At 38.9% G+C, this 66,350-nt stretch overlaps 6 protein-coding genes across 10 annotated transcripts; 4 read left to right on the plus strand and 2 right to left on the minus strand.

The window, feature by feature from the left end:
• Window positions 1-24,909: 24,909 nt before the first annotated feature.
• On the plus strand, window positions 24,910-26,919 carry LOC144717117 (Duplicated homeodomain-like superfamily protein). Its single transcript, XM_078592441.1, has 2 exons — window positions 24,910-25,361; window positions 26,314-26,919. Exons 1-2 carry the CDS (start codon window positions 24,988-24,990, stop codon window positions 26,747-26,749), a joined length of 810 nt encoding a protein of 269 aa, XP_078448567.1. The 5' UTR covers window positions 24,910-24,987; the 3' UTR covers window positions 26,750-26,919.
• A 170-nt stretch (window positions 26,920-27,089) lies between these two features.
• LOC144717118 (RNI-like superfamily protein) lies at window positions 27,090-30,026 on the minus strand. The gene is made up of 2 exons (XM_078592442.1): window positions 29,619-30,026; window positions 27,090-28,017 (listed from the first exon to the last, which is right to left on the minus strand). Exons 1-2 carry the CDS (start codon window positions 29,962-29,964, stop codon window positions 27,128-27,130), a joined length of 1,236 nt encoding a protein of 411 aa, XP_078448568.1. The 5' UTR covers window positions 29,965-30,026; the 3' UTR covers window positions 27,090-27,127.
• Window positions 30,027-34,458: 4,432 nt separating this feature from the next.
• Window positions 34,459-36,490, plus strand: LOC144717120 (DNA-directed RNA polymerases II, IV and V subunit 12). The gene is made up of 4 exons (XM_078592445.1): window positions 34,459-34,578; window positions 34,665-34,719; window positions 34,847-34,939; window positions 36,262-36,490. The coding sequence occupies exons 2-4, from the start codon at window positions 34,680-34,682 to the stop codon at window positions 36,282-36,284; spliced, it is 156 nt and encodes a 51-aa protein (XP_078448571.1). The 5' UTR covers window positions 34,459-34,578; window positions 34,665-34,679; the 3' UTR covers window positions 36,285-36,490.
• Window positions 36,491-36,580: 90 nt separating this feature from the next.
• Window positions 36,581-44,042, minus strand: LOC144717119 (myosin-1-like). The gene is made up of 23 exons (XM_078592444.1): window positions 43,322-44,042; window positions 43,091-43,192; window positions 42,875-43,018; window positions 42,619-42,769; window positions 42,502-42,529; window positions 42,144-42,309; window positions 41,962-42,025; window positions 41,844-41,857; window positions 41,674-41,758; window positions 41,288-41,391; window positions 41,070-41,208; window positions 40,508-40,626; window positions 40,284-40,436; window positions 40,098-40,187; window positions 39,848-39,925; window positions 39,315-39,476; window positions 39,016-39,219; window positions 38,143-38,348; window positions 37,933-38,068; window positions 37,730-37,859; window positions 37,487-37,633; window positions 37,305-37,378; window positions 36,581-37,238 (listed from the first exon to the last, which is right to left on the minus strand). The coding sequence occupies exons 1-23, from the start codon at window positions 43,676-43,678 to the stop codon at window positions 36,696-36,698; spliced, it is 3,396 nt and encodes a 1,131-aa protein (XP_078448570.1). The 5' UTR covers window positions 43,679-44,042; the 3' UTR covers window positions 36,581-36,695.
• A 6,853-nt stretch (window positions 44,043-50,895) lies between these two features.
• Window positions 50,896-54,664, plus strand: LOC144717121 (Pyruvate kinase family protein). Of its 5 annotated transcripts, none has more exons than XM_078571246.1 (5): window positions 50,896-51,045; window positions 51,117-51,192; window positions 51,274-51,569; window positions 52,579-53,040; window positions 53,708-54,664. In XM_078571246.1, exons 3-5 carry the CDS (start codon window positions 51,312-51,314, stop codon window positions 54,518-54,520), a joined length of 1,533 nt encoding a protein of 510 aa, XP_078427372.1. In that variant the 5' UTR covers window positions 50,896-51,045; window positions 51,117-51,192; window positions 51,274-51,311; the 3' UTR covers window positions 54,521-54,664. The 5 variants fall into 5 exon arrangements, with proteins under 5 accessions (XP_078427372.1, XP_078448572.1, XP_078427373.1 ...); XM_078592446.1 differs by having other exon boundaries at window positions 50,897-51,045; window positions 51,299-51,569; XM_078571247.1 differs by having other exon boundaries at window positions 50,931-51,040.
• Window positions 54,665-55,784: 1,120 nt separating this feature from the next.
• Window positions 55,785-57,975, plus strand: LOC144699909 (uncharacterized). Its single transcript, XM_078571248.1, has 6 exons — window positions 55,785-56,193; window positions 56,572-56,691; window positions 56,784-56,837; window positions 56,922-57,085; window positions 57,152-57,328; window positions 57,587-57,975. The coding sequence occupies exons 1-6, from the start codon at window positions 55,807-55,809 to the stop codon at window positions 57,795-57,797; spliced, it is 1,113 nt and encodes a 370-aa protein (XP_078427374.1). The 5' UTR covers window positions 55,785-55,806; the 3' UTR covers window positions 57,798-57,975.
• The last annotated feature ends 8,375 nt before the right edge of the window (window positions 57,976-66,350 follow it).

Genomic DNA, 66,350 nt, shown 5'->3' on the forward strand with positions numbered 1-66,350 from the left:
TTATTTTTCACCAACTTCCTTGAATTCTCTGAATTCAGCATATTGATTACTGATGAGTATTTTATAGTTTCAAATGTGCAGAAATTTACAGGAATTAGAAGATACAATTCCTAGGGAATCGAAAAGAGAAATATGGGGAATGGATCAACTAAGAAATCTGAGCTTAGTGAGTTACAAAGGGGCCTGAATGGATCAACTAGACTTGTGGACCTTCAAAAGAGAAATCTGAGGAAGATAGGCGACTACCTGACCTACCCACTAGGCTCTCAAAAGCCTTACAAGAATGAAGCTGAAGATCACAAGGGAGACTCTCAACCCATGGAGTAAAAGTGGCAAAATGGCAAGAAAATATAATAAAAAATGCCCAAAGGGGTATTTTAGTAATTCTTCAAATGTATAAAAAATCTTTTTATCCCTCATTTACTCTCATTCTGGACATGCTCCAGCAAGTGCTTGGCCAGCAGGACAAGGCATATTTCAGAATATAGGTTGCTTGACCTGCTTGATGTAAGTCTGTTAAAGTTTTCACTCAATCTCAATTTTTATTTGCATTGAAAAATGCCTAATCTTGGAAAAATATTAGGATCTGAACTTGAGATGAAGAATTAAGGGCTCATTAAGCTTGCATTGAGGTTTTAGGAACCTAGATTTCCATTTTCTCATCATTATCTATCCGTTTCCCCTTTAAAATCATCACTTTCTCACTCTAAACACTGATTTTCCCTACTTTCTATCTTTATTATTGATTATTTATCTCACTAGATCTTCATCATATCCCTATTTCATCCCCCCAAATTTTCATAAAAATCTTCTTCACTTGCACCTTCAAATTCCATCTCAAACTCCTCCTACACTCTCTCTTCATTTTTGCTCTCTATCTCATCATTTCAGTCATTTTCTCTCTCTAAACTAATTTATTTCTCTCTCTAAAATTCATTCCTATCGCTCCCTAGATCCTCTATCATTTCCATTTCAAATCCCAAAAGGTATCTCATTAAAAAATCAGTTTTGTCCTTTGAAAACTCATTTGGTCCCCCTTGTCACAGCCCTGTGGGCTATTGTGCGGTGCCGTGCAGAGCTTGTGAAGCAGAGACACCCCTCTGTCCACCGGTCTGCACGACTGTACGGCACAGGGTGCCTTGTTTAGGAGTTAGCCAAATCGGCTTAGTCATGACCCTATTGGGCCAAGCCCAATTGGGCTGACCCATTTGGCCAAGCCCTGACTTAGTGAGCTGATCCTCAATGGGCTGACCCATTAAGGCCAGCCTAAACAAACCAGGATCCGGCCTGCAGACCCAAAGGCCCAGACGAATCTGCCGCCATGGCCAACACCACTCGCCGTCAATGTTGCCTCTGTCGCCGCACGTCGCCTCTGGCGCTAGCGATCGAGGGAGCAAGTACTTTCCACATTTTCTGCATAAAAATTATTAAAAATAGGAAAATTAGGAAAATTTTATTTCTACATTTAAAAATTCCAAAGAAATCAAAAAAATCCACAAAATTATCATAATCAATTTCAAGGAATTTTGGCGTCTAAATAAATTCTAACAAAATCTCGAACCCTCATTTTAATATTTTTAGTGTTTTTTGATGTAAAATAAAATTTAAAAATTCCTAAATACTTCGTTTTGATTTCTGGTATTAATTAAAAGTAGGAAACTTAGTGTAAAATATTTTTAGTTTTTTCTTTGTATTTCTCCTCAAATTTAAATCATACGAAATTAGATAAATTAACTAAAAATTGAGGGAAAATCCCAGAAATTATATTTCTCAGATACAAACTAATGTCTTTTGTTCAAAGCTTGAGAAAAATTATGAAATTAAATTTCAGTGGAGCAACCCATTACTTGCACTATATTAATTATAGGGTATTTAACTGGAAATTTTCATAAATATTTTTGGTTAAGTCTGTTTTAAAACAACAACATAAAAATCCTAAATTTGAACTTGTCACCGTCCAATTTTCTTACCAAAGATCGGAAGGCGAGATCTTCTATTCTAATTATGTTTTCTCTCTTTTCAATTTACAAGCTTCTGATTGGCTGAGCTCATCAACGAAGACAAGACCCATCTACGAGTGAGTCAGGCATGCAGACGCTGACGGGACAAGATTACGAGAATGCTGATAGGGAAAAATGGGTGCACTAGATTAATAGGAGTCTATGGTTGTGATTAAATTGCAGCCGTTGGACAAGTCATCACAGAGATCAGATGTCTAGGGGCAGGTTTGTCCTTGTCTGCCCTTGGCCATCGACATTGGTAGTCAGATGGTGGATTCCGATGAGAAGGGGGGACCATAGGCTATCCTACAGATTCTAAAGGACCCCCTTGTCCAGGAAAATGCATCCACAGCTTGAAGATGCCCTCTAGAGTACATAAAAGGAGGCTTACAACCTCTAAATCTGGCATCTGCCGATCAAGACAAAAGCAGTGATGGGAGACCCGACTGTTGGCATGTCTCACCGCGTTGCAGTGAGGGACAGTTCTAGGGCGGTCGGTCTGGCACAACAAGATGCCCAAGAAGTTTTAGGAAACACAGACAGCCTATCAACACAGAGGTGGGCGGCTAAGATACGCGCCAAGTCAGGGAGCGGCGAATGACATTCCCATCCTTAGCTACCCAAATTAGGGTACTACCGGTGATCTTCTAAACGGTTTTAAGTAAATATTTAGCTTATATTAATCACTGCATGATAATATCTAGAAGAAATCAGCACAGCAAAATGATTTTGAAGCTCTTTTTTTATTCACTCAATCTCTTTGAAGTACTCCATCAAACGTGTAATGTGCATTGCACATTTTATACAATTTTCCCTAATTTCCTTCTGAATTTTACATTACAAGAATATATAAAAATAATATATATATATATATATATGAAATAGTACACCTAAATAATACATACTCTATTTTATTATAATCCACTTATAAATCATACAATATCATAAATAATCACTCTCAATCAGTTTTATTAAAATTAACTATCCTTTTTTATGAACCTCCATTATATCTAATTAAATGAATTCTTATAAATGAAATGATTTCTTCTTCTCCATCTCTCTCTCTTAATCTTTAATCTCCAAATCTTGGCATATAATAATATTTCTCTATCTCACAAATCTATACTTAATTGAATAATCTCTCCTTATAAATCATAATCATATTCCTTTATCTTTCTTCATTCTTCTTATTACCTCTTACTAAACTAAAAACTTCTAGAAACTAAATACTTGCATCTTCTTATCATATAATCTTATTCACTATCTAACTAAAATATTAATATACATTATCATTATATCCCCTTCATCTTTTTACACACAGCTTACTATTAATTAAATAAATAACCTCCTAGCTCCTATTGGTATTATTTTACTAATCTATATTTCACATTAACATCATCCATAAGTATAATACCATTAATTCATTTCAATTATCTTATTTCTTTTTTATTTCTGGCATCTATAAAAATATTTAAATAATACCTTATATTCTCTGCCCCATCTCTAGTTCTCTCGAACATCATTTACCTTTAGTTACTATTACACCTTATCTTGGTTATTTAATCTATTAGACACTACCCTCCACCTACTAATTACTTATCACCTACTCTATTAATTATCTTTATTACTATCATTACTTATCGTTTACTATAACTCAATTATTATATTCACATCTAAAGGCAAGTCCTTTTGAAGATGACCTTGCTCCTAGTATACATTGAGTGATTTTCTTATTTTTTATTAATTATTTTTTTTAGGCAAATCAATTTTACAATAAGGCTAAAATTAAATACATAATTTTCCACCATCATAAACATCACACAAGAGTAATGATGAATATATGTTTATTTCAATGGAATTAAACAAACATGGTGGTGTCATTAGCTTGACTGCTTAATAATATCGATGGAAAAAAATATTTATAATACTTTTCCTCTTGATAGTTGATGGAAATATATGTGGATGACAAGCCAATCACACATTACATATCTCACTCCATGTTGAGAAATACAATGTATTCATTATCATACGCGTGTGATGCTCACAATGAACTCCATAAATATACGACCAGACTTAGTGACTTATGAAGAGGTTATAATACATATATCACTAATCTTTAAGCTTGTGTTCTAAATATTCCTCTTCCCATGATATTCTAGAAGGACATCAAAGAATCCAAATAGAATATTCTTATCTATTCTCACTCACATGACGAGTATGGCTGGTCTCGTAGTCGTTGATGTGGAGACACTAAGGATAGATAGTCGGTGCACTTTAGCGAAAAGATTTCACTTAGTTGATCCTTGTAAATCCATGAATGGTAGTATACCAAACTATTAATCAGCTTGATTCATGACATAATTATGTAAGTGGTCCTTGGACCTGAGACATCAAAGATGCCTTGTGGACAAACAAATGTACATTGAATATGACAGATGAGCTCCAAATCATGAAAATATAAACAGTCTTTCTTTGGGTATCTCAAGAAGTTTACAAACATGATTGAGTTATAAAGATGGGATTGTACTTGGTTTCAATCGAGTAAGAGAATGTGATCAGGTTCTTTACCAAGATAATGAAATATTAGATAAGAGTTTTCAGATCATTTTTGAACGCATCATTACTAACTCAAATGACCGATTAGGATTTAATAGTTGAATATACCCTAAGTCATCCTAGGACCGTCGAGCCAATAAGGCGTTATACGAACATGATAATTGATGATGGACAGTTTCCATGAGTGAATAGATACACACCCCTTTGTATCTTCAAGAGCACAAACTCAATCCAACACCCCACAGTCTAGAGACTCAACCTATTGATTAGGTTAAGTCAACCCAACATTAAATAATTTCTAGGATGATATAATTTATTAATTTGGATGGCCAATAAAGGTTCTTTTGCTAATATACTCATTAACTACACTAATACATGGGCCTAGAGGGCCACACGATAAAAGTCTTTTGGACATTCAAAGGTATACTTAAACTTTCCAGGTTTTATGAAAAATACCCACTTTGTATGAATAAGGGAAGGCCCTAAACAAAAATTTACCCACACTAGAATTTTCATGGTTCTCCCTTTCTTCTCCATTCTCCCCTTATCTCCTCTCCATATCCAATGTTATTGACACATCATAACGATGCAAAAGGAACATGAATGGAGCTCATCAAGGACATGGAGGAGATTTGATGTATAATGGACTTCATTGATATGTCTAGAGGTTGCGCACATGAGCTGCTCAAGCCATCTCATGCAAGGATCCAAGGAATCACACGTGGGATCCATGCCCATGTGATTCACTTTATTTTTTTATAAATGTTTTTCATTCCATTTCAAGCTGTTTGCTACAAGGAATTAATTATTTCAATCAGATCAAGGCCTAGAACTCAACAATACTCTATACATAATATATAGTATTAAAGGGTCGACCCAAAAGAAGGTATGTTAGTTTAGGTGGCCAAGGAATAACCTAAGAGGGGGGCTGAATTAGGTTGTCTATTTATATTATTTTTAAAATAGCCTAGGATTTTTCTACCTAAGAAATGAGGTGGGAGAAATGAGGCAAAATTATTTTTTTAAGACAGCTTAGGCTAATCCTTAATGTTGTTTTGGGGTATCCATCCCGAGGTGATGGTTTGCCTTAACCAAGTTTGTGTGAATGCCTCTCAAGCGAATCACTTGGAAATAGGGCTAAACAAGGATACCAAACAAAAAAAAAATTTATGAAGCTTTTTCATCCTCAACCTTCAAAGGCTTTCACGGAATGACGTTGCTTGATCTACTTCAACTTGGCCCCCAAAGCCTCCTTCTTATGGCCCCCAAAGCCTTAACCTGAGTGATCACAAAGATCTAGCAATAACAGTATATTTATGAATAATGTTTTCTCAACAGCACTTAGTATTGATGGCTACTAAAAATAGTATTCACGACAAGGACCAATTTTATGTATTTCACCAAGAATAATTTTATGTCAAAACTTTATTAATTCAGAGATAACAATTTAAAAATATAAGTATGACTTCCCTTCAGTATACCTCCTTGTTTGTAGTTGTTATTTATTCAGTCCTCTTCTCCTCCATGTTTTTCTTTGGATGAAATTCTTGATTCGCGTTTGACCTTTGATACTTAAAACTCAATTTTTTTAAAATCCTGCACCAAATGCAATCATTCCACATTTCAAGTTTTGTAACACAATTTTGCACAACTGTTATATCACACAAAGTTTTCAAAAAAAATTTATATAAACATCTAGAGATCAATCTTTCCACATCCTTAGTTTACCACCCAATCCCTCAGTGTCCAACTTTAAACCCCAATAACTCTTTCCAAACTCAACCAAATGATGTAATTACAATTTTTTTGGTTTTTTATGGATGTTAGAAACAATCAATATGTTTTTAAAAAGCTCAAAGTCAGAAAAAAAAATTCTAAAAATTGTAAACTTATCACAATGACAAGGATTTGCAAAGTCCGAATTCCAGCCTTCTTTGCTTAGAATCTTGAAATACCCTACACCAAAAATCATGATTCCAAGTTCTATTGACTTGTATTGATGTTACCAACAAATGATCTCCTCAAAGAACACTCAAAAAATGCTCTTGGAAATTGCTCCAGGAATTGAGAGTTCTCTCTAGCTTTTGGACTATGGTTTTCAAAGGGCAAGGAAAACGGAGTTTGAAATTAGGGCTCAAAACTGTGTATATGAACTTAGAAATCTGAAGGGGCATAATCGTAATCTGTCAAAATTCCTACAGTCATATGCATTGATTATGATTAAGCAATATAGAACATTAATCCTTTTAACTTTAATTTTCTATATTTACAATTTTACCATCAGTTCAAAATACCTTTCAAGAGTTAATAGCAAAAACTAGCCGTTATGCTGATGATTTGAGTTTTAAAATAATCTTGAACTTTTAGGTATATCACCACATCATTTGAATAAAGGTATCACCATTGGATTATAATATCTTCATTATCATTAAATCATAACTAAATTGAGACTTAAATACTCAAAGGTAATAAATAGGATTTTGAATATGTTATTGAACAAATCAAATGAAGACAAATTCACACAATTACCTGAAGAGTATTGAAAACTATGTTTATCTTCAAGTCCTAAATACATGATTTGAATTTTTCAGCATATGGTCAAACTAAGTCGCCTTTTAATATATCTAAGGCTCCTATTTTATCTTCACGCACAATGAGTCAACTACTTGACTGAGGGCCTATTCTGCTTTGATCACAACCCTTATTGAGGAATGCATCAATTTGAACATTCATCAAAACAACATTAAAGCATTGTGCTAAATGCCCTTAAAGCTTAATCTTCAAGGTATAAATTTAATTTCAGAAAATTTTCTTAAGCTTCAAAATTGAAGAAATGAAATTAAAACAAAAAATATATTTTCAAGGAATGGAGACTTGGCCAATGGAATATTTGAACTAGCTCATTTTGATGTATGGTACTTCTTCACTTCCACACCATATGAGATCTGAAGATAAAGAAATTAAACTTCGTACACGTCTTACTGGTATCTTTTGCTGGGTTCTGTGCTTTGGTTCCTCCATGAAAAACATGATTCCATGGATGCAGAAGCGTGTTAATTGATTCATCATCGATCTTTAACCGTTCACGCTTTCGGCCTCTAGAAGTATCCACGTGATCACTCGGCGCTTAGATATCCACGTCTACTTCTTCAACTCTTCTTTAAAATCTTGAACATCTTTTCACCATGAAGACACTCTCCATGGTTGAGTGGAGAAAGGGAGGGGCTCTCTTAAATCTGGCTGACCTGGGCACTTGAAATGAGTTCCCTTTCCCTATTTATATGTTACTTAAGTTTTTCTTAACAACCGTACAAACTAAAATATATCCGCCAATGCTCTTATGACCTTGTGCATGTGACCCTCTAAGCCCATGTATCATTCTAGTTAATAACTATAGTGGCCCAACAATAATTATTGGACAACCTTATTAATTAACTATATTGACATATAAATTAATTCATTAATGATCGATTTAACCCAATCGATAGGTTAAGTTTCCAGCCCCTGGGTACTGAGTAGTGTTTGAACTCTCACATTGAATCTTCCTCATCATCGGCTATTGTATATGTATAATCCATTATCTGCGTGAGACTCTCAAATGACTTAAGGTATGGTTTATTGTCAATCCCTGACCTGTCATTCGATTAGTACTGATGTGTAATGGGGATCATTAGAGAACTCCTTCTCCAATATCCTCACTACCCTGGATAGGGATTTTCTGCATTGTCTTACTTGAGTCAATCTCCTCTTATGCCAAGGGCGAATGATCACGTCTCGACCACCCAATCATCTTCGTGAGCTTCTTACTACAACCCAGCTATGACTTGTTTGAATCCCATGATTAACGGCTCATAGGTTGTAGTCAAAATGTAGTCGTCCATTCACAAGATGTCGTTGGTGTCATAGGTCAGTGGATCACTTATACAACCGTGACATGAATCAATCTGATTGATTCATGGATTCATGGAGTCAAAGGTTAGTGGATCACTTATAATACCTTTCAGGGATTCGTACGACTCAATTCAGTGAACTCTTTCTCCAAATAGCACCCACTATCTATCCTTAGTGTCACCACACTAATAGCCACAAGATCAGCTAGTATTATTCTATCCAGATAATTCAATGTCCATCTCGACTATCCATCGAATAGGAATATTTAGAATACATGTTTAAATACTAGTGATCATTGTATTATGATTTCATCATAATTCACTATGTCATTGCACGTATTCATAGACTTCATTATAAACATCACACAAGAATAATAATGAACGTAATATTTTATTTAATGAAATGAAATAAATACAGTGGTGTGATTGGCATGACAGACACATAATATCCATCATCTATCACGAGCTATGAGAAGAGAACCAAATGGCAAATGCACTCATCAACTACATGGTACGTTCTTGCACTCAATTTATATACAGCATGGTAGGACCTTTGTTGGAATGAATGAAGCAGCTACTACATTCAGCACCTTGACATGCCAGTTATTTTCACACATAAAACCATTGTCCCTAACCCTTGATGAGTGTTGCATACTGTGGAAAGTCAAAGGCAATAGTCCATAATGTCCTACATAGGCGTTGAGCAAACTTTGAGGGGGAGAAGAACTAGCTTCTACCAATTGAAGACTCTCCACTAACCTGAAGAGGTCTCTCTATTGTATTTCTTTACTTTGTGCCATGGGCATGAGAGAGTGGGGTATGTGTGTAATTAGCACATGTATGCTCACCCCATGCCTAAAAACTTATAAAAATACTAAACCTTAACATAAATAAAACCTAATGGATATTATGTGGCCGTCAATCCAATCACACAACCATGTCTATTTAAGTTCATAGAATAAAATATTTATGTTCATTATTATTCTGGTGTGATGTTTATAATTGAGTCTGTGCATAGGTGCAATGACATAGTGAATTATGATGAAATCATAATACAATGATCACTAGTCTTTAAATATTCATATTCAATGGAAACTCGGGATGGACACCAAATTATCCAGATAGAATAGCACTAGATGATCTTAGTTATACAATAAGTATAGCTGATCTTGTGGCTATTAGTGTGGCGACACTAAGGACAGATAGTGGGTGCTCTTTGGAGAAAGGGTTCACTGAATTGACTCGTACGAACCCTTGAATGGTATTATACCTAAACGTCAATCAAGTTGATTCAAGTCACGTTTGTATAAGTGATCCACTAACCTGAGACACCAAGGACATCTCATGAGTGGACGATTATGTTTTGACAATGACTTACGAGCCTCTAATCATGGGATTCAAACAAGTTATAGATCGGATGTAGTAAGAAGCTTACGGGGATGATTGAGTGGTCAACACAAGATCATCCGCCCTCGATATAAGAGGAGATAGACTCAAATAAGATGATGCATAAAAATCCCTGGTCAGGGTAGTGAGGATATTGGATAAGACGTTCTCCAATGATCCCTGTTATGCATTAGTACTAATTTAATGATAGATTAGGGTTTGACGATAAATCATACCCAAAGTCATTCAAGAGTCTCGTGCGGATGATGGATTATAAATAAACGGTAACAGATGACAGTAAAGGTTCCATGAGAGAGTTAGAGACTACTTAGTATCTTCTAGAGCACGTGGCTTAGCTTGGCAACCCACGGGCTGGAAACTTAACCTATCGATTGGGTTAAATTGATCCTTATTTAATTAATCTATATGTTGATATAGTTAATTAATAAGGTTGGTCAATAAATGTTATTGGTCCACTAAAGTTATTAACTAGAATGATACATGGGCCTAGAGGGTCACATGCACAAGGTCAAACGGGCACTTGTGGATATATTTTACCTCAGTAGGGTTTCTGAGAAAAACCTTAAGTGAAATATATAGAGGGAAAGGGATCTCATTTGAAGCACCCATGCAAGCCTGATTTGAGAGGCCCTCCCTTTCTTCATTCTCTACATCAACCAAGGAGAGAGCCTCCAAGCAGAGTTGAAGAGGAAGAGGCAGAGATTTGAGCGTCGAGTGATCGCGTGGATACTTCTAGAGGCTGGATGCGTGAACGGCTTTAGAACAATCTCAAAGCGGCAAAGTCAAGGGTGTAACGAGTTCCCCAAAAGGTAAATTCAATATTTTGTTTTAAAGATCAATTGTGAATCAATCGACACGCTTTTGAATCCATGGAAATGTGTTTTCTATGGACGAACCAAGGCACAGAACCCAACAAAACCATCATGGATGGCATGCAAGCCATGAATCGATCAGTCTAGAAACACAACCTTTAGGTTAGTCCTACCAAGATCCATGTTTTTTCCAATAAAAAAACTTCATTCAAAAGAAACACATGTTTTTCTTAGTGTGGATACTTGTTTTCCACACTAAGGAAAAAATATATTTTTGTTTTAAAGAGCAGTTATTGATCAAATATATACTCTGAGTAAATTCATCCCATGGTAGGGAGAAAAAGATAAAATACAGTGATAAGATGTAGACAAAAAAAAATAGAAAAATAAAGGAAAATATATCATGAGGGAAAGATATCACGAGGGGAGGAGAAAAACTTGCGAGTGAAGCGTGTAATGAGTAATTAGGGATTCCAGGATTATGTGGGTTCTTTATAGAATGAGAAAACTACATGTGAAATGATGTACGGTAGGCTAGGACAACCCCATTTTATTAGGTGTCTTAGATAAAGGTGACTATGTGTTTAATGACCATCCCTACCCCAAGTAATATTCCAATCAATGGAAATCCAAAACAACTAAATAGGGTCGGCCAGTGGAAGGTCATATGATGGTGTTCTTCTGTCATCATTCAACTTAAGACAATATTACTTCACCACTTTGTTTTCATGTATTTCCTCACCATACCAGATATCCTACTCATTTTAAATATGGTCATGTGAATATAACCTATCGCTTATACCATTAATAAGTGCATTCGATCCACTACAAGAGCCATAGCTATACACATGCTTATAGGACTTCAAGTAAATGAACTTTCCAGTGTGGGATAATTTCAAATTGATGAAATAATTTTTCAAAAGATTCAATTTTTTTTAACAAACTACTTTAGCTCCAACCCCTCCCTACTTAAATTTAAGCACATATTAAAAAGCTATACCCATATAAGTGATATTTTCTTTACCCCTCCAACTTAAATCATACAATCCCAAATGCAATAAAAAATTAGAATATGGAAAAAAATATTCCCTTATGCGTGTTCTATGAATAGATCACTTTCTACTTGAATACTTGTGGTTTTGCAGCTCATATCCTCTTGATATCCTAGCACTAAAAGAGAACCACTAAAAATAAATTGGTGAAATCATAGTAGATAAGTCATAGACATTCATAAACATAAAGCAGAAAAATAAGATAAGTAAATACTAAAAGACCTATAGAAGCAAGTTTAAAATAATAAAATTATGCAAGTTTAGTCTTCAGGAATATCATGAAGGTCTAATCTGATATCCATGAGTTAAAGCTCTAGATCAACGTATGGATTTAATATTTGTCCATTTCACTTGAATTGTTAACCTGTAATTAGATCTCAAATGAAAACAGATCATATAGAAATATTTAAGAATGTTAAATCACCTATCCTATGAGCTTCTCAGTCTTCTTGGAAATAATTTTATAATGTGTTATAAATCCAATTTTTTTATTTTCATAAAAAAATCTTTCTTCTCATATTTTTATCACAAATATTAGAATGTTGCTGTGGTCTTGGTGGAACACAACTATTAAAAAAATATGAAGACCACAGCAACATTCTGATATTCTCCAAGTACTAAGGGCACTAAGGGACGCTTAATGCATCTTTGAAAACCCACTCTCTTTCAATTAGCCTATCAAAGCAGGAAGTGACTTCAAAGTTTTATTTTCAAATATCAAGGTCTCAGCTTATAGATCCAAATGTATGGATGGATATATGAGATAAATAAGAAGTTGTCCTAAAATTTCAGCTTGATCAGCCTTATGGCTCATCAAATATCAAGGTCTGAAATTTCAAAATTGATGGTTTTTAATTTAATTTTAATTATTTCTCAATCCTCATCCTTGGCATTGTCATCATGTTGCCTTTAGATAGACCTAGAAATTCTAGTTAGGATTCGACCAGATTTAAACCCCATTTTGCAATCATCTAATTAATCGATCCAAGGACCCAAAAAGTGTGTCTAACAAATCCACCTTCAAACAGTGAAAGGTCTATTATTTATGGGATGGATAGAGCACAATATTAAGCTCTAGGGCTGTTAAAGAAAACAGAACACAATCCCGAAGGTTTTCCATATAGTTAGAGGGGTATTGAGACATGAAAAATGCTAATATAATATCTATCTTATAACCCTCCTCACATTTTGAGCTCGCCACAAACAGTGGATGATTGAAATAACAAGGCTCTCTAGAGATCAATCCTTGTGTTCAAGACTTAAAACTATTGAATTTTTCTTATTTGATTTAAAATCCTTCTTTCTCTTTTGAAACGTCCTAGCCTGGGAAAAATTTGCATGCCCTTGTTGGGTTGATTAAACAAAAACATCATGTCATAACATATCAAATATAATAGTAATCTCTAATTCCCCACATTTCCTTAAACATCCTCACATATCTATCCTTTAAACCTTAATTTTTTTCCTACAATGGTCTTCCTAGGTAAATCCAGATCTGTGTGAGTTGGTTCTCACTCTCTTATTCCACTTTGAACTGAATGAAATCTGTGTTCTCATATTTCTAAGAAACTGGTTAAGAAGCGGTGCAAGGCCCCATGTAGCATGCCAGTAATTAATGTGCACCTGATGTCGGACGTCGTCTAGGACGTCATCCGGTCGACACCGAATATGATGTTTCCATGCCAATAAAGGATGATGGTATCGAACGTCAACAATGTTGTCATCCAACGGATGCAACCCTAACGGGTTATGTAACTATGTCGTGATGAATGGGTGTCCTACATGTCATACATGCAGGCTCCGACTCGAGGGAGACACCGAGCTCCAAGCTTGGACGGGGTCACCAGGTGACGCCGATGGTGGCCTCTCAAACCTCGTCAGAGCGACGAGGACGTATTTGGCCGAACAGAATCTATCCATTGGGCTCGTACGTAACGAATGTACATGTCCATACCTAGCCTAAGCGCAGAGTCGAGACGAAAGTATACTGCAAAAGGTAAATAAACGAGTATCGGGAGAGGATAGTGTACCTCGTTGGCATGGCTCGCGGTGCAGAACTTCATTGACATTGGCGTTGGTTTGGAGCGAGTAAAGCAAAGGAACGCCAGAGAGCAGACAGCGGCTCAACAAGCAAGATGATGCTGGAGCAAAGCTGAAGGGGCGGAGGAGGAGAGGAAGGTTGTGGTGAGAGCAGCTTGTGGCGGCGAAGCAGTTCAATTAGACTAGTTGGGCCCCGTGGGGCGACCGTTCTAGATTCGGTTTGAGCAGTACACTCAACAGGCACTAGTGACTTCAACTGGCCAATGACCGTCTGGTGAGATGCCCAAATCACAGATTCAGAACGTGGATCCCAAAGGGGATAGTGGCTACGGCGAGACCAATCGACGGCTGGAGCCCGGGGGTTTCCAATGTTCCTGATTACCGGTGAAGAGTTCAGACCACTGGTTGCCACCATCTTAGAAACTGGGAATCGACGGGTGCATGTCGAGCAATTCAAATTTCCCTAAAGCCAGGAGAAATCGAATGCACCTCTCCGCGCTGTTAGGAGCAGAATTGTTCGTCCAAGCACTATCTAACCTTCTCACTTCTCTGAAGTTCTTCGGGAAGGGGTGTTGACCCACCGTGGATGCTAATTGTTGGGAACGCAGCCAATCCCAGACACAAGTGAACGCCGTCATTGGGCTGGAGGCAGCGGGGTCCAAGGAGGGACTCCTAGTAGAGGCTCAGGCAGTCTTCCTCTCTCATTTAACCCTTTTCTCCCAATCAAACTTCCTCTCCTCCCCTCCCTTGCTGAGATCTCTTCTCTAAGGAAGGGAGAGACCAGACAAAACAACAAACGATTCTTTTCTTTGTCTTTTTGGTCTGAGTCATTAGGGAGCCCCCCCTCTTCCCTTATAAAGGGGAGAGGACAATGGGCCACCAATTGGGTCAAAAAAGATGGGAAAAAGGGGTCCATTAAAGGGCCCCCTCCTTACAACTTTGAAGGGGAAATAAAGAAATAAAAAGAAGAAAAGAAAACAGAGAATACTTGGGCACAAGGGAGGGGTTCCAAATTGGCTAAGGATCCCTCCCATGACGACGATGAAGGAAGTACAGGACGTGTCGCGAACGCGAAAAAAACACACGATGAGATGAGAAAACATAAAACACGAGAAAGAACAAGAAAAAACAAAACATAATTAATCGAGTGATTTCACCCAATCTTCGACGATGGTAGCGGGAGGCATGGACGACGTCGTTGACGATCTTCGATGGCGTGGGCCATCAGCACCACACCTAGGTAAGTGCATCCTATAGATGCCCCTGCACTATGACCAAACAAACATCTGAACTGGTGCCCAAGCTCATTTGCCACACACTCACTCACCCAATTGTCATTTTTACCTTAAACGTTCTCACATATTTCCTTAATTTCCTCCAAAACTGTTTCCCTCTTTTTTTCAAAAAAATTCCAGTTTAATCCTATCCTCCTATGGATTGATCCCTTACTCTCTACGTCCTTTTTATTTTAAGGTGAAAATTTTGTTATTGCATAAGGATATTTTAAAGTACTAATATATGTTAACCCCAAAAATGGACTTATCAAAAATTGTGTACCAAATCTCTACCTATAGTTCACCCTCATTCCTGAATGATACCCCCAATTTTGAATTGCATGGGTTTAATCAAAGAGGTGACAAAATCTTCTCTTTTATAGAACATCATCTGGGCATGGCTACGTAACTTGAGAACCCAAGAAAACAGTGCAGACAATGCAACCAACCCCTTCACCAACATGATAAGCATCAAACTCAATGAATGGTTATCGCTCATGTTTAGAATACTCATAACCATGTTTAGCATGGTTATGAGTATTCTAAACCTGATCTCTATTCCTCGTGGAGAAGACCCTTTCTCATCGCTAAGTAGCCAAATTATTTTATGAGCAAAGGTTTATGAATGTTGCATGAGTTTTTGAGGCGTGGGGAAAGTCTAAAAAAAATACACACATCCATGCTTGTCCATGCCTAATGAAGAGGGAAAGGAGATAAAAATACACACATCAAGGGATAGAGGAGATAAATAGTATATTGTAATCTGATGAATACGAGGTGGTGAGAGGGTGATAATAAATATTTAATAAGGATGAGAGGAATAGGTAGGAGGATATGCAAAGATAAAATGTAAATGAGAGAGTGAGATAGATGAAGACATAAAGTGATGATAGACGTAGAACATGAATAAGAATAAAGGATTATAAAATGGATGAACAGATGTGAGTGCATGTGGATGGATAATGGTGAAATAGAATGGTGGAAGAATAAATGATAATGATCTAACTAATGGATGTGATGGAAAAATGGATAGGTAGTTGTGATATAGAAAAGATGATGATAAACTATATGATTATGGGTTTTCTATAGGACAAAGATGAGAAGATTGAGGTCAAAATCGAGATTGAAGATGGTTGTGGTAAGGTGAGCAGATGGAAGACAGTGATGAGAATGAGATGAAGAAAATAAGATCTACATCTAACCAAAAATGATTTGAAGTAGAGAAACCAATGTAAGGTAAGACACTAACCTTAGATACCTATGCTACACTAAGATCGAGGAATTTTCCTAATGCAGATCAGCCTCTCCATGTCTCTATTGATCTTCTCCAAGCACCCAAAATACCAAGAACACTCTTGATGGACCTTCAAAACTTCATTTTCTTTCAATCTGCCTCTCTAGGAGGAAGTAAGCTTAAAGAAAGTTTTTACAAAAATCTGAGGTTGTATTTACAATCCAACTTTATAGATGGAGAAATATGGGAAAAGGGAAGCTACACTCAAATTTCAGCCCGAAACTCCTTCTGGATCATCAGATATTACAATCTGAATTTGGATCATTCTCAACCCTCTTATTTTATCTCTCCTCCAATTTTCTCTCTCTTCTGATTCAGGAAAAATAAAAGAGAAATTTAATAATTCCTTAATATATATATATGTATTAATTCATAAAATGGTATAAATATATTTTGAATTTTAAAAACAACATACCATAAAATATAATGTCAAACAATTAAAGAAAAATCATATTCCAACTCAACAATTATGTTCTTTCAGAATTCGATGTCCTAAAAATCATTAAAAATACTGAAAAATCATAAATATCAAAATATCATTTGAAAAAAAAATTTAATGATTTTAGGTTTCATAATATTGTCATTTAATCAATTTAATGCAAATGAACATGTAAATATGGTCATATTATCATACTAAAACGTGTATTATCAATAGGCCCCAAAATTGGGCTACCTTATATTTTAAAAATATATAACTATTTAATTCACCATATATAATTTCAGAAACATTTTGGCAGGACATACAGGCAGAAATATTGAGTTTAGCTTTTTAAATTAAATTATTAAAACATTCAATAAATAGTAAATAACACAGAAAAGAATTATTGAAATAAATTTTTGATTATTTTAACTATTAAAATTATATAAGTCATTAATATCATTTTAGATATTTAAACGATCATTTCCTTGATTTTTAAAAATTATGTTGATTATTATTTTTAGTAAAAATTTCAAACGAATAGTTGTTTGTGTAATATCACAACTTTATCATATTTCAATAAACAATATATTGTGTCATAGTGTATTCATTGCGAACCAAAATAAATATTGATAGACCTTATGTTGGATCCCCAAGGCATGGTTTATGAATACAAGTATATTGGCATTTAGTTTTAGTGTGAACTTTGGTTAAACTTAATTAATCTGTACATCACATTGCACTTGCACTTGTTGCTCACATAATTCATTAGAATTAATTAATATTTCTCATTGAAAAATTCCCAAATATTTATCTAAATTTTGATGAATTAGGTTAATTAGGATTAATATTTTTCCATTATTCATCGAATGAAGCTTAATTAAATTATTTAATTATCAATGTGGGGACAGTGGAACTCAATCTTCAGTTTGGAGATTTCTAGTCTTTAGAAGACTGCTATCAAAATAAAGAGTATTATTTTTTTTCTTATTTGGATAAAATCGGTTACACGATGACCATAAAGAACAAAAATTCTTCCATTTATTCAAGAATAAATAGTTTTCTTGAGGACCATTGGTCAGTGGTTTATATCTAATGGATGTTTCATGTCACAAGCTCCAGCTAGATGTTTCAAACTATAGTGACTCCTCCATACACTCAAAAAAATGAATGGTATGTCGAAGAGGAGAAATTGAACCTAGTTAAACATGTTGGGACAATGATGAGCTTCTCTAAATTACTTGTGTTGATTTGGGGATATTGATGAACCAGAAATTAGGGTGAGTAATGCCGTTGAAGCCCTTTGGTTTATGTAACAATATTTATATTTTTTATTCCAATCACTAGGCAATCAATGGTTGAATCCACACGGAGACATTATTGAATGAATTAATTTATTTATTTTTGTATTTTTACATTTATTTTTAGGAAGTATTTCAATTTATTAAAATCAAAATAGTGAAAATTTATTCAAAATATAATGGTGGGAAAATAATTATCAAAATTAAAATAATTTATTCATTATTTCAATAGAAACTTATATTTAAAATACTGATAAATTATAAATAAATACCATGATTGGGACTCTAGCAATGCTAGGTGACGATTGACTGTAGTGGATGCAAGTGGAGTGGAGGAGATGAAAGAGATACATTTGCTGATTGTGATTGAGATGATAAGAGATTCACGCCAACAAGTGGCAGAATGGGGGTGAGTGATCATGATGTTTACCATCACAAGTGGTGACATAGATCAGGCAGAGAAGTGCCAACGAGTGGCAGAGTTGGAGGAGGTGTAAATGATGGTGATAACCTAGGCTATCGGTGATGATAGTGATGGAAATATATGTGGCCAGCAAGCCAATCACACATTCCACATCTCATTCCATGTTCATTAATAGAACGTATTCATTATAGTGCATGTGTGAGGCTTATAATGAAGTCCATGAATACATGATCGGACTTAGTGAATTATGATGAGATCGTAATACAGAGATCACCAGTCTTTAAGAATGTGTTCTAAACATTCCTATTCAAAGGATACGTGAGAAGGACATCAAGGTCTCCGGATAGAATCACACTATCTAGCCTCAATCATATGATGAGTATGGTTGGTCCCGTAGCCATTAGTGTGGAGAAACTAATGATAGATAGTAGGTGCTCTTTAGTGGAAAGAGGTCACTGAATTGATCCATACGAATCCCTAAATGGTATTATAGCGAACTGTCAATCAGGTCGATTCACGTCACGGTTGTATAAGTGGTCCTTAGACTTGAGACACCAAAGACATCTTGTGGATGGACAGTTGTACTTTAAGTATGGCCAACAAGTCTCTAATCATGGAATTCTAAACGGTCTTAGTTGGGTACATCAAGAAGTTCACGAAGACGATTGAGTGGTCAAGATGGGATCATTCACCCACGATATAAGAGGTGACAACTCAAGGAAGATGATGCGATGAAGTCCTTGGGCAAGGTAGTGAAATATCGGGGAAGTATTCTTCAATGATTTTCAAATGCATCAACACTAACTCGGGTGAACGATTAGAGTTTGACAGTTGACCATACCGTAAGTCATCCAAGGAGCTAAAGTGGATGAGGTATTATACGTACACATTAACTAATGACGAATAGGTTTCATGTGTGAGTTGATACACACTCCTTTGTATCTTCTAGAGCACGAGGTGTAGCTTGGCACCCCACGAGTTGGAAACTCAACCTATCGATTGAGTTAAATCAATCTGATGTTAATTAATCTTTATGATGATATAGTTAATTAACTTGGAAGGCCAATAAAGGTTATGGGACCACTAGAGTCGTTAATTAGACTGAGACATGGGCCTAGAGGGTCAGAAGCAAATAATCTTTTGGACTTCAGAAGATATACTTAAGTTTTAGGGGTTTTATGAAAAATACCAACTTAGTATAAATAGGGAAATGCCCTGAAAAAAATACACCCAGGCCAGAATTGTTTAGGGGTCTTTCCCCTTCTTCTCCCTTCTCCCCATACCCCCTCTCCATCCCCGATGCAATCAGGATGATGTAACGACAATGACGGAGATTGTAGGGGCTCGTCAACGAGAAGGAGGCAATTCGATGTGTCAAGGATTGTGTGGCTACGTCTAGAGGCTGCACACTTGAGGAGCTCGGCTCTTCTCACTTTGGGATCCAAGAAATCAAAGATGCAATCTGTGCAAAGGTACTTTGTTTAATGATTTTATCAATGTCGTTTTGATTCCGTTACGTGTCTTTCACCGCTTGGAATCATCATCTTCATCCATGCCAAGGTCCCTAGAATCCAACAGATAGCCTAGGAAAAGAGATAAAGAAGTGAATTAGAAACAGATGAAGATCACTCTAACATTGTTGTCACATGCCCAACAGACCAAGTGGTGCTTTTCTTGATGTGTATCTGAATGTCCCTCCTTTAATCCTTTACTCTTGGAATGCAAAAATGGACCCAAATGAGATTTTGAATTGAAAAATCACTCCATTAATCATAATTATGAATAAATGCAAGGGGGGTGTCTTTTTTCAAGGTGGAATAGTAGATGAATTGAGGAGATAAAGATGGAAGTACCATTAAATTTTTTGGAGAAATCCCAATATCCCTCTAGATCACTAGATATCATTGTTTGAGGTAGGAGCAATCTTAGTCATCCAATTTTCTCTCCCTCTAATCCATGTGGCAGATTGCCAACATGGCACAAAACTTTAGGAAAACTTGAAAAGGTTAAAAAATTCAAAAATATATAAATATATAAATAAATTCAAAATTGTATTTTATCAAACTTAAAAAAATCATTATGAGTGTAATATCAAAAAAACATTATGAAATACCATAAAATTTAGAAAATCGTCATTTAATTATTAAAGTATTAAAAATCCTTATAAAAATTAAATAAATCTAAATGTATGTTTTATTAGATGTAAAAATGTTTACTTGAAATTTTGGTTGGAAAATTTATTAGAATACCACAAAATGGTAAATCATTTTAAGCCTTATGAACATTAAATGATAATAAACAAATAAAATACATTAAATTATCAAAATTAACACGTTATTTGTGATTATCAGATATACTCTTGAAATAAAATGCGGTTATTGAACATGTTATGAAGAAAATTGGCGACTTCCACACCATATGTGATATAGAAAGGAAGAAAACTAAAATTCATGCATGCTAGTGTACAGGAATGACATGGTCATGTGAAGAGGCACAACCTTGACAAGCTAGAACCCAGGACTAAGCTACGTTGATTTGTGGGATATTCAAAAGAAACACATGGATACTACTTTTACTGCCTAAGGAACAAAACGTATTTTTTGGAAAGAGGACTATCTTCTTAGAGGATGAATATCTTCTATGAGATGATAGTGGGAATAAAGTAGTATTATAAGAAATTACATTTCATTACACAATTACTACCTATCAGATGAGGGCTTAGTTCCAAAACGTGTCCAAGTACGTACACATGTGCCACATAAGTCAAGAAGAATAAAAAGACAACTTGATCATTATGTTGGACGTATTACATCAAAGAAAGTTGACATCTTAAGCATAGTTATGCTCTATCTTATTATGAGGTGTTTTAAGAGTCAAAGTCTCAAAATAGCTAAAAGAGATGGATTCTAAAATTCATTTCATGCACCAAAACCAAATATGATGCTTGGTTGACACTCTCACAAATGTAGTACCTATCAGATGTTAGCTTATTTTAAAGAAAAGAGATTGGTGCAGGTGGATCGGTTGGCACATACAAAGCAAGGTTGGTTGCAAAAGGTTATAATTAGAGACAAGGAGTTGAATATGACAAAACATTCTCACTAGTCACAATGATTAAATCAATCACAATCCTTATCACCATATCTCCACACTACTACTACGAGATTTACAAATGGATATCAAGACTGCTGTCCACAATGAAAACCTAGAGCAAAATGTGTCTATAATAGAGACTGAGGGTTATGCATTCAAGGAGTTTCTAGATCAGGTGTGCAAGTTATAGACACCCATCTATGGATTAAAGTAAGCTTTGAGAAGTTGAATCTTAAATTTGATGAGGTCATAAGATCTTATTTCATATATGACTGAAGTCATAATTTTTATATTTTGACTTGGATGATATTGTAATCATTTGGAATGATGAAGAAATGTCTATGTCAGTAAAGGCATGGTTATACAAGAACTTCTCCGTAAAGGATTTGGGACTATCATTGTACATATTGGGAATGCATATCTATAGAGATAGACCCACGGGTTTGCTAAGATTATACCAATTGATGTAGAGAGACAAAATTGTCAAAGGTTTGGCATAGAGAGTTCTAAGAGAAGTCTCATACAGATGAGACATGGTGTTTAAGTATCTAAGAAGCACTCACCTAAGACTTCAAAAGATAGATAAATGATGGGTAAAGTCTCATATTCTTCCCTGAGGTTGCATTTTTTCTGAGTCTTATGAACAAATTTTAGGCAGACCTAGGAGAGGAAAACTAGTTTGTCATGAAAGGCATCCTTAAGTACTTGAGAATGACTTAGGGTTTATTTCTAATTTATGGAGGAGAGGAGCTAAAGCTCTAGGGTTACAGTAACTTGAGTTTCCACTCATACCCAGGTGATAGGAAATCCACATCTGAATTATAATTCACATTGAATGGAGTGTGGTATCTTGGAAAATTTTTAAGTAGAGCACTATTGAGGACTCAACGATAGAAGTTGAATACATTATCATTGTCAATACCACTAGTGAAGCAATGTGGTTGACAAAATTCATCACTAGACTTGGTATTATTACTTTGATATTAGAACCAAGTACATTGTTTTGTGACAGAAATGATAAAATAACTTAGAATAAAGAGACATGGCCTCCTTAGAAGTTAAATCACATTTTGAAGCATTTACACTAGATTAGGAGATCATTGCTCAAGGAGATATTGGGATTGAAAGGGTTCCATCAACCAAAAACATAGTAGACCCACTGACAAAAACTCAATGAGATACTTTTTAAGCACCATTGCAAAACAACTAGGATTGTTGGATAAGGGTGATTTGCTTTAGTCCAAGAGAAAACTTGATGGATATTATGTGGGCTTTAAGCCAGTCACACTTCCATAATATTGGTAAGTCTATTAAAGCAAATATTTATTCATTATTCTTATGTGATGTTTATAATAAAGTCCCTAAATGTACTATGATAAGATCATAATATAGTGATCACTAGTCTTCAAACGTGTATTCTCGGTATTCATATTCATTAGATAATCAATTCTTGACATTAAAGTCCCTAAATGTTTATAATTAAGTCCCTAAATGTACTACGTTAAGATCATAATATAGTGATCACTAGTCTTCAAATGTGTATTCTCGATATTCATTAGATATTTTCTATCTAATTATCTTAGAATGATTAAAAAACAGTGAATAACACATTTCGGCATGAATAAGATAAATATCTCTAAATATCTATTAGCTGCATTACTTCAATCAATTCCTTGCATTATATGATGATAAATGACATGGAATGCATATATGAATGCATTCTATCAACCTCAAATTAAATGAATCTGCTTAGTTGATCTATTAATCAGTTACGAGGACAAAGCCCCCAGTTGACTGACTGCCAACCATTCCTCTTGGACAGGTTGGGTCATCCTGACCTGACCCAAGGTGAACCTAAAGTGGACACCCCCCTAGATTGGTCCTCTTGTAATGTCAAATTCATCAACCTAATGAAGGATTGAGCTTACCCCACCTCAGTTTGACCCTTCTTTTGTCATATCCTGTTGGGCATGTTGGGTTAATCAACCCTAGGGTGGAGGGGTCAGCCCAGGACAGCAAAGTCTACAGTGAACAAGGCTTAGAATCAACTATACTCCTGGACTTGTCTCCCTAGACAGGCAGTGTTTGTCAATCCATTGGTCAATTGGGCTGACTAGACCCCCACTTGCCCCAATCTTGACCCCACCCTACCCCTAGACCTGTCCTCCTAGATGGGTCAGCCTAGTTTCCCACAGACGAGGCAAGAGAAGCCGCAATTCCAAATACTTGAGCAAAAACTAGAATAAGACTATGATGACGATACTGATGATGGCAAGGTAAGAGAACCCTCAATTCCAAATAACTGAGCAAAAACTAGAATAAGATAATGATGATGACGGTGATGATGACGAGGTAAGAGAACCCTTAATTCAAAACAATTGAGCAAAAACTAGATTGAGATAATGATGATGATAGTGATGATGACGAGGTAAGAGAACCCTTAATTCCAAACAATTGAGCAAAAACTAGAAGAAGAAGAAGAAGAAGAAGAAGAAGAAGAAGACGAAGAAGAAGAAGAAGACGAAGAAGAAGAAGGGGGGTTTCTTCCCTGGAGAGGTCCAGAGCATCTTCTTCACGCCACCATGACGCGAAGGGTTTTTTGTCTGATCCTTGCTATGGAGGGACCCGCCATTCGACACCCATACGGCGCCGCCGTCTGAAGTTACTGCTGTTCCTCCTCATTCATTGATTCATTGATTCATTGATTCATTGATTCATTCATTCACTCACTCATACATACAGTTGAGATGGCCGGCGACATCGCTGTTAACCCCTGAGAGCCGCTGCCAAGCGTGGGGGGCCCGCCGGTGGCGCAATTTCAAGCCCCTTAATCCCCCTTTCCTCTTCAATTTCAGCGCCCGATCCAATCTGGGCACTCGAGAAAAACGATGATCTCAACCTGTCGTCACCGGCTAATCTACCACAACCTCCCCCTCCAACCCTCGTGAACAATCGATCGCCATCAGCGCCTTGCTTTCAGGTCTCTTCCCCCCGGCTCAAATTAAATCTCCCCACGGAGTGCCCGGGTCGGTGAAATCGGTAATTCCCGATCTTACCCAGAAGAAAATGTCGAGGTTAATTCAGAAAATTATTGTTCTTCAGACGTCACCTCGCGCAGAAGTCTACGTTTTGTACTCTACCAGTGGTGCCCTTCTTCCCCCAATCCCGTCACTCCGCCATCTCGCGTCAGTGAGATTTTTCTCTCCTCGCGACCTTCCTCTTCCTAGGGCTTAACCCATCTTCCTCTTCCTCGAGAAATCGGTACCCTGGACCTCCGCTCTTATCCGGGTCCATCTTCCCAAGAGCTCTCTCCTCGGAAAGACTCCGCCTTGGGAAGAGCGCCTCAACCCCTCTTCCTTTTCTCTTTGATTGGCTATAAGACCAAGATCTCGCTTCTAAACCCTGGGCTTGGCGGAGGGGAGATTCATGGAGGAGCCCAGCAGCAGCTCTACGTGGACGAGAGAGCAGGAGAAGGCCTTCGAGAACGCGCTCGCTGTTCATCCCGAGGACTTTGCCGATAGATGGGAGCTGATTGCGGAGGCGGTGAAGGGGAAGTCTGTGGAGGATGTGAAGCGCCATTACGAGCTTCTTGTTGAGGATATCAATGGGATTGAATCTGGGCTTGTGCCCGTTCCGTGCTACGTTTCGTCGTCGGATTCGCCGGCGGAGTACGCCGGGGAGAGCAGTGGTGGGTCGAAGAAGGGCTCCCATTCTCACGGCGATCAGGGTAATGGCGGAAAGGGATCTAGGGCCGAGCAAGAGCGCCGCAAGGGGATCGCTTGGACGGAGGAGGAGCACAGGTTAGATTCGAACGGCCGAATTTTCTCTGATTTCTACGGTTTTTTGATGCTCCGATTTGATCGGATTTCGCCCGTATTATGGACAATGATCACCTGTTTCTCGGTGATGGGAAAATTCTTTATTTGACTGTTCGATTTCCGAATTTTGATCTTTGGAACAGTCCGCGAACACCTCTGAGATCGAGATGATTTTTCTTCACCATCCCTGTTCTCGCCCATGCCTGTGATTGTTCATCCGGTTTGGAATCTGAGAACAGAAAAGAGAGAATTAAGAAAATCAGAATTGGTCGCCTGATGGTCGATGAGGCGCTTTTAGTTGATTCCTCTTTTCTTGCGAAGGTGGGAATTGGCAATATCTTGATCGTGTATGAAAAGTTGTTCTATTTTTGGGGGGAAATCATGTTTTCTTAGTTTTTACTGGGTATCATCGTTTGAAAGAGTTCCCCTAATATTTCTTCCAAAAGACTCTTCTTTATTTTTCGTTCTGTGTATAGAATTAGACAAAATTACGGACTTCTAATTATATCCGCCAGTTATGAAAGATCGCTGGATTTGTTTTGGTTTCATTTACCACAGACTATTTTAAACATTTGACTTTTCTTCCTCCTTTGTCTTAATTTCTGGAATAGAAACCAAACCAGCTATTCTCTCATTTGTCTTGATGAATTCAGTGATCTCAGAGATCATCCAAACCTCAATCGCTTTTCAAATCAACAGAATTTACCAGTAATTCATTTTCTTGAATGGAATTTGCTTCTGGGCATACTCTCTTCCTCACTTTAAGTACTGTGACCCATTGCATCTAAACAGGAAGAGATTTAAAAACCGACTTTGAAGCTGCTGAACCACAATCACCAAGATCTCCTCACATTTTTGTCAAAATTCTGCAGTTTTATTGATGTATTTGCGGAATTCAGAAGGTTTTCTAACTGTTCTGAGGATTGGCGAGCAGATTGTTCCTTCTGGGCCTGGACAAGTACGGTAAAGGGGATTGGCGGAGCATATCGAGGAACTTCGTGATCTCCCGGACCCCAACGCAGGTGGCAAGCCATGCCCAAAAGTACTTCATCCGCCTCAATTCGATGAACAAGGATCGACGGCGGTCGAGCATCCACGACATCACCACGGTGAGCAACGGCGAGTCGCCGCCGCAGGGCCCTATAACGGGCCAGAACAACGGTCCAATTCCGGTCCCGGGCAAGCCCGCAACGCCGCCGCCCCCGCCGCCAGGCCCAAACAGCCTCCCCGTCTACGGCCAGCCCGTCGTCGGCACGCCAATTTCTCTTCCTTCCCCGGGCTACGCCGTCCGGCCTCCTCCCCCGGGCGCCTTTGTCCAGGGAGCCCCCGTGAACATGGCTTACTCTATTCCCCACGCTGCCCATCGATGACCATCATCTCCCATCTCTCTCTCACCTATCTCTCAATGAACATGGTTACTCCATTCTCATCAGAGCTCACTCATGGCCACAACCCTCCATCTCTCTCTCCACATCTATTCATCCATTCATCTCTCTGGCGATCTAACTGAGGTGGGTCGGTAAGAAAGGCTTGTTCATTTCGATTCTTTCTTGTGATGGGTCGCCGGATGACGCGATTTTTGTCATGATCTTCTATTCTCTGCATCTCTGAGAGAGTCCCAATCTGATTATTATTTTGCGATGGGTCCTAATCAGGAAGACGACCATTTAAGTTGCAAGCTCTCTCTCCATCTTTGCTGACGAAAACATATGAAACAATAAACCATGTAGACTGATGGTATTCACTGCTTAAAAGTACAAGTCTACGATGGGCTCGGAAGGAGAACTGGAGAAGTTAACTTTGCACCCGGAGGGAAATTCCAGCCCAGCATGCATGCAGTCCTCCTTGGTAACGTGCGGGCAGGCGCTCACGTCGATAAGCTCCATGCAAGGGGAGAACCCTAGAAGCTGCCCGAGACCGCTGACCGTGATTCTCGGGCAGCCGCTGGCGCGGAAAACCCTAAGCTCAGACCGAAACCCTAGCCCGCCGAAGCCCACGTCGGTCACCCTATCGCAGCAGCTCACGTCCAGCCTCTCCAATCGCCTGCACTTAGCCAAAACCGAGGAGACCAGCGAGTCGCCCACGCCCGGGCACCAGTCCATCTTCAAGATCCTGATCGACGAACAGCAAGCCGCCACGAGGGCCTTCAGAGCGGCCTCCGAAATCCGACGGCAGCCGCCGAGCACGACGGTGTCGAGGTTCTCGCAGTGCTCCGCCATGGCGAGAACGGAGGAGTCGCCGAGGTTGGCGCAGTCGAGTAGTTTTAGGGTTTTGAGAGAGGAGGAAGAAGACTTGGCGATGGCGGAGACGCCGTCGTCGTTTACCTTGTCGCACTTGCTCACGTCGAGGAAGCTCAGTCGCTTGCAGCCATGGCCGAGGGAGATAAGCCCGCGGGCGGTGATGTTGTGGCAGCCGGCTAGCCCGAGATGTTTGAGCCCGCGGCAATGTTTAGCGAGAGAGTGGAGGAGTTCGTCGGTGAGGAGTTTGCAGCCGGAAACGTTGAGAGTTTTGAGCTTTGGGCAGCCTCCCGCGACGGCTTTCAAACCGTTGTCTGTGAGTTTTCTGCACCCGGTCACGTCCAGCGACTGCAGAGACGATAGATCTCTCCCTAATGCCTCCATCCCCGCATCGCTTATCCCTGAAGAAGATAGCGAGGAAGTTTAAGAGGAAAAGTAGCGGCTTTGCTATAAAGAATAGGTTTAATTGTGAATTTGATTGAGGGAAAACGATGATTTCTCGGAAGAAGGAGGTGGTTGCGTGACGGAAAATGAGATAGTTGTAGAAGCCATGATTTGGGGTTGTGCAAATCATAACTCTTCGGGAGAAGGATGAGTTGGGTGGTTTCATGACGGAAAACGAGATGCACAGAGAAACCCATGTTTCTAGTTGAGCCATAAGGTGCGGTTGTGAATATGATTTGAGGGAAAACGATAATTAAGGAAAGGAGGAAGAGGGAGATGGTTGCATGGCAGAAAACGAGATGATCAGAGAAACCCGTCTTTGCGGTTGCGTTGACCATCGAGGGGTAAAAGTTCACTCATGGGCGGAGAAAGAAGGAGAAGGGTTTGAAGGCGGAAAACGAGATAATGATTAGAGAACCAATCTTTGTTGTTGCGTAGATGACTGGGGGAAAGTGATGACTCATGGAATGAAGAAGAAGGTGATGCATTCACAAGCAAAATGAGATGATGGGAGACTCATGTAATTGGGGGAGACGATAATTATTGGGAAGAGAAAGAAGGAGATAGTCGTATGCCCTCTAACGAGATGATCGTAGAAAACCCACCCTTGCAGTTCCTCCGATTGAGGAAAAACGATAACTCATACTCCGGGAAAGAAGGAGAAGATATGATGCCATAAAACGAGATAAGGATCGGAGAAACCCACCTTCGCAGTTGCTCAGATAGAGGGAAAACGATAAATCATGGGCAGAGAAAGAAGTACACGACGTCATGACAGAAAACGAGATAATGATCGGAAAAGCCCACCTGTGCAGTTGCTCAGATGGAGGGAAAACTTTAAATCATGGGCAGAGAAACAAGGACATGGTACCATGACAGAAAAGGAGATAATGATCAGAGAAACCCACCTTCGCAGCTGCGCATACGGTGGAAAAAGATGAATCATGGCCATAGAAAGAAGAACACGACGTCATGGCAGAAAACGAGATAATGATCAGAAAAGCCCACCTTTGCAGTTGCTCAGAAAGAAGGAAAACCTTAAATCATGGGCAGAGAAACAAGGACACGGTACCACGACAGAAAAGGAGATAATGATCAGAGAAACCCACCTTCGCAGCTGCGCATACGGTGGAAAAAGATGAATCATGGCCATAGAAAGAAGAACACGACGTCATGACAGAAAACGAGATAATGATCAGAAAAGCCCACCTTTGCAGTTGCTTAGAAAGAAGGAAAACCTTAAATCATGGGCAGAGAAACAAGGACACGGTACCACGACAGAAAAGGAGATAATGATCAGAGAAACCTACCTCCGATCGATGAAAAACGTAAAATCATGGGCAAAGAAACAAGGACATGGTAGTGATTGTATCATGACAGAAAAGGAGATAATGATCAGAGAAAAACCACTTTCGCCGTTGCTCAGATCGAGGAAAAACGTTGAATCGTGGGCAGATAAACATTGCGAGTTAGACAATGATCAGAGAAACCCACCTTCGCAGTTGCTCAGATCGAGAAAAAACGCAAAATCATCTGCAGAGAAAGAAGGAAATCCCACCTTTACAGTTACCCAGATTGAGGGAAACGAGGCGCCAGAATCTAACGGCGACCACGGCGAGATCGGAATCAGAGAGGCCAGGGAAGAAGGACCGGGAAGCGGACTGGGAGAGGTCCATGGCGACGATACCGGAGAACCTATCGGCCATCCTCTGCAACATGGCGGATCCAGCTCTAGCCCGAATCCGACGGCGCTCCGAGCTCTGGATAAGAAGCCATCGCTTGCACACAAGGCTGAACCCATCTCTCGCTTCCTCTGTATCCAGCTTCGAAAATATCACCCGTAGCTCATCGTCGGTGAGCACTTCGTTGATGCAGACGCGCGCCCCCTTTCCTCTCTCGTTCATCTTCGTTCTTCCGGAGAGATGGAGGAAGAAGCCCCAATCCTTTGATAAGTGCTCAGTTATGCGTGAAGTCTGCGGCTTTATCGACAAGTGTCGGCCCCTTATCGTTCTTTGGACGTCTCGTTACGTCTCGGCATCTGCGGTAGTTGTCGCTTGTCATTGACAGGAGAGGAAGTGCATCGTTTTCAGCGTGATGTCAATGTTGTGTCTATCTGCTTGGGAGAAACCACGGCTGCGGGTGACTTATTTCTGCCAACGGTGGCCCTGTGCTTGGAGAGGCAATTTGGTGGGTCTCTTATCTCTATGACTGTTGTGAATAGTATTCGTGTGTGGAGAAGAGTTAGATTTTTCCACTGTTGAGAAGGTATCGTTTCGGGAATAAGGCTCTTCTACTTTTCATCCGTCAACTCGGTTACGTTGCGTTCAAATGTTGTTTGACTTGTGTGTTTTCAAGTGTATGTGAAAGGTGATTTCAAATGTTCATGGTTTCATTAGTGAGTTCTTCCTTTGTGATAAATCAGAAATTATACGCAGAGGTTAATTTTATTGTTTTAGGCTTCTGTTTTTAAAATAATATTTATAATTTTTCTTCTGACGACAGAGCGAGAAAGGGTTGAATTCAGATGGAGCGAATATCGAATAAGTAAATTTTAAGTTTGATATCCATTTTTGGGATTTTTAAAGAGTTAAATATAATGTAATTATAAAAAATTAATGAAATTTCATTCAAAATAATTGTAAAAAGATAATAAAATATTTTTTCCTGATTAAACCTAATTTATTCAAAATTTATAAATATTTTTGGGAATCTTATAGTAGATACTAATTAATTCTAAGTAAATAACATTGTGGCTCTTCGACAGCACCAGGTGACAATTGATGGAAGTGGAGTCAGAGTAAGCAGATGAGTTTGACCATAGCGGATTACGGCAGAGAGGGTTGGGGATATGCACCAAGAAGCTGTGGAGCGGGGTGAGTGATGTAGATTTTACCGTCATTGGTGACGATGAAGATGGAGGCAAATACATGCATCCTAGTGTTAGAGTTGGTGGTGGCCTGCGTAATGGTGAAAGCCAAGGTTATCAACGACAACACCTCATGCAAAATGATGAAGATGTGAGTCTGAAAAAGATGAAGATCACAATCACGCGTCATCACATCCCTATCAAAATTAGTGTTTTTTGTTCAAATGTTTTGATCAGATAAGTCCTCCTTCAATCATTTGCCCTTGGAACACAAAAACAACCCTAAAATAAATTTTGAAGGAGTAAAATACTCTATTTATTGTCATTAGAAACATAATCCAAGGGTGTTTTTTTAACATATGTGGAGGGAATGATCGGAGGGTATGGATGGATAGAGGGGAGTGAGACAATTAGACAAACATACTTTTAAAATTTCAACCTAAAACTCCATTTTGATCACCAGATGTCATGATTTAAGGTCCAATTGTTCTCAACCAGCCAATTTTATTTATCCTTCTTGATCAATGTGGCAGATTTCCATAGCAGGAAAAAATTTAGGACAGCCTAACAATTCCAAAAAAATCTTAGACAAAATGATATATTACGACTTAGAAAAAATTAAATTCTAGAAATTTGAGAAAATCATAAAATCATTCTAAGAGTATAATAATCCTACAAAATAGTTTAATAAATCCAAAATAATATTTTCTGACTTGAAAATTTATTTTTTTTATAAATTTAATTTAATAAAATTATTTTAAATTACTATACAAATGGAAAAGGCATAACTTCGTTCTAAAATTTTAATAAATCATTTATAGCCATGATAACACGCATTTATGATCATTTCAATTACAAAAGCATCAATACACAAAAGCACAACTAATTTATTTGTGATAACTACCTTATCCTGTAAATATATTTTTATAATTTTCCATTCTTATTTTAACTACCTAGAAAATTCAACTTTTTTATCTCATCTTTCATCTGTGATGTATGAGATACATGCTTTGTTTGTATATCTCCATAATGATCAATTGTGTTCAGCTAGAATTGGTGTTTGAATCAACATTCCACGATGCAAATTTGAATCAAATAGGAACCTTGACAACTTTAAACACGAACAATCAATCATTACCTTGTATGGAGTTAAGTTCTGTTTGATTTGGTTCTCCAATGGAGTTGCTTCAAGCTGTGCATATGCTAAGCCTATGTCCATATATACATGGCACTTTATTTGTTAGACCTCCTTGTCTTATTCTCAGTCATCATCCCCAGTTATCCTAGATGACCTTCTCACCTATTCCAAACACACCAGGAGAGGAGGCCACTCGAGGAGAAGAGAGAATAACGAGAGTGCCTAAGGAGAAGGATATTCAATAGAGTCGGTGTCCTCTTATACTTTATGGGGATTTCACGAACATACTTATAGGAGCACCCCTATAAATATATCATCTGATTTCCGAAAACTTTGTGCATGTGGCCCTCGGATCGAGTACTAGTCACCAACATTTGAGATGCCATGTCGCGTTCTAAAAGTTTGAAGGATTTTAATCAACAATTTTACGGAATCTAACGACAAATACCAAGTTTATACAATAATTCATATGCTTGAAACCCCTATAATGTCAAACCCTAAATCATTTAACTTAAGACTGATGCATTGGGAAATCATCGAAATCATGTTAAGCTCTTTCCACTACGTTGGTCCATTAATTCACTACATCTTCTTTCTAGATTTTTGCCATCTCTTACAGTGAGGGTGGGAAACCCCATCTTCACCACACAATCACCTTCAAGGTCTTCTTTTCATATCCAACCTAGGAATGTTTGGAGTCCCAAGGTGAGGGGCTAGTATGTCATTGTAAAAAAAAGTCCTCCATCCACAAAGTGACTGGTGTTTTGAGTCTAAGGACCACTTATACAAATGCAAAATGAATTTATCTAGTTATTTTTTGGGTACAACATAATCCAGGGATTTACGTGGAACACTTTCCTTATGAAATTCTATGTATTCATTTGGTGAAGTGAATTCTTTCCTTAAAGAGCATACACTATTCTGCCTTATTGACTCAACATATGTTTATGAGATCAACTGCTCCCATCACATGAGCATGAGTAGATGGTGTTTTTGTATTTGAACATGGTGGTGTCATTCTTATGTTCTTGGTATTTGAACATGGTGTTTGAACATCTATAAAACAATTCATTATTAAAATAACACATAATTAATAACAAATATGACAAGTATTAACAAATAAAACACTAATCCTGTGATCAAAATTCAATCACTTACCAAGAACATATTCTCCTTTGCGAGTATTTTATGTTAGAAGTCAATTTATTGCTAGATCAAAAAGCATGTGGTTAAAATATGCTATTTTGAAAATAATATATGCACATAATTTTTGGATCATCATAAATAAATAAATATTATATCAAACTATACAAATTAATCAACCCTTAATCTTAAAATGAATTTATTCAATTAAAATAAATTGCACATCATGTTTATTGACCGAAGAAATCCAAGGTACTTATATTTTTTATTTCTCTTAGATGTCACTTTATGAATGAATTTTTCATTTTTCATGTTGTAGTACCTCTGAAAACAGAAGAAATGAGATTTATACTTATGTAATTCATCCATAATAGAAAACCAAACCATACAGAATATACATGAGCCTATCAATATATCAACTTGTCTAAGTTAGACTGGCCCATTAATTCAATTCTGGGTTTAATACTCCCGTTATCTCTATTGGGCCTCTAGTTGAGAAATGAGGCCTTGAGATCAAATAATACCTCCAAAATTTGATAATGCCCGATATAGCACCATAATTTTGGTATAGACTGGCCCATAATATTTAAAGTCCTCATCAAAATACTTATTGAATTTTAATAAACCTAGGTTCACTTGTTGGGTTCTAGGGCCATAATCAATCATCCAAATAAGTTTTTGTAGAGAAATCAATCAAATCGTAAAATATTCCGTAAAAAATTAAATAAAAATATATTCCCTTATCAAATTGAAAAAATCCAATATGCTATCCTTTTTGGCAACTCAAATGAGTCACCACAAGCATCACAAGTGTCCTTCCTCTAGATGGATTTATGTGACCCTCCACTTGTTGAGTCTTCTCAAACTCTACTTGATATTTGATAAGGAGCACCATCCCTATGAGATGATCTTATGAACATTTTGGTGGCTCCGAGAGGGTAGGGCATCTAATTAAAGAGAGAGAAGGATGGGCACCCAAAGAAATACTTAGATGTTATGTTTTGTCTGGTTCTTCCCACCTATTGTAATTAACCTTATGTGTGTGATCATTTGGTGTTATCTCTATAAAGTAACATTGCCTTCGTCTTTTTCCTAGCAAATATTAATAAATTTTTGTGTAGCATAAATGGATTATGGGTAATATATTAATTCGAGGGAAAATCGTCGACCAGATGGTACCACGTGGCAGTATTATCGCCGTTCGATTTTATCTTTGGGATCCTAGCGGCCTACAAACCCCTACACCCTTGAACCATCAGTCGGAATATAATATTTCGCAACTTTAGTCGAAAGTCACAGCAGCGATCGTCGTTCTTTGTTGGGTTGTTCGATCAGGGTTATCAAAATCTGATATCTCGATTCTTACATTTGGTAGCTTTTTTCGGTTTTACTGTTTGATAATTCGCGTTTCCGGATTTCCGCTCGCTGTTTTCTAATTCTTTTTTTTTTTTTTGTAGGTCTCGTTTGAATCCATGGATCCACCTGCAGAGCCGGTCAGCTACATATGCGGAGGTATCTATTCTTCCTCCTCCCTTCTGGATTTACTTTTGTTCTCTGTTCAATTTGGTTTTTTTATCTTTTATGGATTATCGAGACATTAGAGTTGGTTTCTCGGAGACTGATTGATTCTTGTTCTTAGACTGCGGAGGAGAGAACACGTTGAAGCCGGGAGACGTGATACAGTGCCGCGAATGTGGTTATCGCATTCTCTACAAGAAGCGGACTCGTCGAAGTGAGTCTTTAGTCTTAACCCCTCTATGTTTATTTTATCGTTTGCGCCATTCTCAGTGCATATCTTTTCTTCTGAATGGTTTCTCATTTCATATGATCATTAAGTTTTTCTCTATGAAGCACGAGTGGAAGAAATTTGGAGGGAGTGTTCAGATTAGCAGAAAATTTAAGTTGGTTCAAAATTCTTCTTCAAATTGATTTAAAAGTACAGCTTTATTCTGATCATAGTTGCTAATTTAAGGCTGGCTTAGTCAGTATTAGACTCGTTATTTGGCAGTCGGTTAATCTTTATTTACCATGTGGATTTCTTTAGGATGAAATTCTATGGATTAGGAGTTTTGTTTATCTTTATAATTTGTTCAGTGATGATTTCTTTAGGATGAAATTCTATGGATTAGGAGTTTTGTTTATCTTTATAATTTGTTCAGTGATGATTTCTTTGGATTGGAAGTTTTTCAGTCCAATTCGAATCCTGGCTGCGAACGCCAGGTTAAATTAGTTTAGGAAATAGTCAGTGTTGTCTTGACTGCATTTTAGATTTCAGATCTCATCTACCATTATGGTATCGGAACCCTCCAAATATGTGATGACAATTCTTTAAGTTCTTTAAATTTGCGGTTGTGGTTATCTTTATATCAGTCTGATGATAATTCTGGCCAAGTAGCCATCATGTGTTTCCAGTTGTGGAATAGACGATTGGATTGGCCAATTCCTGGAAGAAGATTATGTCAAACTCCATTGGGAAGGAGATACCGTGAAGATGCGCAAGATAAAAAAATGAAAAAAATTAACAAAACCAAATTAAAAAACACGAGGGTTCCTGACCCTTTTATGGGTAAGAATCTGTTATAATCCAGATCATATTTCATATTGTGGGTCTTTGAGTTTCAGCCCATTAATATAAACCCTTATTTTAATGGTGTAGGAGAGTAAGGTAGGAAAGAAGAGATGGAAGTGAGGAGAGTTTGAAGACTCTACCTGTGTGTTTGATAGCAGAACGATTTCAGAGCCCTAATGAAGGGAAATCACAACAATGCTCCAACTTTTAATACGATGAAGATTTAATCGCCGACCACTTGAATGTAATTTTTTACCACCAAAGTAAATATGTTGTGTAACAAACAGATGAAAATTGGTGTTGATCCTTTCGCTTCTTTCAGAGCTGATGAGCCAATTTGTCATTTCCATAGAAAGCCCTTGTCTTCTTTCTCAATATTTTTCTGAATGTGCAGATAGTTCACCATCTTATTTTCAAAATTATGGTTGATATTTTGCGTTTTCCGTTGTCCAGTGACTCATTCATGTGCTACTCATTCTTGGCAGTTGTTCAGTATGAAGCTCGCTGAAGACTGAAAAAGGAAAAAGAACGAAAGTACAGCGTCTTCCATAAATCGTAATCCCTGCTATGTCTGCGAACAAGCTCTCTAAACTCTGTTCTGCATCTAGTGTTTCTTGTTTGATTATGTTTGTTGCATCTTTTTTGAGTTGAGTAGTTCTATAAAAAGTTGTTAAGGTGAAGAATATGGGCATAATGGAGTATTGACTTTAGGAAGAGACTTGGCAAAATATTTTAACTTGATTCTTGACAACCTGTTCGCTAACCCAGTTGCTTAAGGCTTGTTTCATTGCCAAAAAAAACTCATTTGAAAAACCTATAGAACATTATTTGATAAATAGACCCAACAGAGATCCATTTGAATATATACATGCAGGCATATACCCATTATCTTAGAACAAAGAAAGGGAGAAAAGAATACTCACAAGTTGCGGCTGCTGTTCAGCCTGCCCCACCACTTCTTCACTGACCTGTCCAGGTTGAACTCTCCCGGCCCAGACCGGCGCTGAATCTCGGCCCGGGTCCGCCTCAGCCTGGATCCAAAATCCCTCTTCCAGGTATCAAATGCTGACTTTAGCCGCCTAAGCTCGACATCGGTGCCCACAACCCCATTGGTCCGGACTGACCTGGCCCCGTCATCAAACTCGAGCTTACGCCGTTCAAACTCCTCACCTAGCCGGGCCAGACCCCTGTCGGGGACCTGCAGGCCGGGGCTCACGGGCCGATCAGGGAGGACCTTCTTTGCTGTGGAGAGGCTGGTCTGCAGCGACGTCAACTGTCTCTGCCACACCTCTTCCATGGACCTCATCTTCTGCTCGTACTCGGCCCATCTCGTCTCGTACTGCTCCACCCTTTGATACAGAAGATCGTTTTCTTCTTCCTTTTCTCTCAGCCCTGCCTCAGCTCTCAAAACCCGCCTCTGCAGGTCAGCAAGAACTGAGGCTTTGACCAGCACCTCCGCTCCCTGCCGATCAATGCCGATCAAGTCAACGCCCAGCTTAGATTTTTTTGTTAAAAAATCAGTTTATACCTTTGTGCTGCCGAATCTGCTGTAGAGCAGAGTGATGTCCCCGGAGCACCTTCTGACCAGCCAACCTCGAATAACTGGCGTACAACATAGGATTTATTTATAGGATATTTGTTTTTTTATGCGGATTAAGTTCTTTTAACGTAGTTTATAAGTATTTTTGTTCTATTCTTTGGGGGATTTACCTGATTGGATGACGACGGATGCGCTCGATATTTGAAGGAATTTTCTCCTGGCGCCTCTGGTTTTGAATCGCCTCTGTATGACAATGGCAGCTCTGTGTCTTTTCACCGAGACTGAATACTCTTTTCTGGTTTTTTCAGCCCGAATGACTGAAAATTGAGTTGGAGAAAAAATAAAAACTATTAATGCTGAGTTCAACAGGCAAAAAGTGGTTTCAGAGGAGATTGAGGGGGTATCTAACGTACATGATTGCAATGCAGTGATTCCGGCTTTATAGTGCTTCACGTAGGAACGAGCTCGATGCCCCCTGAAGCAACTCTGGACCCTTAGAATGCCGTGGAGAGTCCGGTTCCTTGTATCTTCAAGTATTCCAATCTACAGATCACCATAATTTGTCAAAAAAGAGATGAAATCATCAATAATTTCTTAGTTTTGGAGATCTAGTTACCTGTCCAGTGCGGAAAAATAACTTTGTGTAGCCAACTTGGTACATCTCGGGAAGTATATTAAACTGATGGAGAATGGCGACCGAGACACTGAGCGGATCTTGCGTTGCTACACTTTCAAGGAGAAGAAACCCATACCTGGTTGGAGAAGAAAACGAGTTGTCAAAATATCTCCAAAGAAAAAAAAAATTAAATCATCGTAGATTACTTGCCTCTTGGCAAACTTTTGGTGGGACACCTTTGTTGGAAAACCAGATCGCGAAATGCGAACCACTTCTAGAACACCGCAGCACCTAAGTTGTTGCAGAATGAGCTTCTGTTCATAAGCACCCGGCACCTGGAAGCTATTCGGCTTTATGCAGCGTATAAAATGAGGTGTTGTGTTCTCCAGTCTCTGCATTAGCTGGAAAAGTTGGCCCTGAACAGCAAAAAAGAGTTTCAAGTTGAAGATAAAGCGTGTTAGATCGTGTAAAGTGCGCAAACACACATCTAATCGTGCATTTTGGTTAATTGTATTTTGGTGTCACATATGTGGTTTAGGATTTAAGGTTATGCACAAAGCCATCGGCATAAATAGTTTAGAAACATGGTCAGGTTACAAATTCTGTGAGGGGTAGATTTGTTATTTGTCAGATATATCTTCATAGCGTGAAGAGAAGGTTAGCGTAAATAGTGAAGAGTCATCGTTTTTGCCACGATGTGAATCATCCATGGGATGATGATGATGAGACCTTTGGTCTTTTGTTAACCTCCAGATGATGAGACTTTAAAATATTCAAGATCATCCTCAATGACGAAAGTGTCATCGTCATTCAAGTTGATGGTAAATGATGGCGATAACGGGTTTTCGGATGACGATGAGGATTTTTGTCAGAACAGTGATGAAGTGTCAATGACCATCAATATCATCACCAAAGCACACAGCGGTCTGTCAGAAAGTTCTCCAACCTCATTGCTAACATCGCCGTCAACTTTCCTTCATCATAACATGTGATCCTCAATGTCAATGAAGTCGATACAGTTGAGGTGTCATGGTTGATGTTAACCGAAGACCGGAGAAATGTATTTTGATGCCAGAATAATACCTTGAATTTTGTGGCCACACTCAATTTCTGATTATCTGCTCCAGTTGATCGGAACGAAGGAAGCAGAGGTGCATCTGAAAGTTTAAGCAGTTTTGATGCAAAGATCTGAGGCAGCTGGGACTTGGAAGATGCGAGCAGTTGAATAGAATCAATGTATAGAGGATCCCTATTTTTCTCCAAAAACCCTGATGTGTCATATACCACCTGAAATAGATGAATTAAGCAAGGTGTAGAAAGTTAAAGTACACAATAAAATAAAACTTAAGTTCTAGCAGCGGATTGATTGTGTAGATGGAAACCTCTCCAGCATAATGAATGACACCGAAGGTTTTATCCCTTCCTCCTATGAAGCGAGGATTCTTGGAATAAAGATGCTGCTTAAGCTTGTTGGCAAATGTCAAATCTGTACCGTTGGGGAAGGTGGACTCCTCATCCAAGAGAGACAGTAACCCTAATGGTTTCTGCAAAAGGTATCAAACCGGAAAAGAGCATCAGTGGAAAGAGATATCAACTCTGATTCTCCTATGACGTTTCATGTTCAATTAGAGATAATATTTTTTAGAAATACAGTAAAACAAACTAGTGTTTTGAGTAGTGGGATGTCATTGTTGAACCACATCAGCTAAACAAACACTTTTTGATAACGTTTTAGGATGAGCGAGAAACATCAAACATCTCGAATCAGCATGAGTTCTCATTGGCAAAGAAAAACATGACGATGTTCTAATAATGATGAAAATTATGTTCTCCATCCCACACTTTTGAAGGGCCCAACAAAGTAAGATCAGATTTTCCATCTCACATGGATACGATAAAATCAAGAACATCTCACCTTCTCAAAGAGGTTGAGACAATCTTGATTGTCTTCAAAGTCGACTTTTGCCCACTCAATGCCATCTTGAAGGTATTCCTGACAAATCCAGAGAGATGAAAGTAAAATTCAAGCGTTCGTACATCATTTTCATGGAAATACGACCTATAATATCTTACAACAAAACATTCATATCTTTAACGTATCCCTTTTTTTTTAAATCACGGAATATGTCACCAATAGCTTTCTGAATGATGATTTTGACAACAACCTCTTGTTCCAATTTGAAGAGATGACGATTAAAATGCTGCTGCAGCCTTTCATTGGCATAGTTAATGCAAAACTGTTCAAAACTGTTCTTCTGCAAGAATAAATAGCCCAGTGAGATGAGATCCAGAAGAACCATCGGAATCTGACAGAAATATGAAAAATGAAAAAAGAAAACCCGGTAAATTACATCGAAAGATTCAAAACCGTAGATGTCCAGAATGCTGATCGATTTTCCACTGCTCTGCTTTCCAACTTTCAGAGATCCGTTAATCTGATCCACTAGCCAATCAAAAAGGCCTGCATAAAGTGACTTGGCCAGCGCATCTCGTGTGTCAATCGCCTGAAAAACAAATGAAGTGGTTAATTCAGTTTTAGAATCATTGTGAATGAGTGAGGACATTTCATGATTACCTGTGATAGAGTAAGTTTCTGGATTATTACATCGTTGCCAACTCTCATTTTTCGTGTCGATAAAGTTAACTTTAGTTCATCGATGTCGCATCCAACCAGTTGAGCCACAGTAGTAGCAGCTGCAAACGGGAAAAGGCTTAATTAAAATTTTTATTTTTTCTTCAAAAATATACTTTATAATAAATCATTCAGTTTCCACTTTTAAATGGAGAATTTAAATGTAATAAAGAAGAAAATTCAAACACTTTTACTTGATACATCTAGTAAAAAAACGTTGTGCCTACTATAACTGAATAAATTACAAATTAAATATGAACGTAAAAGACATTCTGATGGCAGTCAGAAGCAAGTGCACAATATTTTTATGGAGATAAAAATTTAATTAAAAAGTGCATGTAGTTTTACGCAGACATCAGAGATCAGATTTCTGTCGATAAACAAATATTGTGGTAGAGACTTATAGAACTTACGGGATGAGACTTTTAAAACCTGAATTCTTCAGATAAACAAATAAAATGTAAAATTCAACATTCAAATGTAAGTTCCATGAGAAAATTCATACCTTCATCATGCACAACTTCTACATGATTTTCGTTATCGATTACTGAAAAAGTGACATTGCCCAACCACAAAACAGCCGCCAAAATAGAAAAAACGCTTTCTTGATCTTCTTTGGCGATGTGGACGGCGTTCATAGCTTCCTGGATGCAAGCAACATATGTTACCAAATCTAAGTTCTCTTTTACAGTATTCGAACCTCTTTAATCCTTGTTTTCTTACCAAGACGGCATGGAATTTTTCTGAATCATTAACCCCAGAAATCGAAAAGCAATTGCTCTGCTTCAAATAGTTGTACTCCTCAACAGATTTCAAGGCGAACTTCTCTGAGAAATACAAATAAGACAGGAATCAGAAATTTCAATACAAAGAAACAAGAAATGAAAGAAAAGAAGGATTTACGTTAAACTTTCGCCAAAAGAGACTCTGTGATAAATTCAAGAAGATATTCGTATTAAGAGGACCTTTAAGAAGGCCCCATATATTAGATACATTGTGTAATAAACTGGCATAAAAGGATGTCACAGCCGTAGACCGGAGAGAAATTCGGACTGATAAATTCGCAAAAAAAAATGTCATTAAACTAAAGGTGGAACAAAAATTATCACCTTTGAGAGAAGTAGAGACACCAGCGCAGAGTTGATAAAATATATGATATGACCGTTCGCCCTCTGCACATTGAATCACTCTCGACTGTTCATCAGATCAAGTATCAATTATCAGACAAAAGCGTGGTTTTGATGAACACACAATTGAAGAAAAAGGAAAAAGATATTACCTTCTCAAGTAAAACTGGAGTGTCAAGGTTTGAGGCAGGAGACAGCCAAAACATGTCTCATAAGTTAATAAGTGAAAAAAAATCCGGATGAGAATGAATTGTGATGCGATATACTTACAAGTCTGAATCTTTGCTCCAGATATCTTTCCAGAAGAGTTAAAATAAATTTCGATAAGCTTTCCCTGAATTCAAAAAATAAAAACCGTCGTAAGGCAACGTGAGGATAAGTTTTCAAAAGCAGTTTTCCAAAAGGACTCCTGACGAACATCTTATATGAAATTATCGCCTCAAATTACTCACAAAACGACTAGAGTTGTCATTCCTTGCTGTTTTGGCATTCCCAAAAGCCTCCAATATTGGATTAGTCTGCAATATCTCGTTCTCAATTCCACTTCCCCCCCCAAGTGATGCCAAGTACTGCATCGCTATTTTTGCTGTTTCAGTTTTGCCAGCACCACTTTCACCACTACAATGAACAAAAACAAAACAAAAAAAACGACCTTTTATGCATGCTCTCAAAACTGAATAGAAAAAAAATAAAACATAGGCGTGTTATATAACAAATTATTTATGAAGAGATATTTCAAGTTCAGCACGAAATATCAATAGCAAAGATGAGTAAATGACTAAATTAATTGTCCCAAGATCACGGACCCACCTTATTATAATTGACTGACTGACCTCATCTGCAAGAAGATGAAATTTATTTCAGAACTAGAAGAAGCAATGTAATGAAGGGATTTAAATGGTTAATTTAATAAAACGCTGAAGAAACCTCTTATCATTTCGCGGATAGCAGTATCAGCTATGGCGTAAACATGTGGGTCGTCCAGAGACTTTCGCCGATACGCTTCAATAAAATCATTTCCGTACAATGGAACATTCTTAAATGGATTTATGGCGACCAAAACAGGCCCTGCTTTTGTCTAGAAAATTACCAAAACAAGAAAGATGTAAGAAAAGGGCAATGGGCAAATGACAAAAGAATGAAATTTAAAGATGATAATGATTTCAGCTGAAGTGGCGCTTACATATATCATATCGTGGGAGTATCTGAATTTAAGATTGTAGAGAACAGATGGTTCGTGTAGATAGCTCAGTTGCATGAGATCATCTACTCCTTCAAGAATATCCGGATTCGCAGGCAACAGATCTTCAGTCTTCGCTCTTAAAATCTGTAACATGGTGTCAGGATAGAAATTATTTCATAATTATAGAAATTAATCAAGATGAGGAGAAATTCTCACTGTCTCGTCTTGCAGACTAAGAACAGATTCCCCGTCAGAAGAAGCTAGCACGTTCCCCATACTCCACTCCCCGTTTGGCAATGGACACCAGCATTGAAGCTTCTATAAATTTGATAAAAACACAAAGTATGGTTCTTAAAATCTACAAACAACAAGTAAAACTTCAAAAATTGGGAGTTCATAATCGCTAATGAACACAAAACTAGACATTTTACAAAGTTACACAGTTACCTTCTTTCCGCCAAAAGCGTTTGTGTCGGCCCATCTTTTATCAATTGGAGATGCAGGAACCGGAGATGATAGCAAACCAGAACCTGAAAATTCGTTCTGTTCTTCTTCGCCCTTTTCAACTCGTGGAGTTCTGGCGATGTAAGGAGACTCGACCTCCTCTTCCTGTCTGCTATTTTTTTCCTCAATCAAAGGAGCAAGCTTTTCATTGGCCACATTCATGGAGTCACCCTTCTTCTCCAAAGGATCAGTCAAAAATCTAAATTCAACAGGAAGAGATCGTATAGACTGCAGAGAAGGCGGCACACGCCCTTTCAATTTAGCATTCTCGCCAGAGTGAGACACTTCAACAGACGCCATCTAAGTCAAACTTCAATCTAAAAATGATCAAAATTTCCGAAAATTGGATCCCCCGACAACTACAGCACAAATTCCATAGCCGGCCTTCGCCGGAAAATACAGACAAAAAAAAATGCCACGCCCGCCAATTCTCAACTCCGCCGGCAGCGCAAACAATCATCCAATCCCATGGAAATCTCGAAACTCGCACAAAAAAGAGGAAAAAACAGCAAAAAGGCGAGAAAAGGCTGACAATTTCACAGCAAACTGATAATCACTGCAACGAACAGAGCGAAAATTCAACCCGCCGATCGACCTCTGGAAGAATTGCAGGAAAAGGGGGGCCAGACGCAGAAAAACAGAACTGGAGAAGCAGCAGCGTGGCCAGGCCAGCCTATTTTGTCTGTTCTTTATTATTAATATATCCCAAAATACCGCTACCCGTCAGCGCTGAAATTTAAATATAAATTCAAGGCGAATAAAAAAAAAACCCAACGCTCACGACGTAATTAGCGGATAATAACGTCGTTTTTCGAAATCCAGCCGTCGGATGCGCCGATCCAACGGTCAAGACAATAACTGCTTTCTATTTTTTGGTTTAATGACAGGAGTGGAATCCTGACCGTCGGATCCTCATCCTGCGGAGGAGATGGGCGAGCGGGGAATAACGGTCAACGTTAGCCGCGCCGTTAAGGAGAAAACGACGTGAGCGGTTACGCGGGCCACACGTCGGGCCGGCGGTACGGACCGGTCGGGTTAGTGGCTCGGACCGGCCGCTCCGGATGACGAGAATGTGGCTCGGGCCGGGCCAGGAGTGGACCGCCACGTGGCACGCTCCGAGACCGCGTGACTCTTGGCCACGTACCCCACTCGCCATCCACAACCACAATAATAAAAAGGATTCTGGGAATCTATGATGAACATGTATAATGTGGGGAGGAACTTTATTCCACTTTTTGTTTCACATGGTTTGTGGGATATTAGAAAGGGAAGGCTGAAGGTTTAGTTCGGTGCATCTTAACATTGGTATCGTAGGTTTGAATCCCAGAAACAACACACAACAGCGAGAGTTGAAGAACAGCATAATGCTTTAGAGAAATAGTATCGCAATTGCTGATGTTATAGACTTTTGCAGTGGGTACGTTCTTGAATCTTAAAATCAAGATAGAGAATGAGAGAGGGTAGAAAAAGAGATCTTTAAAATATTATTTAGCAAGTATTATAATATAATATTTGATGTTATAACATTATAGATATTATTTGTCAACTCGTTATCTTTAGATGACCACTTTTCATTGTCATTTGTCACCCGTATCTTGAAAGTAGTCATCATCATTGTCATCCAGCTTTTCAATTCTGTACTGTCCTCATTATCCTTATGCCAAAGTTGACTTTTTGTCATCTTGGTAGATTATATAGGCCTGCTATGCTGATTCCCCAATAGGCCCATTCCTTCTTGAAACAAGAATGTGGAAAATCACTTGAGACAATTGTGAAAAAACTAAATATCATGCATTCTGATATAAATACCAAAGTTGATGCTAAAATGATGAATGTTTGAAATTCCCTGAGCCTACATGGACTGATCAACCCTTGTTGATGCCCTTTGAATCAAATTTGAAGAAAAAATAAGCTTTAAACAAAATTGATGGAATTAGTATTATCTTTATCTTAAACAATATTTATTTTCTAATCTTATGTTCAACATAACAGACAGTCTAGTGTGACCCTGAAATTCTTAGAGCACAAATGTTATCTGTCCTTTATGAATGGTCAAATTTTAGATCAGCCCAACTTGATTGGATTATTCATGTGACAAGGGTAATCAGATTTTTATGAATATGATCATTTTATCAAATTATTTTCACAGTAAAAAACCAGTGATATTTAATTTTTCATTTCAAGTGGAGGCCATCATGCATCGTTTTTGATATGTTTCTTGGGTAGTTATTAACACTTTAAAATTCTTAAATGGAATTATACTTTTTAACAAATAGAAACTAATGCATCCGATGTCAGCTATCAGGTGCACAGTTACTTGAGCGCAAATTCAAAATAGCCTTGCAGTGATATTTAGGTTAGTTATTCCCATAAATATAACAATACTAACTATTTAATTTGTGCATGAATGACAAGGAAGTCTTTGATTGGAGGATATAGATTAATTTCGATTACCAATAGAATGGCTTGAGGTCAAAGATGCTTATTTCACCATGTGACCTATATATTGGTCGAAAGTCCAAAAGATATATGGGATGTTCCTATTGGACTCATGAAAAATTATCTTCACCAGAAAATTTTTAAGGAAACAGCTATCGAGATTGGGTGACAACAGATTTCAAGCTCTGAAAATCTCTTGTTGATCCTGGATTTTGAGACCTATTATTATTGATTATTGGCTTTCTCCTGATGATTTTCCTCGGGCTGTTCAGATGCACATTTTCTAGATGTATCCACATGATCTTCAGAATGCTGGATTGTCTCTTCTATCCCTTGAACTGAGTTATCATAAATCCAAGAAGATTTCCTCATCATACATTCTCACTAGAAGAAACACTGAAGAAGGAAGAGCAAGAGAACAAACGGAGGGCACTCAACAATGACTTGCATGGGTATCAAATGTGGGCGCTAATAACATGCATCATGTACATGCATATACATATTCATGCTTTTGAAGCCTAATTCATACATGATGATGCATTTTATCATTGTTTTAAGTGATTTTCTTCATGGAAATGGCAATCCACCAATTCCAGATTTTTTAAATAATTAAGGATAATTATATGATTTAATGATAGTTGACTTCTCTTAAGGTTAACTTCTTTTGAGATTAATTATTCTCTTGAGTTAAATGATGATGAACTTAAGTGGAGGAGAAAGACAAGAAGAGGACAAGAATATCTGAAGGAGAAGTCAGAGTCAACTCTTGTAGTTGACTAAGATCTTCCTCATAAAGTCAAAATTAGAAAAAAGAGAAAAAAGAAAGGGGGTCCACGTGCACAACTAACGTGGCAGCAGCATTAGTTAGCAACACGCCAGCAAGCCAGTGCGATGCGCAATAGGCAGGGGCCCTGTGTCTGATGTGGCTGTGCCACCAACTAGTAGCGCATAAGCGAGCCAGCACAGTGCGCACACGCCAGCTTGCGTGCGGGGTGCCCAAGAGAGACATAGGAGTTTATTTTAGAAATCTTCAATGTGGAACTAAATTCATGACTTGAAGTTTTGCAGGTGTGACATGGCGGCTTCCAGGGCATTGAATGCGGTGTCACCAAATCGTGATCGTTAATGCAATGTACTAGGGTGAACAGACCACAGCTCAATGCAACAAACATACAACCGTCGGATCAGAAGTGGACGACAGAGATCAGAGGCCCACCACGTCACAAAACATATTTCTCTCTCAGCCGTATGTTCTCACTTAAACAGATCGGACGATTGAGATTTGCTGAGTTCTTATTTCATCGCATATAAACTCTCTCTCCTCAGACGGTAAAGGTATCATTGAATCCTTTGAAATCTGAGCATGAAGCACGGTTCTTCAGTAAAATTTCAAGAGTTGATTGCATTGAAGACTGAGTGATGCACATTTTGGCCCAAGAAGCTCACAAATTAGTCAACAGATGAGTGAGATTTGACTCCTTCAAGCAACGATACTGACAAACCAGAAATCAGGTTAAAATCATCCCTTAATATCATTTTAAGGCTTAAGCTTTGAAGGAGTTGGGTAGGAAACGTGGATTTCCTCTCACGTTTGACCCCACTAGCATAGATTTTGATTTTAATTTAGATTTAGGCTCGAATTGAGCTATAAACTAACATTAAAATCACTCCCTTGGCCTCAATTTCCGGAGGCAAATTAAATCAGGGATTTCTGTCCCAAAAGTTAGCAATGTAGACTGATTCCTGATTCAGTTAAACTTCTGTAGACTGAGGTTTTTCTGGATTTGATTTCATCAAATTTGAGTACGAATTGACTTTGGAATTCAGCATTTGACCACCACAAATTGACGTGAGTCACAATTTCTGGATCGTAGATTATGACCCTGATCTCTCACTCATCTCTTAAACAATTGACAAGATTCTTGTGACAACAGAGGTGTCTACTTGTTACTTATCCTTGGACAGCTTTAACGCACGAGTTGGTTTCCATTTGACAATGTAATTCTCTGTTGACCACTACATGCTCGTGTTTGTTGCCAATTGCCAAAGACAACTTGCAGAAGCTCTTTCTCTGTGATTTTTATTCTAATTCTCAGGTTTAATGTAGAACTAGAAGCGTCTCTAAGTTAGATATCCATTGCGAACAATATCATTTGATTCTGATAAGGTTTGAACAAAATATCCTCTCGTGCGTTCTGATTTGGAGATCTTAACTTTGATTGGTCATAACTTATTGATCAACCATCAATTTCCTTCCATTTCAGTGTCATTCGATTCCTCTTGTTGAGAAAATTCCATTGGATTCTTAAAAATTGGTTGAGATTTGGCCTTCAATCAGGTGTTGACTTTTTGTTGTGTTTGTTGGTCAAAGTCAATGACTTTGACTTTGACTCGTCAACTGTGATTGCAAAATTCGGATTTTTGAAGAAATTAAGTTTCCTCAAAGGTCATCTTAAAAATTTTCTCCCATTTTACTCCAAAAATTCTGAAGTTTGAATAGTAGGCTAAGTCAACTTAGGAAAGTCAACCTTAATTCCATGTGGATTCAACCTGCACTCCTACTATACTCGTGTTTGAATTTATAGTCAGAGTCAGAAGTTCACAGTTATTCACTCTTAACTAGTCGTGTAAGTGTTGGTTCTTGATGCGCGATCTGACATTGCGCATTAGATGCCCCTTAAAAGTGTAACCACCAACGTCCAAAAACCTTATGCGGCTAACTTTCTCAGCTACTGTATCCGATGAATTAATAACTTCAATGGGCCAATAATCTTTATTATGATGACCTTCTTGGTAACTATCACGTATTGATTTAAATAATAAAAGATCAATTTTGACCCAATTAATTGGTTCAGTCTCTGGCTCGTGGGGTGCCAAGCTACACCTTGTGCTCTAACAAAAACAAAGGAGTATAATAACTCTCTCATGGAAATTTCTTCCACCAGTCACCATCTATGTAAAGTCTCTTATCCGCTTGATATTCCTAAGATGACTGAGGGTATGGCCAACTATAAAACCCTAACCAATCAGCTCAGTTAGTATTGATGCATTTCGGAAATCATTAGAGAACTACTTCTTTGATAATTTTGCTACTTTGGCCAAGGACTTGATTGCATCATCTTCCTTGGGTTGTGCCCTCTTATATCAAGAATTGCGAATTCCATCTTGACTACTCAATCATCTTTGTGAACTTCTTGCTGCACCTGAGCTAAGATGATTCATAATTCCATGAATAGGAACACATAAGTCATATTCAAATTACAACCCTTCATACACAAGGTGTCTTTGGTGACTCAGTTCTATGGAACACTTACATTACCAGTACATAAATCAACCTGATTGACAATTAGGTATAATAAGATTCAGGGATTCATGTGGATCAATTCAGTGAAGCCTTTCCCTAAAAAATGCCCACTTTCTATCCTAGGTGTCTCCACACAAGTGGCTACATGAATGGCCATAGTCACCATATGAGTTGGATTAGACAATGCTATTCTTTCCAAATATTTTGAAGTCCATCTCAAGTATCCTTTGAATATGATATTATGAATATACATTTAAATAGCAATTATCTACTTACTATGATCACATCATATTTCACTCGATCATTGCATGTATTCAAAGACTTAATTATAAACATCAGAAGAAAATAATAATGAATAAATATTTATTCAATGAATATAAACAATATTTGATAATGTTATTGGCTTGTAGGCCACAATATCCATCATCTCCTTGGGGAGTGAAAAACAAGAATTCAATATTTTTTATCTTGTGATTAGAGGATTATAAAAGATTATTTGTTGATTAAGAATATGGGGAGATGAGAAGGCTGATAACTAAAGGTTTATACACATAATTATATGGACATAAATGAACATAATAAGTGGAGAGAACAGGTGGAGTACAAAGGAATGGTAAGAATGGATGATGTGTATGGATGTTATGGATGAGATGTATGTGAATGGATGTGTATGGATGCTATGGATGAGATGTACGTGAATGGATGTGTATGAATGTTATGGATGAGATGTATGTGAATGGATGTGGATGGGTAGATAGATAGAGAGATACATGTGGATGTATGTAGATAATGTCAAGAAGATGAAAAAGAAATAATCACAAGAATGCTTGCCATAGATCCATATATTCCATGAGGACCAAGGTGATCGGAGCCAATGGGAGAGCCCCTGCACTAATAATTCATTTTATAATTTGAACTGAGAAGGAACGCCAGAAAAATTTGATAGATCATGAAATTACATTCTTTCACTGGGTCTACTAGCAGAGGAGCAATTCCAATATGATTTTACATTAATAAAGGGGTCTATTTGTATATCAAACTATATGGATAGAAAGAGGAGAGAAACAAAAATCTATGCTCATGTTTCAAATTCAAAACTTCTTATGTATCATCTGATTTGAAATGGAATCATTCACTACGGTCCGGTTTTCTCTCTTAAGATTTTAAGCGTGCCACAAAAGTTATGGAAATTGGCAAAAAATTCTAAAATGCATTAATTAATTCCATCAAATCTATATAATGTTAAAAAACATCTTCGATAATAATGTTGAAATTATATATATCAACTCAAACAATATTATTCATGAATAATACTTTTTTATAAGAATATTTACATTTTATGAGCCAATAAAATTAAGGATTTGGTAGTTTCATTGGAAAATGTTATTCAAAATCATGTCATTTCTTTACTTAAAACTGTCATGTTCAAAATATTTTTGATTGAGCAAACGTAGGCAGAGTTACTAAAAGTAGTGACATATGCCACATCATTACTTATTAATGAAGATAAATCATATTCTCTTTTGAAGTCATATCATTTATGTTCCTCTAATCAAATATTCACTGGTTTCTCCCTACTATTTCCTTCAATTATCACACAATCTTTGCACGCGAGGCAACAAGTTATCAGAAAAAAATAAAAGAAATATCATAAAATATCTCATTTGAAAACGACTTTTCACCCGTTGACCCCTATCTAATAAACACGCGTCCTTAACAAATTAAAAAAAATAAAATTCCCAGTCTGCCTGATAATAAATTAATTGCCGTGATAATTACGGTGTTTAGCATTGTTAAAATGCTAACATCGAGTGTTCAGAGCGTTCTTCATCTTGGCCGGATCTCATCGATCATCATGCACAGATGTAGAGATATTCTCTGATCTTGTGTCTTGAATTCTGCCAGCGCCGCAGACCGCAGTTAGGTGACCATTCAACAGGGCATCAACGCTTTATATTCGCATCTAGAACTTTAATCAGATTCTTTCCACTGCAGATTGCCCACGTTAGGGCGAAAATCCCCTTTCTCGACCAGAGCGCTTAGATCTGCGGGATAATCGTTGGTTGATTCGGTATTGTTCTTATTCTCTGCTCCGATTGACGTAGAGTTAATATCTTTGATCGATTTCGTGTATTTGAGAGCTTGTTTTCAGTGGGAACTTTTTTTTGGGTGCTCAGAGGGGGAGATTGAATGGCGAACATCGATCTTGAGGGATTGTTGAAGGAGCTGCCCGGGGATGGGCGGGTGCCGAAGACGAAGATCGTGTGCACTCTTGGGCCTGCCTCGCGATCTGTTGAAATGGTGGAGAAGTTGCTTAGGGCCGGGATGAACGTGGCGAGGTTCAATTTCTCGCACGGGTCGCACGAGTACCACCAAGAAACTCTGGATAATCTCAGGATTGCGATGCAGAATACTCAGATCCTTTGTGCAGTGATGCTGGATACCAAGGTGCGTTGATTCTCTAATGTTTATGGCTGATCGTTTCTCTGATTCTGGTTCTGATTCCTTGTGACCAAAGCCTGCTGGACGAGACCAGTTGTATTGCTTTGTTATTTTCGTGTTTTTTTCCTTCTAATCTAGACTTTCTCCTGATAAAAGAGAAGACTTGAAATCTTCTTTCTCTTAGATTTTTCGCTGTCCATCGATTGGGAATCTATGCAGCAAGAAGAAAGTTTATCCCAGACAAACAATTGTCAGCTTTTTCCTGATCTCCTGATCAAGATCTCTTCTTTTTTAATTGAGTATTTTCATTCGTTTCTCGTTCCGACCCGTCAATCTTGCTGCTCTTCTTTTTGGCATAGCAGGCCTCCGGGAATGAACTACCGCGAAATGTTTTTATGATCATGTAACCAGTACAGATCTATGAGATGTAATATGTCGTGAAACCTGTTGAACAGAAGAAAAGATTATGAATCTCGGCCGCTAAACAATGTTTTTGGGCTCATCAATGTACTTTTTCCCCGATTCTTGTCTTTCTATTTAGTTCTTTCCTAACTACGAATTACAAGCCTCTTGCCGAAGGACGAGTCCCATCATTCAGTCCAACATGATATTCTATAGAAGAAATAAATTTTCTCTTAATATTTTTTGTCTACAGCAGAGGTGCGCCGATCTATCAAACTATTTCCTTGGGATTTTATTTCAAAATCATTATATTCCACTGCCATTTCAATCTGTGTCTCCGACATTTTGAGAAAGTTGAATGCAATCCTTAATTTTCTAACTCAACATTTTCTCAAATCTCCATCTTTCCCTTTCTTCTGTGATCTTTTCAGTAACCGGAAATCTTTCTGCACTGAGCTTTCAAACAATTTTCTGAGGGATTATATTTTCAAATCATTTAATTCGAATCCCTTTTCCATCATGGACTCCAAAAATTTGGTAAAGCGAATTACAAACATTTTGTTTATTAGAACAGTTTCTTAATTCTCTATCGCTCTCTCTTGTTCTTTATCAGGGACCAGAAATCCGAACAGGGTTCTTGAAGGACGGGAAACCCATCCAACTGAAGGAGGGTCAAGAGATCACCATCTCCACTGACTACGACCTCAAGGGCGACGAGAGCACAATTACCATGAGCTACAAGAAGCTTCCCGTTGATTTGAAGCCAGGCAACACCATTCTCTGCGCCGACGGCACCATCACGTTAACAGTTCTCTCGTGCGATCCCGCTACCGGGACCGTCCGATGCCGGTGCGAGAACACTGCTGTCTTGGGAGAGAGAAAGAACGTCAACCTGCCCGGCGTTGTCGTTGACCTGCCCACGTTGACCGAGAAGGACAAGGAAGATATTCTCGGCTGGGGCGTGCCCAACAACATTGACATGATTGCCCTCTCCTTTGTGCGCAAAGGCTCTGATCTTGTGAATGTCCGCCGGGTCCTTGGTCCTTACGCCAGGAAAATTAAGCTGATGTCGAAGGTATGATTTTTTACGCCATGATTTTTTTTCTAAAAAATCATGTCTTTTCAATTTGTTCCATGCGTTAGCTAATTAGTCTCTTCAACTCTCTTTTTTTTTTTTCCTCGTGCTTGGTATTCATTGTTTATCTGGTGATCATATCTCCCTCCTTTCTTCTCTCCATTTCTTGGAGATCACCTTTTTCTCTCTCTGTCCGGCTGTGACTATCTCGCACCTCTCCTTCTCTCTCTGCCCATTGCTTTGCACTTCACACACATATCTCTCTCTGTCCATCTATTGGCGATTACCCATCTCTCCCTCTTCTATCTATCATATGGCAATCCCATCTCTCCCTCTTCTATCTATCATATGGCAATCCCATCTCTCTCTCTCTCTCTCTCTCTCTCTCTCTCTTCTTCGTATGGTGATTCCCATCTCTCGCCTTATTCCTCCTGTGGCAATCCCATCTCTCCCTCTATCTTTCTCTCTCCTCTCTCGATAATGATACAGCGATCCCACCTATCTCCCTCTTCTCTCCATAATGATACAGTGATCTCTCATCTCTCCACAACGATACCACATCTCTTTCTCCATGATAATATCCCACATTAATGCTTTCTCCATGACACTATGGCAGTCATAGATCTCTCCTCTGTCTCTCACACATGCGCGATTTTGGGGTTTGAAGGTGGAGAACCAGGAGGGGGTGATGAACTTCGACGACATCCTGCGGGAGACAGACTCGTTCATGGTGGCGCGAGGTGACCTGGGCATGGAGATCCCCATCGAGAAGATCTTCCTGGCCCAGAAGATGATGATCTATAAGTGCAACCTCCTGGGCAAGCCCGTTGTGACTGCCACCCAGATGCTCGAGTCCATGATCAAGTCCCCCCGCCCCACCCGCGCCGAGGCCACCGACGTCGCCAATGCTGTCCTTGATGGCACAGACTGCGTCATGCTCAGTGGTGAGAGCGCAGCCGGCGCCTACCCCGAGCTCGCTGTCCGTGTCATGGCCAAGATCTGCCTCGAGGCCGAGTCCTCCATCGACTATGGCGCCATCTTCAAGGAGATGATCCGCCTCACTCCTCTGCCCATGAGCCCGCTGGAGAGTCTTGCCTCGTCAGCTGTCCGCGTCGCCAACAAGGCCCGCGCCGCCCTCATCGTCGTCCTCACCCGTGGCGGCACCACCGCCAAGCTCGTTGCCAAGTACCGGCCCGCCGTCCCAGTCCTCTCCGTTGTCGTTCCCACGTTGACCACCGACCTCTTTGACTGGATGGTCAGCGACGAGGGTCCGGCCAGGCAGAGCCTGGTGCACCGTGGGCTCGTCCCCTTGCTGGCTGAGGGCTCGGCCAAGGCCACCGACGCCGAGTCAACTGAGGTCATTCTCCAGGCCGCCCTTAAATCGGCAGTCCAGAAGAAGCTCTGTCTGGTTGGAGACCCCGTCGTCGTCCTCCACCGCATTGGCACCGCCTCCGTCATCAAGATCTGCATCGTCAAGTGATTCATCAACGGCCCAAATTGTCTCTCATTCTCTCTCTAATCGTGGCTCTCTTTATCTCTCTCTCTGCTGTTCTCTGTTTTATTATGTGTTCTGCGAAGACTCGTTCATCTCTGATCTTTATCCTAAAACATCTGTCAGCTGCAATCTCTTTATCCAAACTTCATCAACTTCATCACAAGTACCAATAAACATTGATGACATCGATGTTGATGGTTGGTGATTTTGGATGGACTGAACGGGACTGAAACAAGGATCCACTCAATCATCCATCCATGGCATTTCATACCACCCAGGTTGACATCCGTCCCTGATTAGCCATCATGACCATTCCATCAGCTGTCCTGTTCCGTCATTGGTGCCTGATAAAAAACAGAACAGATGATGGGTGGATGGATGATGGTATGGAACGGCAGCAGTCATCCGTGATGTCACACGTCGCGGTGACGGCAACGTGATGTTGACGGTGACAAAATTAGGGGCCCATGACAGTGATGGTGACGGATGACGAACTAGGCGTGACGGTGACACGACGGGGACGGAGGGTCTCGGACGAGTGACGTGATGAGACGGCCGTCACGGATGATGGCCGTTACGGATTTTTAAAAATGACCAAAAAGCTTGAAAATCATTAGATTTAAGCTTTTTGATGGCCGAGATTTAGCCACGTGGTGTCGCTAACTCGATTTCTTGACATTTTGCAGAAAAGTCCCTGCATTAATTCGCGTGCGCAAAAGGATGCCGTCCAGAGATAATTGGAGATATGCCCCTCCAATTCTCTCTCTCTGCATGGTTGTTTTTCTCGTCGCACGTGACGGTGTCGTTGTCCAGTGACGGTATGCCGCAAACCATGACGGTGACGCAAACGTGACGAATTTTTCTGAAATCCTCGGACGTGTGACGGGACCGTGTTGTGATGAAACTTTTGTCACGTCACCATCCATCATGAATCGTCATCCGTCCCATCACGTCCCTGACGTGCCGTTGCGCGACCCATCCAGGAGGGTCGTCGTCCATGTCCATAAGAATCATCATCCCCATCATCAAAGGCCCCCATCTTTCTACATAATGGTTGTCATCCCCGTCCTCAGTCATCCTCCGTCAACTGTACGTCATTCCCGTCATCAGTCCACCGTCATCTCGGACGGATGACGGAAGATATTCCGTTCAGTCTTCCGTCCATCAAGCCAGAAGACAAGGGATGACGAGATTGGACGGAACGGATGACGGGTATTCCTCCGTCCAACAAGAGATAAACTTCTTTGCTTGGGCCGTCTTCTTGCTGGGGCATGGCCGTGGGCCTCGGCGCTCCTTCCCGGAGCTTCGCCGCCGGCAGCGGCGGCGGCGGCGGAGGCGGCGGCGCTGGGAGGAGGAAGAAGAAGGTTTTTCTTCATAGTGTGCCGACGAGGTGTTTGATTCAATGCCGAACACGCGAACCGGCGACGAAGGTCTACGCCGTATCCGATCTGCACACGGACTACTCTGAGAACATGGCCTGGGTCAGGGGTTTGTCGATTGATAGCTACGCTAGCTCGGCTCTTATCGTCGCCGGCGATGTCGCGGAGACGCGCGAGAATTTCGCTGCCACGATGAAGCTGCTCAAGGATAGGTTCCGCCGCGTGTTCTTCGTACCCGGAAATCACGATCTTTGGTTGCGCAAGGAAAAAGGGTTGTTCGTAAGTTGGTTTTTACTGCACCTCTCGCTGCATCAATTGCCTATGAACTTGTTATCATTCGGCGAATTATGGGTTCAAGTTTGCGTTTGATCGCTCTATCTATTCGATCTTCTCTGCGGATGCTGAATATTTATTCTGTCAGTCTCACGATTTTTTCTTGCTGTGCTGCGAGTAATTGATTAAAATTGTGAATGGGTATGCATTAGTTCACGGATAATGAACGCAGATTTTAAGCGTTTTCATCACTGCTATGTTCTTTGGAGCTCCCACGATTTCTTTATCTCTATGGTCCGATTAATAAATTGAATTTGTGAATGGGTTTGGATTTATGGGCTGATAATGAACGTAGATTGTAAGCGCTTAATCACTCCGTTTCAGCTGCATTCTCTGGAGAAGCTGAACGCACTGCTTGATGTATGTAGAGAACTTGGAGTTGAGACCAGCCCAGCGGTTGTTGGCGATGTGGGCATTATTCCTCTGTATTCTTGGTACCATCAGGTTTGTTCTCCTGAAGTTTAAATATCATATCTATATTGTCTTCTGATCAACAAAGTTTTAACCTTTTTTTTCTTTTCCCCTTTTTTTCCTAGAGCTTTGACAAGGAAAAGGATGTATCAGGCATCCGGATACCCTCCATAGACACTGTAATTTCCAGAAATTATTTTTCTTCATAATTTTATTTTGTTTCTTACATCTGAGCTAAAAAATTCGTTTTTTTTATTTTGGAGGTGTGCAAGGATTTCTATGCATGCAAGTGGCGTCAAGAACTTTCTCCGAAAGATACTTCTCTTGCCATTTGCTTCGATTCCATGAATGAAGTTCATCGTGACTCAATCGAACAAATCCAACAAAACGCCCTTCATATAATCACTTTCTCTCACTTTGTTCCAAGGTGCCTCTGCTTTCATCCTAGAACCTTTTTTTTCATCTTATTCATTCACTAACGATTTTCTTTTAGACAAGATCTTTGCCCAGAGAAGAGGATGCTGTTCTACCCAAATCTTCCCAAGATCATCGGCTCTGATCTTCTTGAGGAGCGTTTGAGGTTGATCCATGGCGCCAATGGTCAGCCTTCTGCATGCCATGTCTTCGGTCACACCCACTTCAGCTGGGATGTTGAGCTCGATGGGATCAGGTGCATGATGAATGTCTAATTTGTAGTGAGATAGAAGGTGCTGATTCAATACAAATATCACATTTTCTAGTGAGATAGAAGATGCTGATTCAATACGAAGATCACATTTTCTAGTGAGATAGACGATGCTGATTCAATATAAAGATCACATTTTCTAGTGAGATAGAAGATGCTGATTCAATACTAATATCACATTTTTCTAGTGAGATAGACGATGCACCAATTTGCTCACCAATTTATGATGATTTCCTGATGTAGATATGTCCAGGCTCCACTGGCCTATCCTAGAGAGAGAAAGAGAAGGATGAATGGCGGGGCTGAGTGGTTGCCGTTCTGCATCTACGACGGGGCATTGACCGCGCGGCTCACGTCTTGTCGGTGGTCTGAGTACTACACTTTGAATAAAAGAGACCCAAACAACATTGACCTTGCACCTTGGGTCGCAAGATTTTACCAGCAGCAGCGCTGATTATTGACATTGGATGAAAAATGCCGAAATGGCTTGCTTGATGGGCATCTATCTCTCTGCATAAATTGATTTCACCATGATTCTATCTCATGGCGAATGTATTTGTCAATTAGCAAGCAACTTGTTGCCAGCAAAATTCAAGAAATGTGGCGTCGAAAACAGAGGCGTCTTAAGTTAACTTATCCCAAAATTTTTTTGACCATGAGTAAATTGAACAAATATGATTTCAAGAGCCCTAGGTAGGAGTGGTTGATTCTTTTCTCAAATTTTTTTCCAAAAGCCAAGGGTGTAGATTACCATTTTTTAGTATAATGAGATATTATTTTCCTACAGAAAATTGAGGATATTATATTGGTTCACCTCTTATCTCATATTTTCCACTCATAGAGATCCCATCCTAGTGTTAGCTCTTAAGATAAGTACTTTTTACCTAAAAGATGGATGAATTAGGGGGGATTCAACGTTTTCCAATTATAAAGATCTTTTAAGTTCTCTATAAGATGATTCATTATGAACCATATTTTAGGGGCAAAATGCATCATTTAGTATTTCCACTTTGTACCACAATATTTATATTTCCTTATTGAATCAACTGAGAGAAGGTACTGATTTTAGAGAATTGGTTAAATAGGGTCGAGAAAGAGAGTTTATGATTGTATTTTTAATTTATTTAATATAAAAGGGATAATATTTTAAAGACTATTATTAATAAATTATAATAAAGAAGAGAAAGGAGCATAACTTAGGACCGTGAGCATTGATAGACAAATAGTGGGTGACATAATTGGAATGGTTGATGTGGCAGCAAAATGGAAGATAGTGGCCTGCACGACAGTTGCGCCTTGTGCCTGCATGATAGCTGAACATTCAGTGGCAACGTGACATGTGGATATTTTTGGGTTCTAGAGGTCTTCATGAGGATGAAGAAATCAAAAACATTCCACACCGGAAGACAAACGGAATTGAACTACATCGATAAAATCATTGAAACGAAGTACCTGTGCACGGATCTCATTCGTGATTTCTTGGAACCCAGAGCGAGATAAGTCAAGATGCTAAAGTGTGCAGTCTCTAAATGTATCCACACGGTTCTCTGCACGTCGAATCTCCTCCTTCTCATTGATGAGCCCCATTCAATCTTCGTCATCATCATTACATCGTCCCGATTGCATCAAGAGTGGAGAGGGGATGTGGGGACAAGGGAGAAAAAGGGGAAGGCCCCTCAACAATTCTGGCCTGGGTGAATTTTGTTCAGGGCCTTCCTGTGTTTTTACTAACTGGGTATTTTTCATAAAACCCCCAAAACTTAAGTAAACATTTCTACGTCCAAAAGACCATTTGTGTGTGACCCTCTAGGCCCATATATCAGTCTAGTTAATGACTCGAGCGGCCTAATGACCTTTATTGTCCTTTTAGATTATTTAACTATATCATGATATAGATTAATTAAAGTCGGATCGATTTAACCCTATCGATAGGTTGAGTCTCCAACACATGGGGTGCCACGCTACACCTCATGCTCTAGAAGATACAAAGAAGTGTGTATAGACTCATTCATGGAACTTGTTCACCATTGGTTATCATGTATGTGTAGTCCCTCATCCACTTGACACTCCTAGGAAGACTTAGGGTATGGTCAACTGTCAAACCCTAATCGGTCATCCGAGTTTGTACGAATGCGTTCAAAAATCGTTTGAGAATTCTTCTCCGATATTTCGCTGCCTTGGCCAAGGATTCATTCCATCATCTTCCTCGAGCTGTCACCTCTTATACCAAGGGCAAACGATCACATCTTGACCACTCAATTGTCTTCATGAACTTCTTGATGTACCCAAACTAAGACCGTTTAGAATTTGATGATTAGAGACACATTGACCATAGTCAAAGTACAACCGTCCGTCCACAAGACATCTTTGGTATCTCACGTCTAAGGAACCCTTACACAAACGTGACGTGAATCAAATTGATTGACGGTTTGGTATAATACCATTCAAGGATTCTTACGGAACAATTCAGTGAACTCTTTTCCACTAAATAGCACCCACTATCTATCCTTAGTGTCTCCGCACTAATGGCTACGTGACCGCCCACACTCATCATATGAGTGAGGCTAGATAGTGCTAGGGATGGGAAGTTTGTGTTTCGTCGTCGAACGAACACTGTTCACGAATGAATGGAGGAAAATTTCAGTTCGTGTTCGTGTTTGTTTCTTTAGTGTTCGTTCGCGAACGAACACAAATGACATATGACTTTAGAAACTTTACTTTTTATGAATGAAACCAACGAGGTATCTAACCTTGCCTTTAAAATTTCTGTAACTGAATATCACTAGTAACTTGGTGGTCTATCTGAATATTAGATTTTAAGTTAGATGATCAAAGATAGGGAGACACCAGATTTGAAATAAAATTGTCACTCTAACTGAATAGTACATTTCATTACAGGAATATTAATAACGCCACTAATCTATTTCACGAAAATAAGCAGTAGGTTTGAATTTTTTTAAGCTTCGGTATGGTTTTATCATTTTCAACAGTATGTACTTTTTTTTGGCGTTAGTCACAAGATGATTATTTCTCTGAAATAATTAGTAGATGTGAAATCACTAGATGCTTTGTAGTTATCTTTCATGGAAGTAATAGATAGGTGGAAAAAAAAACTTTGAAAAGTACTAGTATAATATGTAGACATATAATTAAATCTATAGTCCACATGCATTAATCTATATTTGATGATTCAATCAATACAAATATTGTTAGAGTTCAAACTATGAAACATGCATTCATTGGCTAAATTTCAAAGTTGATTTCAATTTGAAAAGTAAATAGACTGTTATGGCAACGGAGTTTCAAAAATATCAAAATAGTGGATTACTCGATGAGCCATCTATTGCCGCCCCAACGGGTTAATTCGAATAGTTCTAGAGAAGCGACGCGACTAACATTACATTGGACAGAATAAATCATTGTTGGAGTGAAGTTGTGATGCTCCCAAAATATGTTGTGATTCCATTGAGTGTTGACTACTCTTCCATGTCTTGCGTAGTTGTGGGGCTCAAACATGAAGTATGGTGGCATGAGAGACAGGATCTCTATTAAGATGCGCTTCGTACTTACCCCAATTAGCATGTCTTGGACTACAAAGAATGGTGTTGTGTTTCCTCTATTAGCATTGTAAACGTCTTTGACGCTGTCATCACCGTTGATTCAGAGTTTGGGCTGATGAAGACAGCAGTAGAGTCGTAGGGTTGCTTTGCTAGTCTCCATTTGAGAAGTCATACACTCCGCCGTGGTATGCGTCTTTCTTGGGCTCATGCTTCCTCCATCGTCTCGGCGTGGCCGTCAACGTTGAGTGAGCGTTGAAAACTATGTACATCACAATCCATGGTACCTATTTTTCCATAATTCACATATAATGTCTGAGAGAAATGATGGTCCAAGGCAGTCAAAAACATTTAGAATAAATTGTTTTTTTAACTGATGACATCCAAATGTCGAGTGTACCGAAAAATTTAAAGCGCCTTTTGATGAAATTTATTCCACAACTAATCCCTTGCGGTACCTGGTACAAAATTAGAAAGTAAATGATCAATGTGTTCATTCTTGTACTACAAATAAATAAAGAAGTGAATGATAAAAATGGCATATAACTAGAAATTTAAGCCTACCATCCTTCCTCTACAGTCTCTTCGTCGGAATCCTCCTTCCACTAATTTGACCTCTTCAATCTCAGGTAATGACTCTACTTTTTTCTGGATGTTGTTGCCTAAACCAACATTTTCGAGGCATCAGTACTGACATGTTCTCCACTGAACGTCATGAACTTTTGTACGTGCAAATTCCACGACCAGCAGAGAAGAAATGTTCAGCTGGTGGACCGGACGCACAAACAGGAAGAAAATCTCACACCAAAATAGAGAGCTTAGGGAATCTCTTGCAATTGTCGCCTTGCCACCATAAGAGAACATCATTTGACACATGAGACATTTGTAGGTAACTCTGTAACTCATCGTCCATTGATGGAGTGACTTATTCTTGTCATGGGAACACTAGTGCAAGCCTCATCTTTATGGATGGTATGTAGCTCTCATCCATCTCAGCTTACTCATCACAATTCATGCATTGTTGTCGTCTTTCTCCATTGCCTTCAATGTTGTCGTCATACCTTAGATTTGTGACTTCCTCCTCACTAACGTCGTTCGGAAGTCTTTGCATATATGCCACCAAGATGTCATGATCCTCTGGAGCAATGGAGTCTAATTTAATATGTGGGTCTACAACTGATGCAACCGAGAAGGCAGTATTTGGACGACAACATGGTTGTATGGTTTTGCTCTCATGGTTGTTCATGTGATTTGGATGGAGGTTTGTTGTTCCACCATGAGGAGAACACCATTTGGGAAACGGCGTCCTTGGTCTATGTTATCAGCCTATTCACAAATGTGCCCATCAAGGACTTGGAGAAATGATGAAATTGTTGCTGATGTCACACGTTTAGAGCTGTAAACAATATCTGATGCTTCACAAAAAGGCTTTAAAATTCAAGCAAAGCGTGTCACCATTTTCCACTCATGGTCATCAATCACAAAGTTTTTCTCCATCATGCTCTTCAACTCAAAAATAGCCATCTCTTGTATACTACTTTTCTCTTCCGATATGAGACTTGTAATATTTCATGCGTGGACTTCCATCTAGTCTTCACATCCAACACCAATTTTCTACTATTAGGCATCTTTAATTGTGTGCATCATTGGACATAGCTCCTTCGTCTATCATCCGAAGAACGAATGGCTACAACCATTTGACGCACTTGTGTACCAAGTCTCCCAACGAAGCAGATCGCCCAACCCATCGCCTCCGTGCTTCTTCGGACTCCCCGTCCATATGCACTGCTACCTCGTCGAGTGTAAGTGGTGGCAGAATTCATAAGGTTTATGACATTCGTGAATACCTCAAAGTTGGGGTTCACTTTTCGTACTGCATTGGTCAATGATGTGATCATCAATCTATTGTTACTTGCGTTGTACGTCGTAATAGCAGTTACTTTCTTCCCCAATCCAAAGTTGACCAACACCTCTAGGAGAAGTTGTGAGAGGTAACTCTTACTATTTGGACCATCATTTTTCTTTACTTCCACGACACGTTTTTCAAGTATCCATTCTTCTGTGACCCAATGCATAGGGATTCCCAATAAGGGAATCATATTTTCACTTGTCCATGCATCTACTTTAGGCAAACACTTATAGCAGTTGATAGTGAGCGTACCAGCATTTGCTTCTCTCATACAAAGAATGCCTTTGCGTATTCATGAATGGTCTTCAAGCACGGTATTCTAATCTTATGTTGCACATAATAAAGCAATACCTCTCTGAAGCTTTTGTCGTCAATGATGGTCCACGCTTGGTTCATGAGACATATAAATCTGGTGAGCATCTCCTTTGTTCTCTCAAATGAGATAACAAAGGCATTCTGCCCTATTGGCGAACTCAACATTTCAACGATGGATCTTTGACTGCCAGAACTCGGTTCCTCCTCTAACCTTGGGACTTGTTTGCCTTTCAGCCGATCGTGCAGCTCCATATGGCTCTTCTACAAGTGTCTCCTTATGGCTCTTATGACCTTGGGACTAGTTGTTGTCCCGTCTTTGTTTCTCTCAATAGTTGTAATTCTTGGAAGTTTATTCTCCTTGCACACAATACATTCATATTGGTTTGGGTCGAACTCTTCAAAATATTACATGGTCTTTGATTCTCGCCCACGACGCTTTCTCCGCGAGGTTACTGGAGTAGTCTTGCATGAGTCTCATCCACGATTACGGTCTTGTGCCATTTCAACATTTACATCCATCTGATTTGAATTGCTTCCCATTTGAGCTTCGTCAACGTTCATAGCGGATAGGCCTTTCTGAGAAGTCTCCTTGAAGAACATAAATTTTCTATCACTTCTCATTATCATCATACAATTGGTCACAGACACATATAATGATATATAGAGGCATGTCTACAAGCAATTTTAGATATGAAGCACACAACTGACAGTTCAAATATGTAGATGTTGCTGAATATGACCATTCGTTACAGTCCATCAATCAATAAATGATAGTCCATCAATATGTAGATGTTGCTGAATAAGTACCTTCTTGTAGTTAGACGAAGGGGGATGCCTTGTCGAAGGGTGTGAATGTAGACCAAGAGCTGTCGATAGGAGCTTGCCGGAGGCATGAATGTGAGAATGACCGACAAAGGGAATGCCTTTCTAGAGTTGGGGATGATGCAAGGCCCCAACAGAGGGAATTTCTGGAGTTTCAAGTGGGGGTCTGAGGGGGGAGGTACAAGGGGAGAAGGGAGAGGGAGGAGTTGGGGATGCTGGAGGGGATTGACGGGATAGGAAGAACGGAAGAAGGGAGAGGGAGTTGGGTTGAACGATGGAGGGGGAGAAGGGAGCTGGAGGGAACTGATGAGAGAGGGAGATCACCTGCAGAGAGCGACAAGGGAGCCGGCGAAGAATACTGTTGGAGAGGGAAAAGGAAGCTGGAGGGAGAGGGAAAAGAGAGTTGGAGGGGACTGACGGGAGAGGAAGAAGGGGAGAAGGGAGAGGGAGGTGGGGTTAACAATGGAGAGGGAGAAGGGAGCTGGCGGGGACTTACGGGAGAGGGAGATTGAAGATTTTAGATTATGGATTTTTATGAATTTCAAAAGTCAAGAGAAATTACTGTTATGATTTTAGATTATGGATTTTTGTAAAATAACAAAATGCCCTTGAACGAGGGCAAAGAAAAGATGTAAAATAAAAGGAAGACAGAAGAAGGAAAGTTTTTTTTTGGTGTACGAAGGAAAAACAGGCAGAAGGTTGAACGAGAGCAAGAAAAGTCAAGAAATCGATAAAGCTTTGGTGAAGAAATTGTGGTTCAAGGTAACGGAGAGCTGAAAAAGTCTGGCTACAGTGCGACTCAAAAGATCACGACATCCGAGCTTAAAATCAGGCTTGTGATCTAATTCTGTTTTTCATTATTTTTGAAATCGTTCTATCACAGATCGATTTCAAGAAACGTAACATTCTTATTGACGTTTTTGAAATCGTTCCATCACAGATCGAATTCAAGAAACGTAATATTCTTATTGACGTTATTGAAATCGTTCTATCAGAGGTTGATTTCAAGAAACGTAACATTCTGAGTGACGTTTTTGAAATCATTCTATCACAGATAGATTTCAAGAAACGTAACATTCTGATTGACATTTTTGAAATCGTTATGTTACCAATCGTTTTTAAAATCCCTGAATCTCAAACTGAAATAGAAAATCGTGACTGTTGATTTCACGTTTAAAAATCACTGTATTGTCAAATTGAACTTCAAGATCATTACTGCTGAATCTGTGGTTTTAAAATCCCTGAATATCAAACTGATATTTAAAATCATAACTGTTAAATTCACGTTCTAAAATCTCTGAATTTCGAAGTGAATTTTAAATTTGTAACTGTTGAATCTACGTTCTTAAAAATCTCTGTATCACAAATTGAAAATTTTTAAAGGGGGTCTGGAACATTAAAGGATTTGAAATTTTCTCTAAAGCTGAAAGTCTTGAAAATTTTCCATTCTGAAACCTTCTCATTGTGAAGCCGAAAATCATTGAAATTTCGGTGTGCTGAAACAAAACTTTAGAAAACTATATTTCTGGAAAATTGATCAATTGAATATTTCAATTACTGTGATTCACATAATACTGAAATTAAAATTTTGATAGTCTTAAACTAAATCCAACTTGGGGTTACCATAATCCGAATTCTGTGATTACTTTTTGGTACATGATTTAAATTCGAAAGAATAAAATTTTTTTGGTACTTGTGATTGTGGAGTGTTGAATTTCATGAAAAGATTGAGATTCAAATAAATTTCTGAGATCATCAGATTGAATTCTGCATTCTTAAATCTGCAAGTGAAAAGCATCGACTCTGATTAAAAACTGCATAATAAGGAGTAACATATGTTCATTCTCAAGTGGAAATTGTTATGTTGAAACTGGAATATTTTAGCTAACGTTTCAGGAAAGTCGAAGACAAGTTTTTCAATATTTTCACAAGGTCTTTCAGCACTTGTGAGACTAGAGGAACTACTTCGAGTAAAGGCAATTTTTGAAAGCTGAGAAGGACTTGGGTGGTCCATTGGAGAAGAAGTGAAAGCAAGGATACCTTTAAAAAGGCTGAGGGGGCTCAAGGTTATTCTTGTTTTTAATTTCTAGATAGGAGGTATCCGTGTATCCCTATTACCAGGCTGTCTTAGCTTGGGGGGTTATAAAACTTGGTTAGTGACATATTGAAACTCCGGCTGGATACCCCGGGACAGGACTAAGGGATTAGCCCAAACCTGTATAAAAATTCTGGGTGTCCACTTCTTTCTCTCTATAATTAGGGAATAGGTAGAGATATTAGGAAAATAATAATACAAGAAAGAAAAAGAAAGAAGGGAGTGGTCTAATTCACCCCCCCCCCTCTTAGACCATTCAAAGGTTATTAATCAAACAGAGATCACCTACGGAGAGTGAGAAGGGAGCAG

This window comes from Wolffia australiana, chromosome 2 (assembly GCF_029677425.1).
Source record: "Wolffia australiana isolate 7733 chromosome 2, ASM2967742v1".
Classification (NCBI taxonomy): domain Eukaryota; kingdom Viridiplantae; phylum Streptophyta; class Magnoliopsida; order Alismatales; family Araceae; genus Wolffia; species Wolffia australiana.

Excerpts from the sequence above, each read along its gene's own strand:
- LOC144717117 (XM_078592441.1), top strand. The coding sequence starts at position 24,988 with ATGGAGGAGCCCAGCAGCAGCTCTACGTGGACGAGAGAGCAGGAGAAG. Across the intron at positions 25,362-26,313 it reads TGGACGGAGGAGGAGCACAG|ATTGTTCCTTCTGGGCCTGG; the intron begins GTTAGATTCGAA and ends ATTGGCGAGCAG.
- LOC144717118 (XM_078592442.1), bottom strand. The coding sequence starts at position 29,964 with ATGAACGAGAGAGGAAAGGGGGCGCGCGTCTGCATCAACGAAGTGCTC. Across the intron at positions 28,018-29,618 it reads CAATCTGGGTAACTGTAAAG|GGATAAGCGATGCGGGGATG; the intron begins GTGGGATTTCCT and ends TATCTTCTTCAG.
- LOC144717120 (XM_078592445.1), top strand. The coding sequence starts at position 34,680 with ATGGATCCACCTGCAGAGCCGGTCAGCTACATATGCGGAG. Across the intron at positions 34,720-34,846 it reads GGTCAGCTACATATGCGGAG|ACTGCGGAGGAGAGAACACG; the intron begins GTATCTATTCTT and ends TCTTGTTCTTAG. Across the intron at positions 34,940-36,261 it reads CAAGAAGCGGACTCGTCGAA|TTGTTCAGTATGAAGCTCGC; the intron begins GTGAGTCTTTAG and ends CATTCTTGGCAG.
- LOC144717119 (XM_078592444.1), bottom strand. The coding sequence starts at position 43,678 with ATGGCGTCTGTTGAAGTGTCTCACTCTGGCGAGAATGCTAAATTGAAA. Across the intron at positions 43,193-43,321 it reads ACGCTTTTGGCGGAAAGAAG|AAGCTTCAATGCTGGTGTCC; the intron begins GTAACTGTGTAA and ends TCAAATTTATAG. Across the intron at positions 40,627-41,069 it reads AGAAGTTGTGCATGATGAAG|CTGCTACTACTGTGGCTCAA; the intron begins GTATGAATTTTC and ends TCCCGTTTGCAG.
- LOC144717121 (XM_078571246.1), top strand. The coding sequence starts at position 51,312 with ATGGCGAACATCGATCTTGAGGGATTGTTGAAGGAGCTGCCCGGGGAT. Across the intron at positions 51,570-52,578 it reads CAGTGATGCTGGATACCAAG|GGACCAGAAATCCGAACAGG; the intron begins GTGCGTTGATTC and ends GTTCTTTATCAG. Across the intron at positions 53,041-53,707 it reads AAATTAAGCTGATGTCGAAG|GTGGAGAACCAGGAGGGGGT; the intron begins GTATGATTTTTT and ends TGGGGTTTGAAG.
- LOC144699909 (XM_078571248.1), top strand. The coding sequence starts at position 55,807 with ATGGCCGTGGGCCTCGGCGCTCCTTCCCGGAGCTTCGCCGCCGGCAGC. Across the intron at positions 56,194-56,571 it reads GCAAGGAAAAAGGGTTGTTC|CTGCATTCTCTGGAGAAGCT; the intron begins GTAAGTTGGTTT and ends ACTCCGTTTCAG. Across the intron at positions 57,086-57,151 it reads TTCTCTCACTTTGTTCCAAG|ACAAGATCTTTGCCCAGAGA; the intron begins GTGCCTCTGCTT and ends ATTTTCTTTTAG.